General features: G+C 41.5%; 1 pseudogene; it reads left to right on the top strand.

Moving 5' to 3' along the window:
- Positions 1–60,716: 60,716 nt before the first annotated feature.
- On the top strand, positions 60,717–60,834 carry LOC124597570 (annotated as a pseudogene).
- Positions 60,835–72,089: the final 11,255 nt, after the last annotated feature.

Here is a 72,089-nt window from a genome sequence, read left to right as displayed (position 1 = left end):
CTACTTACGCGAGACAGCGTTATCAGCGATTGGCATGGTTTGAAAGGGGCCACATTGTGGGTTTTAATTTGGCTGGCTGGTCAAATCGTTCAATATCCAGGTTTTTACTGCCTTCGGACGTCACAGTGTCCGATGATGGACCGCTTGGATACGTGAGGGCAGGTTAAATCTTGTCAAGATTCCAGGAAGCACATCGTAAACCGTTCACATCTGGACCTTCCATTCGAGAACAAGTAATGGATTGCCTGCAAAATTTGAAAAAAAATTCCATTAATCTATATTTGTTATTGACAATCGGTTTCGACAGCTGAAACTGTCATCTTCTGATCTTCAAAACATTTTTGGTTATAAATCGCGTTCCATTACGAGTTTATCACTCATTCCTTGTCGTCATTACAGTGGAAAATATACAGCGCATTACACATACGTTTGTCAAAAGTAAAACATATACAGGAATTCTGGTACACACGGTACTCCACTGAAGCTCGTTAGTTCTTACAGTGCACGATATATAGTAAAAATACACATTTGTACAAATGTTTGCGTTTACACGACAAGTTGTATACATCATGGATACATCTCAGTCAAAGTATATAGTGTACCGTATACTTCGACTGAGTTGCACTAGGTGCTTTTTACAAACTTACATATAATGTGGTGTATAGTCTGCACCATAATGACGACATGGCATCATTGATAAACTCCGAATGGAACGCGATTTATAGCCAAAAAATATTTTGAACATCAGAGGGTGACGGATTCAACTGTTGAGACTGGTAAACCACAGTCACTAAAACAATAAAATTTTTAAAAGGCGTTAATTTCTATTAATTGCTTATTCTGTACCTATATATGTAATAATGAGTAGTGAAGATAGAATTATCACTTTATACTCTATTTATAACAATATTTAGGTCGCCGTAATGCTTCACTGTAAGTAAACTTCTTGCTGTAAGCTGTTACAATTCGTCTACTACGTTCATGCACTCTGTCAACCGTCTTTAAATGTTGTAAATACGTAGCACTTTCTGGTTAGTGTTTACGTTTTAGCAAGAGACAAGTTCGTAGAAGTTTGACAGTATCGCCTTTTAGCGCTTGTGAATGGAAACTCACTATTGATCACTTTTTGTCGTGTATGTGCAACCAGGCAATTGAAGCGACGTCCTGCTTGCAGATTAGTCTTATGTTAGCGTCAGATGGGAGGGAATCATCTTTTTCAGATTTCGTTAGCAGAACACAGAACGGTTGCGTGCTGTGTTCTAGTTTTGGGCTTGCTGTACGCTACAAGATTACGGTGAGCCAATGATAACTACTTATCTCATAGCAGTTTTCGGCACGATGTTAGTTAAAAGTACGTATTTTTAATTGTTAGACGTTTGAACCATTGTTCGCAAAATGATCATTGTATTCCTGCGGAACGTAATGCAAGAGTATACAATATGTGTCATTCCGCTGCAGTTTTCATCTACACTTCATTAAGGTGTGAAATGACTGAACAAGCAAAAACTGTCATAACGTTTTATGACCCGTTTCTGCTGCCTTTGCATCAGTTTTCTGTTTTTAATGTATTTTCGTCGCAGTTGAAAGAAGTGTGGTTGCAATTATTAATGCGTCTTTCCAGGTTTGTGATTACATTTTAAATGTCGACTCAGTGCGTCGAAAAATTTTACGTATGCGTTGATTGCTCTTGTTGTTGCTGACATTCCACAGCTTTGAGTGGATCGCTATTACTTCGAAGACTACAGTTTCTTGTTCCAGACTTTTTGTATTTCGACTCTTGTATCAGCTCCTTCAGTTTGTGCCCAACTTTTTGGATCCCGCTTCGAGCTTTCTCCAGTGTATATTTCGTGAAAATACCATGAAGGTAAAATCAAAGATATTCCTGTGGTGTCACCGCCAGACACCACACTTGCTAGGTGGTAGCCTTTAAATCGGCCGCCGTCCGTTAGTATGCGTCGGACCCGCGTGTCGCCACTATCAGTGATTGCAGACCGAGCGCCGCCACACGGCAGGTCTAGTCTAGAGAGACTCCCTAGCACTCGCCCCAGTTGTACAGCCGATTTTGCTAGCGATGGTTCACTGTCTACATACGCTCTAATTTGCCGAGACGACAGTTTAGCATAGCCTTCAGCTACGTCATTTGCTACGACCTAGCAAGGCGCTATATTCAGTTACTATTCTGAACAGATAATATTGTGACTCATTTATCGCCAAGAGCGACATTCATCATAAATGGATTAAAATTAAGTATGAAACTAATTACGTCCGCTTTCTGAATTCTAATTCCTTGTCATGTTCCAGACCTCACGTCAGTATAGTTCTTCCCTCCTCACGCCAGCCTGCGTGAGCTAAAAAGTGTGCATTTCGGCCTCGTAACACGGTGTTGGCTCTTCTGCCAACTACAACAATTCCAGCTGATAAGATTTGCCAACGCCTGTCCATCCCGCGAATGGAAAAGATAATGGGCAAAGTTAGATTGGTACGCCATGTGCCCACTGCCAGGCACCATGAAGTGCTTTTGAAGTACAGATGTAAACGTACCACTGTTTCCTCTATTTCTGATGACCACTCACCCTCGTGGACGACGCTGGCAGAGGACAAAGCACTGGAGCCAAGAACTGAAGAATTTCTTTTTTTTTGTGCTTCAAGGACATACGAATTTATGAGGTCCTTGGGGCGGCGTGCAGTAGCTTCGTGCTAGGCGCACGTGTGCGACGATAGGCCGCGTTCTGCGGAAACAATTACCCCTGTGGGTGGCCACTCGCCTTCTTTTTTCGGTCGGGCCGGGCTGTGTCGTAATGCGTTATTTTGTAACAGAGCAGGGCGGCGAGCGAGCGGCTCATGTCCCGCGCGTGCCTCTGGACCACAACAGGCCGGCCGCAGGAAGTCTAGCGGAGGGAGGAGCAAAACGACACGAAACGTGGAGAAAAAGACGAGGCGGCAGAGGAAGGAGGCATCCGGCCGGGTAATTGATAATCGCCCGCGGCCGGCGCCGGCGCGGCCGGCCACGACCGGTCGTTTCGCCAGATTTAAGGACGCGACACGCCAAGGACTCGCGCCGGACGTCGTTACGCGCGGACGCAAATTACCCGCCGCGGCGCCCTGGGGGCGCTGCGTGCGCACCACGCGCCGCAGGACGCTGGAAGGACGCGCACGCCACGCCGACGGCCCGGCGCGTGCAGCCGCGCTCGTGCGCTCTTACCTGTGCCGGCCAGGGACACGTTACACAACGATCAGTATCGATACTTTATTCGTGAGAAGTGTCGAAAGAAAACTATCGATGCTTGTCGTTAACTTATTTAGCGTATGTGGTTTTCAAGTACAAATGGTTTCATGTGCGCTCTTACCTGTGTCAGCTAGGGACACGGTACACAACGAACAGTATCGATACTTTATTCGTGAGAAGTGTCGAAAGAAAACTATCGATGCTTGTCGTTAACTTATTTAGCGTATGTGGTTTTCAAGTACAAATGGTTTCATGTGCGCTCTTACCTGTGTCAGCTAGGGACACGGTACACAACGAACAGTATCGATACTTTATTCGTGAGTAGTGTCGGAAAAAAACTATCGATGCTTGTCATTAATTTATATATTTAGCGTATGTGGTTTTCAAGTACAAATGGTTTCATGTGCGCTCTTACCTGTGTCAAAAAAAAAAAGGTTCAAATGGCTCTGAGTACTATGGGACTCAACTGCTGAGGTCATTAGTCCCCTAGAACTTAGAACTAGTTAAACCAAACTAACCTAAGGACATCACACACATCCATGCCCGAGGCAGGATTCGAACCTGCGACCGTAGCGGTCTCGCGGTTCCAGACTGCAGCGCCAGAATCGCGCGGCCACTTCGACCGGCTTACCTGTGTCAGCTAGGGGCACAGTACACAACGAACAGTATCGATACTTTATTCGTGAGAATTGTCGAAAAAAAACTATCGATGCTTGTCATTTATTTATTTATTTAGCGTATGTGGTTTTCAAGTACAAATGGTTTCATGTTTAAATACATACAGACAGATAAGATAAAATCAACATACATTATAACACATAAATAATGACTCGTCTTATGGACATTCAATTAAGGATAAAGTAGGCATACACAAGTTGTTACAATAAGGTATCTTGACATAGATAAGATAAAATCATCATATAGAAATTGATGCTATAAGGTCATTCAGCAGTCACATACGAGGGCAGTTCAATAAGTAATGCAACACATTTTTTCTCGGCCAATTTTGGTTGAAAAAACCGGAAATTTCTTGTGGAATATTTTCAAGCATTCCCGCTTCGTCTCGTATAGTTTCATTGACTTCCGACAGGTGGCAGCGCTGTACGGAGCTGTTAAAATGGTGTCTGTAACGGATGTGCGTTGCAAACAACGGGCAGTGATCGAGTTTCTTTTGGCAGAAGACCAGGGCATCTCAGATATTCATAGGCGCTTGCAGAATGTCTACGGTGATCTGGCAGTGGACAAAAGCACGGTGAGTCGTTGGGCAAAGCGTGTGTCATCATCGCCGCAAGGTCAAGCAAGACTGTCTGAACTCCCGCGTGCGGGCCGGCCGTTCACAGCTGTGACTCCTGCAATGGCGGAGCGTGCGGACACACTCGTTCGAGATGATCGACGGATCACCATCAAACAACTCAGTGCTCAACTTGACATCTCTGTTGGTAGTGCTGTCACAATTGTTCACCAGTTGGGATATTCAAAGGTTTGTTCCCGCTGGGTCCCTCGTTGTCTAACCGAACACCATGAAGAGCAAAGGAGAACCATCTGTGCGGAATTGCTTGGTCGCCATGTGGCTGAGGGTGACAATTTCTTGTCAAAGATTGTTACAGGCGATGAAACATGGGTTCATCACTTCGAACCTGAAACAAAACGGCAATCAATGGAGTGGCGCCACACCCACTCCCCTACCAAGAAAAAGTTTAAAGCCATACCCTCAGCCGGTAAAGTCATGGTTACAGTCTTCTGGGACGCTGAAGGGGTTATTCTGTTCGATGTCCTTCCCCATGGTCAAACGATCAACTCTGAAGTGTATTGTGCTACTCTTCAGAAATTGAAGAAACGACTTCAGCGTGTTCGTAGGCACAAAAATCTGAACGAACTTCTCCTTCTTCATGACAACGCAAGACCTCACACAAGTCTTCGCACCCGAGAGGAGCTCACAAAACTTCAGTGGACTGTTCTTCCTCATGCACCCTACAGCCCCGATCTCGCACCGTCGGATTTCCATATGTTTGGCCCAATGAAGGACGCAATCCGTGGGAGGCACTACGCGGATGATGAAGAAGTTATTGATGCAGTACGACGTTGGCTCCGACATCGACCAGTGGAATGGTACCGTGCAGGGATACAGGCCCTCATTTCAAGGTGGCGTAAGGCCGTAGCATTGAATGGAGATTACGTTGAAAAATAGTGTTGTGTAGCTAAAAGATTGGGGAATAACCTGATGTATTTCAATGCTGAATAAAACAACCCCTGTTTCAGAAAAAAAAATGTGTTGCATTACTTATTGAACTGCCCTCGTATATGGAATCTATAGAGTCTCTTTAAAGTTCTATGTCTAGGTTTTCCATCCACTTCGACGGCTGCAGGGGAGGCTGCATAAAGTTCTTGAATGGATCCTTTAAACGCCCGGTTAGGGTATTCCTGAATGATGTGCTGGATCATTTGCTCTGGATGTCCACAAACGCACTGTGGTGAATCTCGTATGCCCCATCTACAGAGAATCTCGCCACTTCTGCCAGTTCTGAGTCTATTGAGTATAGCCCAAGTCCTTCTTGGCAGGTCTGTATCAGGTAGGTTTCCACCAGGTGATATTTCATTCCAGTTCTTGGATAGTCCGGTCTGAGACCATTCATTTTTCCATGAATCCATAGCATCGGAAGACGTAATGAATGTAAGCGATCTATCCAATTTAATACCAAGATATTTTGGGTTTGGGTTATGCTTTAACTTTCTACCAGCAAAGGTAACGTCAAGGGATCGGGTTGCCTGTTGGTTGTTTAAATGAAACACTGTAACTTCTGACTTTATTGGGTTAGGAATTAATCTCCTAGATCTGAAATATTTACCCATTACTCCGAGGTCTTGGTTAAGGGAGTTTTCACACTGTTCAAAACTTTCATGTTGCACAGCCAGGGCCATGTCATCTGCATAACAGAAGTTCCGCGCATTTGTTGTTGGTATGTCGCTTATGTACACATCGAAAAGTAATGGTGCCAATACAGAACCTTGTGGTAAGCTGTTGTTTGAAACAATGGTTCGACTCTTCTTTCCTTCTAGATGAACTTCAAGGGTTCTATTGCTGAGCATATCAGTTAGTAATTTGTATTAATTGTCATTAATAGAAAGGTTATAGTAGATCTCTCAGAGCTGCTTCTCACACTAGCAGCTCTCAGGACTGTCCTATCTTCCGCGCATTCTCAACCGCAAACATACACCATGTCATCAAAAGTATCCAGACTCCTGGCTGAAAATGACTTACAAGTTCGTGGCGCCCTCCATCGGTAATGCTGGAATTCCGTGTGGTGTTGGCCCACCCTTAGCCTTGATGACAGTTTCAACACTCGCAAGCATATGTTCAATCAGGTGCTGGAAGGTTTCTTGTGGAATGCCAGCCCATTCTTCAAGGAGTGCTGCGCTGAGGAGAGGTATCGATGTCGATCGGTGAGGCCTGGTACGAAGTCGGCGTTCCAAAACACCCCAAAGGTGTTCTATGGATCCAGGTCAGGACTTTGTGCAGGCCAGTCCGTTACAGGGATGCTATTGTCGTGTAACCACTCCGCCACAGGCCGTGCATTATGGACAGGTGCTCGATCTTGTTGAAAGATCCAATCGCCATCCCCGAATATGTGGTGTTCATCAACTTTCGACATGCAGGTACCTCTTCAAGAAATTAGGCATTTTAACTGCACTGTCACAACACATACATTTTCTAATGAAATTTGTCATAAATAATCCGTCACAAATTGAGAAAAACACTAAAGGAAAAATTATTTTTGTAATCCATTACTAAAGATATCTAAAAATTTCTTGCACAAGTAGGACTAAAAAATAACGTTTCGATTAGTATTAACATTAGTCATGTATATATATCTTGTACACAGACACGTTCGACATCATTTCGATAACGGAACCGTTCAAATGATCTGTGGAACTTGTAAGTAACTACACCTTTGGGGTGTTTTGGAACGCCGACTTCGTGCCAGGCCTCACCAATCGACATCGGTACCTCTCCTCAGTGCAGCACTCCGTGAAGGATGGGCTGCCATTGCGCAAGAAACCTTCCAGCACCTGACTGACCAACTCGATTATACCGAAAATAGGAATCTTGGAGACCCCTTGTACAAATTTATACTGTCATCCATTCCAGCGGTCATAACGTTTTGGCTCGTCAGTGTTTATCTTGATGACTTCCACATCTACATCTACATCTACATGGTTGCTCTGCAATTTACACTTAAGTACCTGGCAGAAGGTTCATCGAACCATTTTCATACTACTTCTCTACCATTCCACTGTCGAATGGCGCGTGGGAAAAAGGAACACCTAAATCTTTCCGTTCGAGCTCTTATTTCTCTTATTTTATTATGATGATTGGATCTCCCTAAGTAGGTGGGTGTCAACTAAATATTTTCACATTCGGAAGAGAAAGTTACTGATTGAAATTTCGTAAATAGATCTCGCCGCAAAGAAAACCGCCTTTGTTCTAGTGGCTGTCACCCCAACTCGTGTATCATATCAGTGACACTCTCACCCCTATTGCGCGATAACACGAAACGATCAGCCCTTCTTTACACTTTTTCGATGTCCTCCGTCAATCCTATCTAGTAAGGATCCCACACCAAGCAGCAATATCCCAGCATAGGACGGACAAGTGTAATGTAGGCTGTCTCTTTAGTGCGTCTATCGCATCTTTCAAATTGTTCTGCCAGCAACGCGCAGTCTTTGTTTCGCCTTCCCCACAATATAATCTACGTGGTCTTTCCAATGTAAGTTGTTCGTAATTGTAATTCCTAGGTATTTTGTCGAATTGACAGCCCTTATATTTGTGCGATTTATCGTATACCCAAAATTTATCGGATTTCTTTTAGTACCCATGTGGATAACCTCGCACTTTTCTTTGATTAGTGCCAATTGCCACTTTTTGCACTATACAGAAATTATCTCTAGATCATTTTGTAATTGGAATTGATTGTCTGATGAGTTTACTAGACAGTATATTACAGCGCCATCTGCAAACAATCTAAGGGGGCTGCTCAGATTATCACCTAGATCATTTATGTAAATCAGGAACAGCAGAGGGCCTATGACACTACCTTGCGGAACGCCAGATACCGCTACTGTTCTACTCGATGATTTACCGTCTGTCCCTACGAATTGTGACCTCTCTGAGAGGAAATCACGAATCCAGTCACACAACTGAGACGATACTCCATATGCACGCAATTTGGTTAATAGTCGCTTGTGAGGAACGGTATCGAAAGCCTTCTGGAAATATAGGAATATGGAATCGATCTGAGATCCCTTGTCGACAGCATTCATTACTTCATGAAGAGCTTGCTGTGTTGCACAAGAACGATATTTTCTGAATCCGTGTTGGTTATGTATCAATAAGTCGTTTTCTTCAAGGTGACTCATGATGTTTGAAACGCGTATGTATTCAGTACCAGCGATGGCGAGGCATGACAGAATCTCTGACCAGAGAGTTATTTATCGCAGTAGTACGTAGCGAGTCGGCAGAAACAGTTGTTGTGTGTAGGGAGTCGCGAGAGGATGTAGTCAGTAGACTGTAGTAGCGAGTGGACGGTTGTACTGAGCGGGCGTTGGCATGGGTCTGCGGCGTGCTCTCCTTACATCTCTGGTCACGGTTCGGGACGAGGTAGATTGTTAAAGAAGGTAATGAAGCAGCATTGCGCACATCAGATAACGTAAGTTAATTGTAATGAATTTGTTCAAGAAATGCCCCAATAATAATTTTTCAAAGTAATCGTTTTAAAGAAAAAGATTCATTTGAATTTAAAGAATATTTCCTATGCTTTTCCTCCCAGAATCAATTTACCAGGTTTAATAATTTCACAGGGCCGAAGGTCAGCGCTGCTGGCCTATTATTGTGGGTTTAATGATCAATCTTCATTTCTTAATTTTTGTGGCGAGTTTACATTGGGCCATGATTTTTCAATATTTTTATAGCGAAGATACAGTTGCTTTTATTTCAATTTAACGATGTTTTGTGGGAGCTCAACAACATTTGGGTCTATTCCCATTAACATTTAATTATTGTCTTTTACATTATTTGCGGGGAGGTTACACATGGCTAAATTTTTCATTTTTTAAATATTGTCATTTTTTCATAAATTTTGCGGGGAGGTTACACTTGGCGACATCCGGCCAGGATCGTATTTCTTTGTGAATCTTCTGAGAAGTGGTCATATATCTGTACTTATATACTTAAATATAATTAGGATTTGGCGCAACGCATTTATTAATTTTGTCAATTTCTTTCACAGATCATCGGCAATTCGTTGCTCTTTGTTGTATTTTTGTTTGTTGGATTTTCCATTGTTCTTGTCTCATTTGTGAATAATTGTGATTTGTGTAAAAATGCCGCGAAAAACTATTAATAGTACATCGCGAGGTGTAATGAATGAAATTACCGACTTAAACAACTTCACCGATAGTACTTGTGACACGCAGTGTAATGATGACAATCCTGCGTTTACTGACAATCAGTGCGTTCCAACCACTAATGATGATTTTTATCTTAATGATGAACAAACGAACTCAATTGTGTCCTCTGTTAATTTGACGACAATTGATGACGCGGGGCGTTCTGTTGCAATGAGCGCATCCGATTAGCAAACCCTTTTGTGAATCACAGAATAACCAAATGGTTATAGAAAGCGTGACAATTGTAGGCACACCATCAAACAGCACAGAAAATAGAAATGCTAATTTTGGGTCGGATCAAATTGTGGCATTGTTGCTACAAATGAATAAACAATTTAATGAAAAACAAGACGATCTTAAAGAAAATTTCAAACAACTTATTGAACAGGTCAGACAACAGAGTGAAGATAACAAACAAGATAACGAAAAACTCAAACAACACTTTAATGAACTATTAGACAACAATTCCAGACAGTTAAATGAAAAATTTAGCCATGTGTAACCTCCCCGCAAATAATGTAAAAGACAATAATTAAATGTTAATGGGAATAGACCCAAATGTTGTTGAGCTCCCACAAAACATCGTTAAATTGAAATAAAAGCAACTGTATCTTCGCTACAAAAATATTGAAAAATAAGGGCCCAATGTAAACTCGCCACAAAAATTAGGAAATGAAGATTGATCACTAAACCCACAATAATAGGCCAGCAGCGCTGACCTTCGGCCCTGTGAAATTGTTAAACCTGGTTAATTGATTCTGGGAGGAAAAGCATAGGAAATATTCTTTAAATTCAAATGAATCTTTTTCTTTAAAACGATTACTTTGAAAAATTATTATTGGGGCATTTCTTGAACAAATTCATTACAATTAACTTACGTTATCTGATGTGCGCAATGCTGCTTCATTACCTTCTTTAACAATATACCTCGTCCCGAACCGTGACCAGAGATGTAAGGAGAGCACGCCGCCGACCCATGCCGACGCCCGCTCAGTACAACCGTCCACTCGCTACTACAGTCTACTGACTACATCCTCTCGCGACTCCCTACACACAACAACTGTTTCTGCCGACTCGCTACGTACTACTGCGATAAATAACTCTCTGGTCAGAGATTCTGTCATGCCTCGCCATCGCTGGTACTGAATACATACGCGTTTCGAGTATAGTATATGCTCCAAAATCCTACTGAAAATTGAGGGCAGTGATATGGGTCTGTAATTCAGTGGGTTACCCAGTTCTAAGCAAAGAAGGGAAAGCAGAAAGGTGGAAGGAGTATATAGAGGGTCTGTACAAGGGCGATGTACTTGAGGACAATATTATGGAAATGGAAGAGGATGTAGATGAAGACGAAATGGGAGATACGATACTGCGTGAAGAGTTTGACAGAGCGCTGAAAGACCTGAGTCGAAACAAAGCCCCCGGAGTAGACAACATTCCATTGGAACTACTGACGGCCTTGGGAGAGCCAGTCCTGACAAAACTCTACCATCTGGTGAGCAAGATGTATGAAACAGGCGAAATACCCTCAGACTTCAAGAAGAATATAATAATTCCAATCCCAAAGAAAGCAGGTGTTGACAGATGTGAGAATTACCGAACAATCAGTTTAATAAGCCACAGCTGCAAAATACTAACACGAATTCTTTACAGACGAATGGAAAAACTAGTAGAAGCCGACCTCGGGGAAGATCAGTTAGGATTCCGTAGAAATACTGGATCACGTGAGGCAACACTGACCTTACAACTTATCTTAGAAGAAAGATTAAGGAATGGCAAACCTACGTTTCTAGCATTTGTAGACTTAGAGAAAGCTTTTTACAATGTTGACTGGAATAAAATTCTAAAGGTGGCAGGGGTAAAATACAGGGAGCGAAAGGCTATTTACAATTTGTACAGAAACCAGATGGCAGTTATAAGAGTCGAGGGACATGAAAGGGAAGCAGTGGTTGGGAAGGGAGTAAGACAGGGTTGTAGCCTCTCCCCGATGTTGTTCAATCTGTATATTGAGCAAGCAGTAAAGGAAACCAAAGAAAAATTCGGAGTAGGTATTAAAATCCATGGAGAAGAAATAAAAACTTTGAGGTTCGCCGATGACATTGTAATTCTGTCAGAGACAGCAAAGGACTTGGAAGAGCAGTTGAACGGAATGGATGGTGTCTTGAAGGGAGGATATAAGATGAACATCATCAAAAGCAAAACGAGGATAATGGAATGTAGTCCAATTAAGTCGGGTGATGTTGAGGGTATTAGATTAGGAAATGATACACTTAAAGTAGTAATGGAGTTTTGCTATTTGGGGAGCAAAATAACTGATGATGGTCGAAGTAGAGAGGATATAAAATGTAGACTGGCAATGGCAAGGAAAGCTTTTCTGAAGAACAGAAATTTGTTAATATCGAGTATAGATTTAATTGTCAGGAAGTCATTTCTGAAAGTATTTGTATGGAGTGTAGCCATGTATGGAAGTGAAACATGGACGGTAAATAGTTTGGACAAGAAGAGAATAGAAGCTTTCGAAATGTGGTGCTACAAAAGAATGCTGAAGATTAGATGGGTAGATCACATAACTAATGAGGAGGTACTGAATAGGATTGGGGAGAAGGGGAGTTTGTGGCACAACTTGACCAGAAGAAGGGATCGGTTGTTAGGACATGTTCTGAGGCATCAAGAGATCACAAATTTAGTATTGGAGGGCAGCGTGGAGGGTAAAAATCGTAGGGGGAGACCAAGAGATGAATACACTAAGCAGATTCAGAAGGATGTAGGTTGCAGTAGGTGCTGGGAAATGAAGAAGCTTGCACAGGATAGAGCAGCATGGAGAGCTGCATCAAACCAGTCTCAGGACTGAAGACCACAACAACAACAACTCCTATTTCCTTTCTTGAATATTGATGTGACCTGTGCACATTTTGGTAGAAATAATCTGTACTGGCCGTAGAATACTTTTTATTAAAAGTCATGACCGATTTTGCGCCACTAGAAAACGCATTCTCAGGTGGCAAAGATTCTCTTTAACAGGTCATCGCCGAAAGGGAACTGCCTTAGAGCCACTCACCACCATTCGTGTAATGCTGTAAACAAATAGGGCGCTAAAAACGGTAGTTCTTATTTAAAACGAAGGGATTAGCAGAACCACGCCATAACCAGGAAGGTAGTTGAGAGGCAGCAGGCAAGGCAGTATTCTTTTAATGAAAAGCAATTCTGTAGATAGTGCAGATTATTTCTTTCAAAACAGTTAAAATAGTTTAGATCGGTGTTTTCCTCTTGATTTACAAATGCGTATCATTTCTGTTTATTCGCCTGTTCAGAAGGATGCTAGTGTGAGGGCAATGACTTTGAGGAATATCCTTCCAAAAGTGAACTGCCCTTCGGAGAAGTGTATACGTGAAAAAACAAAACTTTCGAAGATTGCAGCCAACTAAGAAGCGCCTTAAATTCCTCAGTGTCAAGCATCTACTAATGGAATCCGCCTATAAGTACTAAGGTACAGTGGCTATTGCTTGCTAACTAACCGTGATTATTCTCCACAACTTCGTGTAATTGTAGCCTGCCAGATTCTGTCTGCCGTGGTCCGACAATGTCGGCAACTTTTACGGCATGACTTAATACCAGCACATCTTTTCTCTTTATAACTAAGGTAATTGCTGTGTATATCTATAATCACACGTTGTACGACAAGGAAAGACTTTTTTTTTTTAAATATAAAATTTGTTTGTGACAGATAAGTATCGCATAGTGAGAGATGCAGTTAAACCTTATTTTACATGTCCATACCTGAATAATCCCTTCCGGAGCGCGTCCAGCTTTGAACTGGCTCGACAGTTTAGTGTTACCTGTATATCGAGCACGCTCACGGTAACATGCAACATCCAGCAATTAAGTTTTCAAGTAATTTATAAGAATATTTAAAGGGTAACTCATGTTACGCTTGCCAGGTATTCTCTGTCCGTGCGATGGGCACTCTTCTGTCTCTCTCTCTTTCTTCTCCCTTTCTCTCTCCCTATCCCCCCCCCCCCCCCCCTCTCACTCGCGCTCTCTCTCTCTCTCTCTCTCTCTCTCTCTCTCTCTCTCACACACACACACACACACACACACACACACACACACACATACACACAATTTCATTGTCTTTTTCTTTTTTTTTCTCTCTCTCTCTCTTTCTCTTTCTCTCTCTCTCACACACACACACATATACATACATTACGGTTATATGTTAAGCACGATACGTCTTAATTACAGCGGCCACATGAAGATATACCAGTACATATAATGCGATATAATAACTGAATTTTAGAGGTGAACATCTCGTCGGGGTGAAGAAAATGTCAGAGGAAGATTCGGTATAAGGAAAATGTAGGAGGAAATTGGCAGTAGCGTTCAAGAAGGTACTGAGCCATGCGCGGATCGTGTTCGTGCCGTTTATTGCTTGACGTCTTGTCTTTGCGGCAGTGCCGTCCCACTCGATTTACTGGCGTTACTAAGTTGCTGGCTTGCTGCCCGTGAGTGGCAGCAGCAGCGCTTATCGATAAGGGCACTGTCGTACTATCTTTGGCGCGACCGCTAGTATTTCCGGGTCGTCATGTGTCGGGAGGTGAGTCGGGACGGAGCAGCAGTGAGGCCATGACAGCCATGACTCGCCCGACCGTTGCCGACGCACGTGACTTCAGTGGGGACGACCGTGGTTGGTCGTTCGGTCGGTCGTCTCATCTGACGACGTGTATTTGGTCACCAACCTCTTCTGGGTTCTCCATGTGTGTCGACTTGTGATTCGTCCCTATTGTTCTACAGTCACTGGTTTCAGTTTTGTTCGAGATGTTTGTGGAAGTGTTTTCGTGGAACTGTGTGTAGCTTATGTGGTTTTGACTGAGCAGCTATTGTGATGCTGTCTGCGTGCTGCATGTAAGCGGTCGGTTGGGCCAGAGCAGCAAGGAAGTCTCCGCGGCGCGTCGGATGTACTGTGCAAGCCCTTCAGCCGTATATTAATTTAGTTTGTTTTAATTTTAAGATGAGGCCTTCAGCCAACTTAAATTAAAGTTTGAAGATTGATTTGTTTAATAACTAAATTTGAAAGTTTGTTCTATCTGAAAATCTTATTATCATCCAGGCCCTAAGGCCTGGGTTGTTCAATGTCTTGTATGTGGCCTTCAGCCGAGTATTTACGTGAAATACTTTTTTTTATTAGGTAAGGCCATCATCCGCTTTTAAAGCGATTTTTATAACTTGTGTTCAGGCCTTCAACCATTCTTGTTTTAGGAGTGGCTTTGGGCCTTCAGCCCAGGAGGTATCGCAAGTTTTCTTAACTAGGCCTCCAGCCATATTGTTTTAATTTGATCCTTTTAAGGAATACGCCGGCCGGAGTGGCCGAGCGGTTCTAGGCGCTTCAGTCTGGAACCGCGCGACGGCCACGGTCGCAGGCTCGAATCCTGCCTCGGGAATGGGTGTGTGTGATGTGCTTAGGTTAGTTAGATTTAAGTAGTTCTAAGTTCTAGGGGACTGATGACCTCAGATGTTAAGTCCCATAGTGCTCAGAGCCATGTGAACCGTTTTAAGGCAATATGTAATTAAGTTGTTCTTAGGAAAATAAAAGTTTGTGTGTTTTATGCAACTAACAGTAACTGATTACTGTCCCCTCCACAACCATAACCTGATCTGCTCTGTCCTGCGAAACCAGATTCCAGGTACCATCCCAGCAATAACTTAAAGTGATTTTAAGAGACAGTCAAATGAAAACGAGACCGATGGAAAAAAGGAAGGAAACTGTTTCAAGCGTAATCGCCATAGATAGTAATACATATCTCAAACTGTGAGACAGGACGACTAATGCCTACGTGGAAAAATGTTCGCAATTTCCTACGGAACGATGACTGCACCCAGGTGAGCACCTTTTCGTCCGACGGAAATCGACGTGAATGAATGTCTTTCTTCAGCGCTCCAAAAATGTGGACATCGCATGGGGGGGTGGGGGGTGGGGGGAATCGGGACTGAATGGAGGATATGTAAGGGCTTTTGCAGCGTATTCGAAACTACACTGAAGATCCAAAGAAACTGGTACACCTGCCTAACATCGCGTAGGACCTCCCGTGAGCACGCAGAAGTGCCGCAACACGGCGTGGCATGGACTCGACTAATGTCTGAAGTAGTGATGGAGGGAACTGATACCATGAATCCTGCAGGACTGTCCATAAATCCATAAGAGTACGAGGGGATGGAAATCTCTTCTGAACAGCACTTTCTTTGTAATTTGTGTCCGCCCCACGTGTCCGCACGATTTCCGAAAGAAAGCACTAACAGTCAGAATACCTTTATAGATGAGTGTTTAACTGTGGTCAGGATTATTAAAGGTAGAATGAATTGCGGGATAGATATCTCACCCGATTAATTTGAGTGCTTGGTTGACTCTGCGTTTCGTGGTAGACGCATTGTGCAGCCTATATGTTGAAACGTCCCCTTTGAACAATTATACATGGCTGTGCTTAAACTGACACACAATATTTTGTTAGCGCAACGCAATCTGACATTCAAAATTCCCTACAAAAGAATGGCCCTGACTAACATTAAATTAAACTATACCTTTCACAAATCACTTACCTCACAAAAATCTTCGCTGCTCAAGCTACTGCAATACAGCGAGCGCCACTACTGCCAGCTAAATAAAAGATTCAAACTATGGAAGGCACTAACTACTGATAGGGATAGTTAGCAAATGAAAGATATTAATAGAGAACAAACAATGTATTTACCTTGATATCATCATATATAAATATAGCAGTTCATGACAAATTACAAATCTTCGCCATCTCTCTCCCCACATCCACCACTGCTGGCGGCTCACCTCCAACTGCGCAACGCTACGCGCTGTTCACAGCCAGCTGCCTAACACTACAATGGCGAGTATTACAACAATGCAAAGCAGCCACAGACTGCACACAGCACAGCCAGTGATTTTCATATTGAGCGCTACGTAACATTGCCAATAAGAAAACATAAACAGCCTACTTACATAGAGAAAACGTAAACAGCCTACTTACATAGCCCCCATGCTCCCCACAAAAAAATTTACAAAATTTTTTTGGGCAGTGGCCAATAATGGTTTGATAAAATTTTTCATAATTACAATAACAAAGAAATCAAATGCACACACTTATTGATACAATGTTGGTCAAAAGCTAAAATTTTCTCACAGTCCATAAAGATAGTCCTGATCATTCATTACAGTAGAATAGCAGTGTTTTTCTCAAAGTCTGAGCAGTAAAAGAAAATGCACACGGAAGTAGTGGATTTCCATGCAGTCTTGAAGAAGTAGTGTTGTCCTTCCAACGGAAAGACAGTGCTGACTCTCGACATGCAGACAAGTATTGGGTCACAACAGAGCAAACCCACTGCAGAGTCAGTCGAAGTTTTGATGAATATTGGTAGGTAGGTCATCACAGAGCAGACCCATCGTAGTCCTGGTAGAGATTACGATATTGGTGGGCCACCAGAGGTGCAGACCCACTGCAGTCCTTGTAGAAATAATGGTATTGATGGATCATCAAAGATGTAGACCCACTGTAGTCTTTGTAGAGATAATGGTATTGGTGGGCCACCAGAGGTGCAGACCCACTGTAGTCCTTGTAGAGATGGCCAGCAGCCATCTGTTGCGATTGTGCAGATGCACATTCACCATTGAAGAGTCTTGCGGAGAATATAGCAAGTCCATAAACCACCACTTGTGCACTCACAAAGTTTTTGGAATTGTCCTTAGATCCAGCAATGCTGTTATCCAGTCCCTTGCTGAATCATTAACACACGTGCAAACACTATCAGTCCCTACTTCTCACATATTGTCCATGTACTATGACCAACAGAAACGTGTGCAGTGAAATGTTACTTAATTTGAAGAACTGGTAACAATTACAATTTTATAACATGAGAATACAATAACAAAGGTACACAATACATCATTAAAAACATAACAATATAGATAACATTTGTAGTAATAGGGGCTTTACAAAAGAATAGAAATAGACATATACGTCAGTGTTACAGGAATTATGACATGAGTACATACATAGAAGATCAGAATAATTATTGAAACATCAACTTCACACATGAGCATTTAAACAGAATGAATAATGTCTAACATCTTTACAAAGTAAATAACATATTATTAATGCCAATTATATTTGAGGATAACAGTATTCCTCATCATAGTGAATGTAGCTTAATATTAAAAGAAGAAAAAATTCTATGACACTACACAGAGACAGAAAGAAAACAACTACACAAGGGTACACAAACACATAGTGGGATAACACAATGGAAAGGACAGGGTTCGTTTTCAGTGTAACTTTTGGTACTGCAGTATTTTGCGAACAAAACCTTTTTTGTTCTTGGAGAGCTCCCTTCGTTCATCATTATTCCCAAAAAGTCCTATCTGTACCTCTTTTCTGTATTCTAACCATATTTATTTCAAAAGAAATATGGCTCATTGTACAATACTCATTTAGGCCCAAATCGTTTTCATATAACTTTCAAAGCATTCTTTCCCTATTCTCCATAGTTAGGTTCTTATATAGTCTACCCTCTCTTAAGCTAACTTAAATCTACTGAGCTCAGATACTAAACTAAGGGACGAGGCAATGCAGCAGCACATAACAAATTAACACAAACAGCAATGCAAAAAAATGGAAAATTGCAAAGCAAGCTACAGTAAATATAAATTACCAAGCAATGCAACATTACAACTAATATGAGCCAATGTACAGTAGCAAGAAAAATAAGTCAGTAGTAAAATTAGCTTAACAGAGTAACACAATTTAAAATTCAGTAGCACTATGCCTGGCAAACAGCAGCAGCAAATATAAAAAATATAAAAAATATAAAACTTATATCTATACATGACAAAGCTCAAGCAGAAAAAATATTACAGTAAAAACAACAATGCAGATAAGGGAAATGTATATTCACATCTTAATATCTATGTAATTAAAGTGGTGCACCACAACAACTGATTGTAAAAAGAAATATTACCATGTACTTGAAAAGAAAATTATGTGTTACTGTTACTAGTTCCTTCTTATTGTTCTTTCCTTTCCAAGTGCTCCTTTTTTAAAGAATGTGGATCATAAAATAATTATTTAATAGATCTGTTGACAGAAAGTGTTCACATTAGCAAATGCATTTTATTTTATAAAAGCAATGCTGCAACACAGCTGGAAACCAGATATCAAGTGAAATAAGCAACTACGAAAAGCAAAGCATAAAAATATCATTCAATAGTCATGTGGCATTTCGTAAGTCAGTAGCTCTCGACTCTCATAGAAAGACACTTGTCATAATCAGGTGTGCAGATGTACGAATATTTCCCATCAATTCATAAGCATTGCAGTCATTAGCACAAAGTACGAGTAATCATATGTTTTCAGGTAATGAGCGTGTAATATTTGCGATGCTTTCTACAAAGGAATGTCAATAGCAAGGTTAATGGAAGTAATGAGGGTGTCGCATTTGCAATATTTTCTCTAAAGGAATGTCAATGGCGAGGATAAAGGCCTGCCTATTTTTCCCTTTTTTTTTTTTTACCTGTGCTTCCGGAAAGGCACACCCTAATGGCTTGTTCTCCAGGTGTTTGACACAGCTGCGTGCCCACAACGCATTACGTGCAGGTGGTCACTTAACTTTCTTATGGAAATATTTACGACACCAGTTTCCGCTACAGTGACAGTCTCACATAAAAATATTTCACAGGTCAAGAATTAGCGTTGCAAATCTGTAGAAAGAAAATCCTATAAATATAACAGTGTCCAAAAAATTTTTCGTCGGCATTGTAATACATTCACACATGTACACACATTTCATAATTCTAAAGTACGATTCTTGGTTTCCAACATCCTGTTTCACAAGTCAAGAGTCCCTACCCACTATTCATTACTCCTTACCTTATTACACATATACGTATCCATCGACACTCGTCAATATTTCGTCATTATAAATATGAAGCATAATCAAATAACTCATATAGCCTCAGCCTATTAATCATAAACATACCTCAGCAGCATAATACACATCGTCGTCGTAAAAATAACATCATAACACCTCAGTCAAATCTCAAAATCGTCGTAGCTTTCTGCAATAATTTCAAACCCTAAAAAAATATTCTCTGCTCATTTCAATAATGTCATCTACCTCAAACGTACTTTAAAATCATGCTCCCTTACCAAATATATCATTCAAAGCTCTCATAGTATCACAATGGTTCCGAAAAAATATGAGCATTTCACAAAGTACAGACAAAATACAATTTCATAAGTGTGAAGCTATCCAACTGTGTAATTGCGTAAACATCTGTCACTGATGTAATAAAAAAAAGTTTAGATAGCTGTGTAATTTGTGTGTTAGAGAAATATGGTACCGATGTGTAAAGTTGTATAAGCAAATACCATATTAGCTAGGGTTCCTTGTGGTTGCCACACACATGGTACACAAAGTAGCCGTGTACCCCCCTGAGGATTAATGTAATTATACCCTCAGGTGTTACAGATTACAGCAATGGAATGAAATGTATCACGGAAAACTTTCTTTGTAATTCAAAAATCTTGAAAAATAAATGGTTTAAGTACAAAATTAATCACTCAAATACGTGTGCTGTAGCGCTAAATGTGCGTCTTGTTGCAACATAATCTGTGTGGAAGTGTCGTAGTTATCGTCCTCCGAAAGCTAAGTTCTGCAGAAGTCAATGTACTTACCTCATAATACACAAAAGTGAAATGCTTTGCGTATAAATGTCTTAGTTATTACGCTTATTGCCGTGATGAGGAAAGTACTTTGCTGTAACGTATTGTTGTGCTACGGGAAAGGCAGTCTCATTGTAGCTATACCACAAAAGTTACTACTAAAACCTGTTTTACTTTCCAGAATAAAACAGAAAACTGTGCAGATATAAAACAGAAACACTGCAAAAGCAACATTGTAAATTGTCACTCATTAGTAGCGTCGTGATAAAATCGTGTAGCTGTCACATAAACTAACCACTGTGCCATCTGGTATCTCACTGAAAGTACTTTAAATCCAGAATATATTTTCAAGTAAACCAAAATGTTGCATTAAAATCTCATTAGCAGTACTGGTAACTGTTCTAAGTATGTAATCCTTATAGTCATTCCATAATCGTGCAACTAACAAGCAAGAATGTACAACTAACAACACTGTGTCGTCTGTTCATTATAACAATGCATTCGTAATTTCTGTTTAAATAAGTTCTCTTGGTTCTTGACTGGATATTTCACTTCAAACATTGTTACATGTTAACAGATTGTAAATCGTAGAAAGCATACTAGAAATGTGAAGTGAAAAGTTTTATGGCAAAGACAAAGTTAAAAGGCAGATTATCTTTCAATAAACGGTTTTACATGTGAAATGTGGTGTAAACCTTTACTCTTCCTAGTACGCAGAGTTTCAACTTCAACGCAATTATCATGTGGTATACGTCGGATTCTGTAAGGTCCATTGTAAACTAGAAAGAATTTGTGACTCAAATGTTTCTTCTTATGTGACAATGAATGAGCTTTAATGAGAACCTTCTGACCAATATACAATTTCTTTGCATTTGCTTTACCGTGTAGTTTTCTCCTTTTGTCTGCTGCAGATTTTATATTTTTAAGAGCCAAATCAATTATGTCTTTGTGTCGAAGTTTACGTGTATTTGGGAAAGGTACAAGCTCTCTGATTCTGTTTGGTGGTTCTGCATTCTTTAGTACAAGAGTAGGTGGTAAAGCAGTGGAATCATGAGGCATTTCATTCAGCACATTTTGAAATAAGTGTAAATATCTGTCCCAATGCTGATGCTTTCTGTGACAATAAAGTCTGCAAAGCTTATTGATTTCTTTCATAATACGTTCAGACGGGTTACAATGTGGTGAGTACAATGAAATAAAAACAGGTTTGATTTTATGGTTGCGAAGCATGCGTGACCAAACAGCAGATCTGAATTGCGGTCCGTTATCTGAAATGACTTTACAAACGTGTCCAACTTCACGTAAGAAATTTTTAACAAAGGCGTTGGATACAGACCGTCCAGTGGCTTTACGTAACGGTGTGAAAGAAACAAATTTTGAAGTAAGTTCAACAGCGACTAGAACGTACGAAAATCCATTAGATGTTCTGACAAGCGGTCCCAAGAGATCAACAGCAGCAAATTCTTTTAATTTAGAAGGAATGATAGGAAACAGCGGAGCACTATGGGAGATAGTAGATGGTTTCGCCTTTTGACAAAGTTTTCAAATAGACAAGACTCTACGAATTCTCTTTTCCATATTGTTAAAATAACAAGTCGTTCGAAGAATATGATAACATTTTCGTGGGCCAAAATGTGCGTAGCTGAAATGAATGTACCAAATGAGCTTATTAACAAAATCGTCTGGAATGCAAAGTACCCATAGCTTGTCATCAACAGTGCAGCGTTTGAAGAGTATGTTGTTTCTAACCAGGTAATAATGCCGAATCTGAGTGTGTGTCTTTTCATGCCATTTACTTTTGATGTCTCTCCAAATCGGATCTTTATCTTGTTCATGAGCAATGTCTTTTAAAGATGTGGTGATGAAGTTTTCAAAGGCGACTTTCTGAATGTAAAGAATACTGAAATTTTTCTCGAGATTGCCTTCTTTGTTACTTTTCTCAAGCCCAGCCGGTGCGCGTGACAGTGCGTCCGCAACAATGTTCTCCTTGCCGGGAATGTAGACTATTGTGAAGCGGAATTCTTGCAGAAACAATGCCCAACGTTTTAACCTGTCATGATTTAATTTTGAAGACATAAGAAATTGTAATGCACGATGATCACTGTATACTTTTACGTGCTTACCAGAAAGAAAGAAACGGAATTTGTTAAATGCCCAAACGATAGCTAAAGCTTCTAATTCAGTAACGGAATAATTTTTTTCAGATTTGGTTAGCACTCTGCTAGCAAAAGCAATGGTTTTCTGAACAGTAGTGTCATTTTCTGTAGCTTCTTGAAATAAATGGGCACCAAGACCGACTTTAGAAGAATCCGTGATAAGGCAGAAATCTTGTGACAGATCTGGATGAGCTAGTATTGGCGCGTTAAGTAGCGATTCTTTCAAAGAATTGAATTCCAACTGTGCTTGTTCGTCCCAGTTCCAAATAGTATTTTTTCCAGTGAGAGAACAAAGTTTTGGTGTAACAAGAATTTGCATGTTCAGAAAACGACGGTAAAAATTTACGAGACCTAGAAAACTGCGGACTTGTCTTTTTGTGGATGGAACTGGAATGGCTCTGATTGCTTCTAACTTTTCAGGATCCGGCTGAATGCCTTCAGAAGAAATAATATGTCCCAAAAACTTCACTTTTGTCCTACCGAATTCAGACTTTTCCAAGTTAACTGTAATTCCAGATTCTGCAAAAATACGTAACAAACTGTTGAGGATGCGATTATGTAGTTCCCATGAAGCTTCTGCTATTAGAATATCGTCCACATATAAGGTGATGTGACGTTTTAAGAACTCAGGTAATATGGAATTTAGCCCGCGAATGAATGCTGCTGAAGAAATGTTCAAACCAAAGGGAAGTTTCCGAAACTGATAACAAACGCCGAAACAAAGGAAAGCTGTGTATTTTCTACATTCTGGATGAAGTTCGATCTGATAAAAGCTGGATCTGAGATCAATGGAAGACAACACTTTTACACCATTAAAATTTTGAAGAAGTTCTTCCAACGTTTGCGGCCTGTCTGTTTCAGGAATAATGATCGTATTGATTTGTCTCGAATCTAAGACAAGCCTGATCGATCCATTTTTCTTCTCAACAACATGTAATGGATTGTTGTATGAGCTTACTGCAGGCTCAATAATGCCCTCGTCGAGCATAGATTGTATTTCTGTTCTAACACGGTCCCTATAATGTGCTGGAATTACATATGGTCTAACACAAAATTTAGTATGCTCACGAACACGAAATTGGTATTGACATCCCTTGATTGTTCCTGTTTTGTGAGTAAAAACTGTGGAATGTGCTTGTAAAATCTCAAAAAGGTCCTGCCTATCAGTGTCATTACAATTCTCAATTGTTTGAATTTTATTCTGAATTAACTTATTAGTGTCAAATGCGCCGTCGATATCATCCCTGTCAGTACTTGCAGAGTGATTGTTAGTGTCTAGTTCCGTAGAAAATTCCGAACTGTTGTCTAACAGAAGGTAAAGCCGATTGATTTCTTCGTCATGGTTTGAGAGCCAATCTTCAAATTTCAAAGCTATTGACTTACCTTCTTTCTCTAAACTTATTTCAGCATCGTGAAAGTTTAAGATTGCTTTGTATTCATTCAAAAAGTCTACTCCCAATATAATTTCCGTCGACAATAATGGAACAATGAGAAAGTTCATAGAGACGCTGTGGCTTTGACAAAAGAATTCTAAATTGGTTTGTTGGCGTACATCTACACTTTTTCCAAAGATTGCACCTTGTAATTTAATCTTACGTAACGGAAGTGTGGGGCAATCGTTCGATTTGTTGCATTTGCTAAAGGCTGTTTCACTGATTACTGAAATGGGACTGCCAGAGTCAAGTACTGCCGTAAATTTTACATCATTTACTGTGATGTGAATCACAGGATATGCAATGTTGTTATGTTTTATGTCGTGTTCCTGGAGTAAGATGTCCCTAATGTCTTCCATTTTTACGTAATTACTAGCTACGGCAGCTGCGTCGTCAGTTTCATAAGTATGTTTTGTGGCTGCCAGCGGTGTGAGTCATTGCCTATTGTCTCTTTGTTGGCGCGCGTCGTTATTGGGGTTTGGAGACCTAACTTCTACAAATTCACCGTGACGAGAGGGCCCTGCTCTGTTTGAATCCCGCCAGTTCTGATGCAATTCAGGTCTGTCGTTACGATCACATCGTCTGTCGTCATGTCGGTATTTCCTGTAGTTTCCTTCTTGTCGGTTAAGTGGTGGAGAATTTCTCCCTGAATCGTAACTGCGCGCTGGACCGTTGCGTCTCAAGTTATTCTGTCTCCCGTAATAATAATTGTTTTGGTTCCCATATTGTCTGTTTCTCTGATTGTCTCTGTGATAGTCATTACCGCGGAGAGGTGATCTTTCCCTGTAATTATTACTACTCTGCCAACGGTTGTCATACGGGTGGTGTCTGTTTTGGTCACGATTTGTGTTGTGAGAATAGCCTTGTCGTGTCCAGTTATTATCGAGGAATTGTGACGGATGTGACCTGTAATTGTTGTGTTCCTGTTTCCGCATTCCGCGATTGTCAGTGTCAATTTCCAATTCTTGTAACAGTCCCTGAAAAGCTTCAATGTCGTCTTTGCAACGTCCTGCCAAAATAATGTGTCGTAAATGTTCAGGCAATTTGATTAAGCAAATGCGGATAAGTTCTGAGGGGCTGTATGGGTTTGACAGGTACTGATTCTTGTGCAACATGTCTTCAAAATATTTCATAAGACTGGAAAATTCAAATTGTTCGAAACGTTTCATCATTATGATGCTTTGTTTTACTCGGTCCTGTGTCGCCTGAGACCATTATGCTGAGAGGAAGGCATGGTAAAACTCTCCTTCACTGTGGCAGTCGTGAATGACCGACCGCATTCTTACAGCTGGTTCATTCTCTAAGTAGCCACACATAAATTCTAATCTGTGCTCTAATGACCAGTTGGGAGGAAAACAATGAGAGAATTGATGGAGCCATGCTTGTGGATGAATGTCGTTGCCAGAATTCTTAAATGCTTTGAATTTACGTGTAGTAATGAACAGCTTATAGTTAAAGTCATCATGTCGGCGAGTCGCATATCGGTCATTGTTACGTCGTTTCGGCGGTTCCATTTCAAAATTCGGTGCACCTTGCCAATTTCTTTCATAACTTCCGAAGTGTCCTGTGTTATTATTTTGTGGTTGTTCCGTATTTCTAAGTTCCTCTTCCCGTATTGGAGCGCGAGTGGCCTCTGAAATACGTAATTCTTGTATTACCTGAGTCAGCTGATCTTGTACTTCCCGGATTTCTCTTTGGTGTTGCGTATTAATTTGATTCTGATTTTGTTTGAATTTCCTAATTTGTTCGCACTCTTCTGTGTCATTAAAGACTACCGGTTTTGTGTCGTTCAGATTATCATCTACCTTCGTAGATAAGTTAGTGAACTGATCCGAAAGTTCGGCTACTTTCTCCGAAAGTGAACACATTTCCTCAATGTGTTTTTCTGAACCAAGTTTCAGATTGTCCATTTGTGTTGAAATCGAATCTACTGTGTTCTTTAAGTTTTCCTGAGTTTTTGCAAGTTGCGTAACCGAATCGGTAGATGCAACTGAGTCAATTTTAGCTTGCAAGGTGTTGTGATTTTCATGAACAATAGTTTGCAGTTGTTTTATGGCTGCTTCATGATTCTGTAATGCATTTTCATGACGCGAAAAAATAAGTTGGAAATGCTCACAAATTTGAGTTTTTACGTCATTACAGACTTTTTGACATTTCGATTCAACGTTATGTAACTCAGTAGTTAAATCTTCACGTGTTTGTTCAAGAGTTTGTTCCAATGAGTCTAACTTTTGAAGCTGTTGCTGTGTTTGTCTCTGATTTTGTTCCATTGTGTCTAACTTTTGAAGATTTTGTCCCATTTGTTGCATTAACTGTAATAACAATGCACTGGTGTCTGAAACATGTTCCTCAGTGCTTTTCGGCAGTGAATTTGCACCGGCAACATTCACATTTTGACAAGCGGAAAACGTGTCTTGACTCATTTGGGAAAACGGTGAGGACGCAAAACCTGAATCTACAGTATTTGCAAAATTGTGTCCTGTCATTTCGGATTCCTGAGGCGAGCTGTTGCCGACCGATCGATCGATAATGCTTCCCTCTTCACTAATTGTTTCACTGCCTACACCATTGTTTGCCGCCCGCTCCATTTCCCTATGCACAATTACCAAATTACTACTTTGAACATCAGTTAATTCATTACTCGGTGGCGCTAACACACTGCTTTCATTGTCACTGTCATTTCTCAGTTTACTTTGGAGCCTAGTATTACGTTTTTCACACGCCATTATTGTCACAGTAATTCACACGACAACACAGAAAAACACAATTTGAAAATCAAAAATAAGAGAACACATTAACATAGCACTGAAAATGATATCTAGTTAATTGCAGCTGCGAAATACTTGGTGCAAATCTACATGCATACCACAACTGTTTTACTGTACAACAATGAAAGTCTGCAACTACAAAGGAGATTCTCTCTACATTTACGCGCTAGCAATAAACAAAATCTACACTAATTACACAAACTACAACAAAAAATCAGAAGATTCCAGTGAGGTATCCTCGGCTAAGGGTCGACATATGAAACTTCCCCTTTGGACAATTATACATGGCTGTGCTTAAACTCATTGGGCGACACCCAATGCGGAATCCTGGCAGGGTCGCCATATGAAACGTCCCCTTTGAACAATTATACATGGCTGTGCTTAAACTGACACACAATATTTTGTTAGCGCAACACAATCTAACTTTCAAAATTCCCTACAAAAGAATGGCCCTGACTAACATTAAATTAAACTATACCTTTCACAAATCACTTACCTCACAAAAATCTTCGCTGCTCAAGCTACTGCAATACAGCGAGCGCCACTACTGCCAGCTAAATAAAAGATTCAAACTATGGAAGGCACTAACTACTGATAGGGATAGTTAGCAAATGAAAGATATTAATAGAGAACAAACAATGTATTTACCTTGATATCATCATATATAAATATAGCAGTTCATGACAAATTACAAATCTTCGCCATCTCTCTCCCCACATCCACCACTGCTGGCGGCTCACCTCCAACTGCGCAACGCTACGCGCTGTTCACAGCCAGCTGCCTAACACTACAATGGCGAGTATTACAACAATGCAAAGCAGCCACAGACTGCACACAGCACAGCCAGTGATTTTCATATTGAGCGCTACATAACATTGCCAATAAGAAAACATAAACAGCCTACTTACATAGAGAAAACATAAACAGCCTACTTACAATGTATACAAGTGGTAGGCAGTGTCTTTAACAAGGCAACCAGCTAGTAACACAGCGACCTAACACGTATTTATAGTAATCTGGAACATTTTGATATTAGTTTTTTGTGAATTTTGTGTATTTTTGAATTTGTTTGTGAGAGAGTGAGAGCCATGTGCGTAACGAAGATCCTCATGGTGCGTGCTCATAGTTTTTCATTTACTGGCCTCCTCTTTCGATTTCAGTATCAGAATTATAACGGCCTTCAGCCACGTGTACGGTTCTAGTGTTACCGCCAAAAGCGCGCAGTAACCCCCTCCCCCACCCCACCCCTGTCTGCTCGTGTCATTAGTTCAAGTGACAAAAAATATTCTACATTATTAAACGTAATCAAAGCCTCCCCTTTGAACATTGTGTTTGCTCATTATTTCTACGTTTCCCGCTCGCTTCATGAGCTTACGTAAATAATGTACGCTCAGACAATTTTGAAGCAAAGCTTTCGCATGACGTGCGCTGACGCAACTTGTTTCATTAGTACCGTGCGACTGCTTTCGATGCGCGTATGTATGAGTATCATTCCATGAAAATGTTGTGATGTTCCCAGATCGTCCCCCGACCCCTCCCCAGACCCCCTCCCCCACCACTTTTTGCCTTCCTGACAGTGTGAACGAGTCGTAATTCATGAATTCATGCGTAAGAGATCATTAAACAGTGATTGATGTTTATGTAGTTGAAATTCAGAGAGAATGATATTAAGTACAATAAAAGAATTTATTAATGCTAATTATGTGTTGCTCATGACAATTCCTAGCTCCCTGTTTATTAACTGGGTGATGCAAGCGTGTTTCTACCCATAAGAGAAAAGAATAGCACCAAAGTTAAATGAAATTAAATCAAATAATTAATAACATTGCGACGGTTCAAATTAGTGTCAACTTTGTTGGGAACATGTTTCAAGCGAGCGGTTACCTACCTCTTTGCTGTATGTGGTGGTTGAAGATGTGACTAGCATTATTCGTTGCACTTTTTAACGTATTAATTCCAGAGATAAAGAAAATTAATTTAAAACCGACATCTACATCGACATGGATACTCTGAAAATCACATTTAAGTGCCTGGTGGAGTGTTCATCGAACTACCTTCACAATAATCCTCTACTATTCCAATCTCGCACAGCGAGTAAAAAAAAAAAAAAAAAAAAAAAAAAAAAAACTAGCACCTATACCTTTCCGTACGAGCTCCGATTTCCCTTATTTTATCATGGTGATCGTTTCTCCCTTTGTAGGTCGGCGTCAACAAAATATTTTCGCTTTCGGAAGAGAAAGTTGGTGATTGGAATTTCGTGAGAACATTCCTTCATAACGGATAATGCGTTTGTTTGAATGATGTCCATAGCAAATCCTGTATCGTTTCAGTGACACTCTCTCCTATATTTCGCAAGGTCAGCATTCGGCAAGAGGAAAAATTTTCTCTTAACAAGTGCCATAGGAAAGTTTTTTTTTTTTTTTTTGGTCATCAGTCTACTGACTGGTTTGATGCGGCCCGCCACGAATTCCTTTCCTGTGCTAACCTCTTCATCTCAGAGTAGCACTTGCAACCTACGTCCTCAATTATTTGCTTGACGTATGCCAATCTCTGTCTTCCTCTACAGTTTTTGCCCTCTACAGCTCCCTCTAGTACCATGGAAGTCATTCCCTCATGTCTTAGCAGATGTCCTATCATCCTGTCCCTTCTCCTTATCAGTGTTTTCCATACATTCCTTTCCTCTCCGATTCTGCGTAGAGCCTCCTCATTCCTTACCTTATCAGTCCACCTAATTTTCAACATTCGTCTATAGCACCACATCTCAAATGCTTCGATTCTCTTCTGTTCCGGTTTTCCCACAGTCCATGTTTCACTGCCATACAATGCTGTACTCCAGACGTACATCCTCAGAAGTTTCTTCCTCAAATTAAGGCCGGTATTTGATATTAGTAGACTTCTCTTGGCCAGAAATGCCTTTTTTGCCATAGCGAGTCTGCTTTTGATGTCCTCCTTGCTCCGTCCGTCATTGGTTACTTTACTGCCTAGGTAGCAGAATTCCTTAACTTCATTGACTTCGTGACCATCAATCCTGATGTTAAGTTTCTCGCTGTTCTCATTTCTACTACTTCTCATTACCTTCGTGTTTCTCCGATTTACTCTCAAACCATACTGTTTACTCATTAGACTGTGTAAGTAGGCTGTTTATGTTTTCTCTATGTAAGTAGGCTGTTTATGTTTTCTTATTGGCAACGTTACGTAGCGCTCAATATGAAAATCACTGGCTGTGCTGTGTGCAGTCTGTGGCTAGTTTGCATTGTTGTCTGCCATTGTAGTGTTGGGCAGCGGCAGCTGGATGTGAACAGCGCGTAGCGTTGCGCAGATGGAGGTGAGCCGCCAGCAGTGGTGGATGTGGGGAGAGAGATGGCGGAGATTTGTAATTTGTCATGAACTGCTATATTTATATATGATGATATCAAGGTAAATACATTGTTTGTTCTCTATTAATATCTTTCATTTGCTAACTATCCCTATCAGTAGTTAGTGCCTTCCGTAGTTTGAATCTTTTATTTAGCTGGCAGTAGTGGCGCTCGCTGTATTGCAGTAGCTTGAGCAGCGAAGATTTTTGTGAGGTAAGTGATTTGTGAAAGGTATAGTTTAATGTTAGTCAGGGCCATTCTTTTGTAGGGAATTTTGAAAGTCAGATTGCGTTGCGCTAACAAAATATTGTGTGTGAGGTTAAGCACAGTCGTGTATAATTCTTCAAAAAGGGGACGTTTCATATGTCGACCCTTAGCCGAGGATACCTCACTGGAATCTTCTGATTTTTTGTTGTAGTTTGTGTAATTAGTGTAGATTTTGTTTATTGCTAGTGCGTAATTGTAGAGAAAACCTCCTTTGTAGTTGCAGTCTTTCATTGCTGTACAGTAAAACAGTTGTGGCATGCATGTAGATTTGCACCAAGTATTTCGCAGCTGCGCTTGCAATTAACTAGATATTATTTTCAGTGCTATGTTAATGTGTTCTCTTATTTTTGATCTTCAAATTGTGTTTTTCTGTGTTGTCGTGTGAAATACTGTGACAATAATGGCGAGTGAAAAACGTAATACTAGGCTCCAAAGTAAACTGAGAAATGACAGTGAAAATGAAAGCAGTGTGTTAGCGCCACCGAGTAATGAATTAACTGATGTTCAAAGTAGTAATTTGGTAATTGTGCATAGGGAAATGGAGCGGGCGGCAAACAATGGTGTAGACAGTGAAACAGGTAGTGAACAGGGAAGCATTATCGATCAATCGGTCGGAAACAGCTCGCCTCAGGAATCCGAAATGACAGGGCACAATTTCGCAAATACTGTAGATTCAGGTTTTGGGTCATCACCGTTTTCTCAAATAAGTCAAGACACATTTTCTGCTTGTCAAAATGTGAATGTTGCCGGTGCAAATGCACTGCCGAAAAGCGTAGAGAAACAGATTCCAGACACTAATACATTATTATTGCAATTAATACAACAAATGGAACAAAATCAGAGACAAACACAGCAACAGTTAGACACAATGGAACAAAATCAGAGACAAACACAGCAACAGTTAGACACAATGGAACAAAATCAGAGACAAACACAGCAAAAGCTTCAAAAGTTAGACACAATGGAACAAAATCAGAGACAAACACAGCAAAAGCTTCAAAAGTTAGACACAGTGGAACAAAATCTTAAAAAGTTAGACTCATTGGAACAAACACTTGAACAAACACGTGAAGATTTAACTACTGAGTTACATAACATTGAATCGAAATGTCAAAAAGTCTGTAATGACGTAAAAACACAATTTTGTGAGCATTTTCAACCTATTTTTTCGCGGCATGAAAATGCATTACAGAATCACGAAGCAGCCATAAAAGAACTGCAAACCATTGTTCATGAAAATCATGAGACCTTGTGGGCTAAAATTGACTCAGTTGCATCTACCGATTCGGTTACGCAACTTGCAAAAACTCAGGAAAACTTAAAGGACACAGTAGATTCGATTTCAACACAAATGGACACTCTGAAACTTGGTTCAGAAAAATACACTGAGGAAATGTGTTCACTATCGGAGAAAGTAGCCGAACTTTCGGATCAGGTCACTAACTTATCTACAAAGGTAGATGATGATCTGAATGACACAAGACCTGTAGCCTTCACTGACACAGAAGAGTATGAACAAATTAGAAAATTCAAACAGAATCAGAATCAAATTAATACACAACACCAAAGAGAAATCCGGAAGTACAAGATCAGCTGACACAGGTAATACAAGAATTACGTATTTCAGAGGATACTCGCGCCCCAATACGGGAAGAGGGACACAGAAATACGGAACAGCCACAAAATAATAACACAGGGCATTTCGGAAGTTATGAAAGAAATTGGCAATGTGCACCGAATTTTGAGATGGAACGGCCGACACGACCTAACAATAACCGATATGCGACTCGCCGACATGATGATTTTGACTATAAGCTGTTCATTACTACACGTAAATTCAAAACATTTAAGAATTCTGGCAACGACATTCATCCACAAGCATGGCTCCATCAATTCTCGCATTGTTTTCCTCCCAACTGGTCGTTAGAACACAGATTAGAATTTATGTGTGGCTACTTGGAGAATGAACCAGCTGTAAGAATGCGATCGGTAATTCACGATTGCCACAGTGAAGGAGAGTTTTACCATGCCTTCCTCTCAGCATATTGGTCTCAAGCCACACAAGACCGGGTAAAACATAGCATCATAATGATGAAACGTTTCGAACAATCTGAATTTTCCAGTCTTATGAAATATTTTGAAGACATGTTGCATAAGAATCAGTATCTTTCAAACCCATACAGCCCGTCAGAACTCATCCGCATTTGCTTAATCAAACTGCCTGAACATTTACGACATATTATTTTGGCAGGACGTTGCAAAGACGACATTGAAGCATTTCAGGGACTCTTACAAGAATTAGAAATTGACACTGACAATCGCGGAACGCGAAACCAGGAACACAACAATTACAGGTCACATCCGTCGCAATTCCGCGATGAAAGAAGTAATAACTGGACGCGACAAGGCTATTCTCACAACACAAATCGTGACCGAAACAGACACCACCCATATGACAACCACTGGCAGAGTAATAATAGTTACAGAGAAAGATCGCATTTCCGTAGTAATGAATATGACAGAGACAATAATAGAAACAGACAATATGGTAACCAGAACTATTATTATCAAGGGAGACAGAGTAATTTCAGACGCAACAGTTCAGCGCGCAGTTACGATTCCGGGAGAAATTCTCCACCACATGACCGACAAAAAAGAAACTATGTAAACTACCGACAAAACGACAGATCAGAATTGCATCAGAACTGGCGGGATTTAAACAGGGCAGGGCCCTCTCGTCACGGTGAATTTGTGGAAGTTAGGTCTCCAAATCCCAATAACGGCGCGCGCCAACAAAGAGACAGACAATGACTCGCACAGCAGGCAGCCGCGTGCGCCCGCTGGCTCCGAGAAAAATAACATAAGACGCTAGCCTTGAGAAAAATTTTAGCATTCTTTACCGATGTATACAACATCATAATTGGGTTGAAGTTGAAACTCTGCGCACTAGGAAGAGTAAAGGTTTACACCACATTTCACATGTAAAACCGTTTATTGAAATATAATCTGTTTTTTAACTTTGTCTTTGCCATAAAACTTTTCACTTCACGTTTCTAGTATGCTTTGTCAGACTTAAGAAACTGTTAACATGCAACAATGTTTGAAGTTAAATATCCAGTCTAGAACCTAGGGAACATTTTTAAACAGAAATTACGAATGCATTGTTATAGTGAACAGACGACACAGTGGTTAGTTTAAGTGACAACTACACGGTGTTATCACGACGCTACTAATGAGTGACAATTTACAATGTTGCTTTTGCGGTGTATGTGTTTTATATCTGCACAGTTTTCTGTTTTATTCTGGAAAGCAAAACATGTTTTATTAGTAACTTTTGTGGTATAGCTACAAGGAGACAGCCTTTTCCATAGCACAACAATACGTTACAGCACAGTACTTTCATCATCACAACAATAAGCGTAATAACTAAGATATCTCTACGCAAAGCATTTCACTTTTGTTTATCATGAGGTAAGTACATTGGCTTCTGCAGAACTTAGCTTTCGGAGGAAAATAACTACGACACTTCCACAGAGATTATCTTACAACAAGATGCACATTTAGCGCTACAGGACACGCATTTCGGTGATTAATTTTGTACTTAAAACATTTATTTTTAAAGATTTTTGAATTACAAAGAAAGTTTTCCGTGATACACTTCATTCCACATTAATCCTCAGGGGGGTACACTTCATTCCACATTAATCCTCAGGGGGGTACACGCTTACTTTGTGTACCATGTGTGTGGCAACCACAAGGATCCCTAGCTAATATGGTATTTGCTTATACAACTTTACACATCGGTACCATATTTCTCTAACACACAAATTACACAGCTATCTGATCATTTAACTGAGAGATAAACTTTTTTTTTACTACATCAGTGACAGATGTTTACGCAATACACAGTTGGGTAACTTCACACTTCACACTTCACACTTATGAAACTGTATTTTGTCTGTACTTTGTAAACTGTTCATATTTTTTTTCGGAATCATTGTGATACTATGAGAGCTTCGAATGATGTATTTGGTAAGGGAGCATGATTTTAAAGTACGTTTGAGGAAGATGACACTATTGAAATGAGCAGAGAATTTTTTTTAGGTTTTGAAATTATTGCAGAAAGCTACGACGTTTTTGAGATTTGACTGAGGTGTTATGGTGTTATTATTACGACGATGATGTGTACTATGCTGTTGAGATATGTTTATGATCAATAAGATGATGCTACCGTATATGAGGAGTAAGAAGTATGTTGGAAACCAAGAATCGTACTTTAAGAGTTATGAAATGTGCGTAAATGCGTGACTGTATCACAATGCTGACGAATATTTTATTTGGACACTTATATTTATAGGATTTTCTTTCTACAGATTTGCAACGCTAATTCTTGACCTGTGAAATATTTTATGTGAGACTGTCACTGTAGCGGAAATATTTCCGTAAGAAAGTTAAGTGACCACCTGCACGTAATGCGTCGTGGGCACGCAGCTGTGTCAAACACCTGGAGAACAAGCCATTAGGGTGTGCCTTTCCGGAAGCACAGGTAGAAAAAAAAAGAAAAAAGGCAGGCCTTTATCCTCGCCATTGACATTCGTTTAGAGAAAATATTGCAAATGCGACACCCTCATTACTTCCATTAACCTTGCTATTGACATTCCTTTGTAGAAAGCATCGCAAATATTACACGCTCATTACCTGAAAACATATGATTACTCGTACTTTGTGCTAATTACTGCAATGCTTATGAATTGATGGGAAATATTCGTACATCTGCACACCTGATTATGACAAGTGTCTTTCTATGAGAGTTGAGAGCTACTGACTTACGAAATGCCACATGACTATTGAATGATATTTTTATGCTTTGGTTTGCGTAATTGCTTATTTCATTTGATATCTGGTTTCCAGCTGTGTTGCAGCATTGCTTTTATAAAATGAAATGCATTTGCTAATGTGAACACTTTCTGTCAACAGATCTATTAAATAATTATTTTATGATCCACATTCTTTAAAAAAGGAGCACTTGGAAAGGAAAGAACAATAAGAAGGAACTAGTAACAGTAACACATAATTTTCTTTTCAAGTACATGGTAATATTTCCTTTTACAATCAGTTGTTGTGGTGCACCACTTTAATTACTTAGACATTAAGATGTGATTATACATTTCCCTTATCTGCATTGTTATCTTTAGTGTACTATTTTTTCTGCTTGAGCTATGTCATGTTTAGATATAAGCTGCTGTTTGCCAGGCATTGTGCTACTGAACTTTAATTTGTGTTACTCTGCTAAGCCAGATTTATTTTTTTGTTTGCTGCGCATTGCCTCATATTAGTTGTAATGTTGAATTGCTTGGTAATTTAGATTTACTGTAGCTTGCTTTGCGATTTTCCATTTTTTTTTCATTGCTGTTTATATTAATTGTTTTATGTGCTGCTGCATTGCCTCGTCCCTTAGTTTAGCATCTGAGCTCAGTAGATTTAAGTTAGCTTAAGAGGGGGTAGACTATATGAGAAACTGACTATGGAGAATAGGTAAAGAATGCATTGCGAAGTTATCTAAAAAAGATTTGGGCCCAAATGAGTATTGTACAATCAGAAATAATTATTTTGAAAGAAATATGAACAGAATACAGAAAGCAGGCTTAGATAGGACTTTTTGGGAATAATGATGAACAAAGGGAGATCTCCAAGCAAAATACTGCAGTAAACAAACCCTGTCCTTTCCCTTTTGTGTTATCCCACTATATGTTTGTGTACCATTGTGTATTTGTTTTCTTCCTGTCTCTGTGTACTGTTTCATAGAACTTTTTTCTCTTCTAATACTAAGTTACATTCACTATGATGAGGAATACTGTTATCCTCAAATACAATTGGCATTAATAATGTGTTATTTACTTTGTAAAGATGTTTAGACATTATTTATTCTGTTTTGTGTTAATGCTCATGTGTGAAGTTGATGTTTCGAAAGTTACTCTGATCTTTTATGAATGTACTTATGTCATAAATCCTGTAACACTGATGTATATGTTATTTCGATTCTTTGTAAAGCCCATATTACTACAAATGTTATCTGTATTATTATGTTTTTAATGATGTATTTTGTACCTTTGTAATTGTATTCTTATGTTATAAAATTGTAATTGTCACCAGTTCATGATATTATTAACTTGTTAGTTACATTACACTGCACACGTTTCTGTTGGTCATAGTATATGTACAATATGTGAGAAGTAGGGACTGTTAGTGTTTGCACATGTGTTAATAATTCAGCAAGGGACTGGATAACAGCATTTCTGGTTCTAAGGACAATTTCAAAAACTTTGTGAGTGCACAAGTGGTGGTTTATGGACTTGCTATATTATCCGCAAGACTCTTCAATGGTGATTGTGCACCTGCACAGTCACAACAGATGGCTGCTGGCTATCTCTACAAGGACTACAGTGGGTCTGCATCTTTGATGACCCACCAGTACCATTATCTCTACAAGGACTACAGTGGGTCTACATCTTTGATGATCCATCAATACCATTATTTCTACAAGGACTGCAGTGGGTCTGCACCTCTGGTGGCCCACCAATACCGTAATCTCCACCAGGACTACAGTGGGTCTGCTCTGTGATGACCTACCTACCAATACTCTTCAAAATTTCGACTGACTCTGCTGTGGGTTTGCTCTGTTGTGGCCCATTACCTGTATGCATGTTAAGAGTCAGCACTGTCTTTCCGTTGGAAGGACAACACTACTTCTTCAAGACTGCATGGAAATCCACTACTTCCGTGTGCATTTTCTTCTACTGCTCAGACTTTGAGAAAAACACTGCTATTTTACCGTAATGAACGATCAGGACTATCTTTATGGACTGTGAGAAAATTTTAGCTCTTGACCAACATTGTATCAATAAGTGTGTGCATTTGATTTCTTTGTTATTGTAATTATGAAAAATTTTATCAAATCATTATTGGCCACTGCCCAAAAAAAATTTGTAAAATTTTTTGTGGGGAGCATGGGGGCTATGTAAGTAGGCTGTTTATGTTTTCTCTATGTAAGTAGGCTGTTTATGTTTTCTTATTGGCAACGTTACGTAGCGCTCAATATGAAAATCACTGGCTGTGCTGTGTGCAGTCTGTGGCTAGTTTGCATTGTTGTCTGCCATTGTAGTGTTGGGCAGCGGCAGCTGGATGTGAACAGCGCGTAGCGTTGCGCAGTTGGAGGTGAGCCGCCAGCAGTGGTGGATGTGGGGAGAGAGATGGCGGAGATTTGTAATTTGTCATGAACTGCTATATTTATATATGATGATATCAAGGTAAATACATTGTTTGTTCTCTAGTAATATCTTTCATTTGCTAACTATCCCTATCAGTAGTTAGTGCCTTCCGTAGTTTGAATCTTTTATTTAGCTGGCAGTAGTGGCGCTCGCTGTATTGCAGTAGCTTGAGCAGCGAAGATTTTTGTGAGGTAAGTGATTTGTGAAAGGTATAGTTTAATGTTAGTCAGGGCCATTCTTTTGTAGGGAATTTTGAAAGTCAGATTACGTTGCGCTAACAAAATATTGTGTGTCAGGTTAAGCACAGTCTTGTACAATTTTTCAAAGGGGACGTTTCAACTGTTCATTTCGTTCAGCAGGTCATTTAATTCTTCTTCACTTTCACTCAGGATGGCAATGTCATCAGCGAATCGTATCATTGATATCCTTTCACCTTGTATTTTAATTCCACTCCTGAAACTTTCTTTTATTTCCATCATTGCTTCCTCGATGTACAGATTGAAGAGTAGTGGCGAAAGGCTACAGCCTTGTCTTACACCCTTCTTAATACGAGCACTTCGTTCTTGATCGTCCACCCTTATTATTCCCTCTTGGTTGTCGTACATATTGTATATGACCCGTCTCTCCCTATAGCTTACCCCCACTTTTTTCAGAATCTCGAACAGCTTGCACCATTTTATATTGTCGAACGCTTTTTCCAGGTCAACAAATCCTATGAAAGTGTCTTGATTTTTCTTTAGCCTTGCTTCCATTATTAGCCGTAACGTCAGAATTGCCTCTCTCGTCCCTTTACTTTTCCTAAAGCCAAACTGATCGTCACCTAGCGCATTCTCAATTTTCTTTTCCATTCTTCTGTATATTATTCTTGTAAGCAGCTTCGATGCATGAGCTGTTAAGCTGATTGTGCGATAATTCTCGCACTTGTCAGCTCTTGCCGTCTTCGGAATTGTGTGGATGATGCTTTTCCGAAAGTCAGATGGTACATCTCCAGACTCATATATTCTACACATCAACGTGAATAGTCTTTTTGTTGCCACTTCCCCCAATGATTTTAGAAATTCTGATGGAATGTTATCTATCCCTTCTGCCTTATTTGACCGTAAGTCCTCCAAAGCTCTTTTAAATTCCGATTCTAATACTGGATCCCCTATCTCTTCGAAATCCACTCCGGTTTCTTCTTCTATCACATCAGACAAATCTTCACCCTCATAGAGGCTTTCAATGTATTCTTTCCACCTATCTGCTCTCTCCTCTGCATTTAACAGTGGAACTCCCGTTGCACTCTTAATGTTACCACCGTTGCTTTTAATGTCACCAAAGGTTGTTTTGACTTTCCTGTATCCTGAGTCTGTCCTTCCGACAATCATATCTTTTTCGATGCCTTCACATTTTTCCTGCAGCCATTTCGTCTTAGCTTGCCTGCACTTCCTATTTATTTCATTCCTCAGCGACTTGTATTTCTGTATTCCTGATTTTCCCGGAACATGTTTGTACTTCCTCCTTTCATCAATCAACTGAAGTATTTCTTCTGTTACCCATGGTTTCTTCGCAGCTACCTTCTTTGTACCTATGTTTTCCTTCCCACCTTCTGTGATGGCCCTTTTTAGAATGTCCATTCCTCTTCAACTGTACTGCCTACTGCGCAATTCCTTATTGCTGTATCTATAGCGTTAGAGAACTTCAAACGTATCTCGTCATTCCTTAGTACTTCCGTATCCCACTTCTTTGCGCATTGATTCTTCCTGACTAATGTCTTGAACTTCAGCCTACTCTTCAGCACTACTATATTGTGATCTGAGTCTATATCTGCTCCTGGGTACGCCTTACAATCGAGTATCTGATTTCGGAATCTCTGTCTGACCATGATGCAATCTAATTGAAATCTTCCCGTATCTCCCGGCCTTTTCCAAGTATACCTCCTCCTCTTGTGATTCTTGAACAGGGTATTCGCTATTACTAGCTGAAACTTGTTACAGAACTCAATTAGTCTTTCTCCTCTTTCATTCCTTTTCCCAAGCCCATATTCTCCTGTAACCTTTTCTTCTACTCCTTCCCCTACAACTGCATTCCAGTCGCCCATGACTATTAGATTTTCGTCCCCCTTTACATACTGCATTACCCTTTCAATATCCTCATACACTTTCTATATCTGTTCACCTTCAGCTTGCGACGTCGGCATGTATACCTGAACTATCGTTGTCGGTGTTGGTCTGCTGTCGATTCTGATTAGAACAACCCGGTCACTGAACTGTTCACAGTAACACACCCTCTGCCCTACCTTCCTATTCATAACGAATCCTACACCTGTTATACCATTTTCTGCTGCTGTTGATATTACCCGATACTCATCTGACCAGAAATCCTTGTCTTCCTTCCACTTCACTTCACTGACCCCTACTATATCTAAATTGAGCCTTTGCATTTCCCTTTTCAGATTTTCTAGTTTCCCTACCAACTTCAAGCTTCTGACATTCCACGCCCCGACTCGTAGAACGTTATCCTTTCGTAGATTATTCAATCTTTTTCTCATGGTAACCTCCCCCTTGGCAGTCCCCTCCCGGAGATCCGAATGGGGGACTAATCCGGAATCTTTTGCCAATGGAGAGATCATCATGACACTTCTTCAATTACAGGCAACATGTGCTGTGGATACACGTTACGTGTCTTTAATGCAGTGGTTTCCATTGCCTTCCGCATCCTCATGTCGTTGATCATTGCTGATTCTTCCGCCTTTAGGGGCAATTTCCCACCCCTAGGACAAGAGAGTGCCCTGAACCTCTATCCGCTCCTCCGCCCTCTTTGACAAGGCCGTTGGCAGAATGAGGCTGACTTCTTATGCCGGAAGTCTTCGGCCGCCAATGCTGATTATTTATCAAAATGTAGGCAGTGGCGGGGATCGAACCCGGGACCGAAGACGTTTTGATTATGAATCAAAGACGCTAGCCCTTCTTTTTTTTGTAATCTCGTTTTGTTCGCTATTGTTCGTTTCAGTTGTTCGTGGCGGACGTCACCTGACCTCCATTGAAGTTCATTATTGATCCATTCACTCAGTTTTTTTATTACAGGGAGCAGCTAACCCTCTGACCGAACACGCTGAGCTACCGTGCCGGCGCCCGTAGACCACGGGTAGTACAGAGGTAATAATGACGGCACAAGCAATTTGCTTCATTTGCCTGTAGCCAGACCAAAAGGAAAATAGATTTCAATAACAGACCACTAGGGTAACCGTGCACCATTTACTTATTTGTAATACGGTACAATTGTTTATGACGAGGGTCAACTGCATGTCCCTGCATGTCAACTGCATGTCCCTTCTCCAGGTACCAATGTATCACCATATTTGGCTGGCCGTATACAGTCATCGGCGATCTGTTTTATTAAATGGCTAACCACGTTCATGGTGCGAGTTTCCCATTGCAGGTTACCTATATACGGGGCAACAAAAATTTGATTTTCACTTTATCGCATAATTATTGACCGAATTTAAAAGAATTGATATGTTGCCTTAATCTACTCATTAGAGGTATAATCTTATGTTAAAGGCTTAACACAACAGACAAGTGTTACAGTTGGAAACACTGTCCGCTTCTTACGACGCACAAATTACGCAGACTATATTCATCCAGTATTTGAGAATGAAAACACTTATCTACTTCCAACAAACTTTAAGATATAACTTCAAACCTTTACGAAATCCTGTCTCATTGTTTCCTTCTCCACAAGATGACAATTGGGAAAAAGATGATCGTTTACTACATTTTCGCTGTTCATCCGGTAAAAATTCAGAATCGGGCGTTACTTCTTTACTGTTAACTGTATTCGCAACACATTTTACAGGCAGTGTCCACATATAAGCCTGGAAAGTACCTGCATAATTATATCATTGTGTGACACAAAGTAAAGAAGATATGATGTCAAAAACATTGAGATGCGTGAAAAACAACCTTCTGCTTCAAACGGAGTGTAAATTACCCTGAATATACAGATACATTATTTGATAATGTGTGCACTTAGCGACTTCTGACAAAATTTTCAATATAAATTCAAAACTTTTCTAAAGTTCCTCTCGCTTACATGCTTAACGTCAAATATTTAATACATTAACTCATTTATTAACAGACATTTTCAGCTATTTCGTACACAGGAGCTCGGTTCTTCGAAGAATATGGGTGGCGGAGTTTACTGGTAACGTTACAAACGCTCAGCTTGTTTTCTGTTGTCCACCATTTCCACGCATTTCACACACAATGCTGTACGTTATGGCATTTCTTTGCAGCCACAGGTAATTTATGTGTTTTTACGATATGGCATTGCTGGCGATCTCTGACCAACTTCGCGTGACCCTCTGAAACTTGTCGCAGAGTTTCATCTTAAGTAGTATAGGATCTTTCAAAAGATTTACTGTATTTCATAACACTGCACCTTTATGTAGTATAGCTGGTAGTACGGGCATGCTTGTAAAAGATACACTCTTGCAACATGGGTATTTGGAAAATAAGAAGAATTTTGAAGTATTGTTACTAAATTACAATTAACCTCAATTTCCTATCTTCATTCCTACAGAAGAATCTCAGTAAAACTTAGTTTTTATAGTTTCTAACGCCGGCCAGAGTGGCCGAGCTGTTCTAGGCGCTACAGTCTGGAACCGCGCGACCGCTGCGGTCGCAGGTTCGAATCCTGCCTCGGGCATGGATGTGTGTGATGTCCTTAGGTTAGGTAGGTTTAAGGGGCTCCGGAACGCCCTATACTTGCAATGTTAAAATAACGCTTATAAATTACATCTTTCCTCACAAAGTATTTGAGGTAGGAAGTTGAACTTTTTACAGATTATTTATTGGAATATGAGCTACAACTTAACACAGGGATTTTACAAAATTTTAGTTCAGTTATTAAAGATGATTTTTTTTCAATTGTAATTATAATTCACAACATTTTTTTGCAATTTCTTATTTATATATTCAAAAATATACAGTTTTTTGGAAAAAGGCTGTGTTAAATTGTGCAGAAGGTACTGTGTAACATTTACTGAAAGTTTGAAACAAATATGTTTGGGAGATCCTTAGAAAACATGTAATTAATATGAGAAAATAAAAGTTTTGGAAATCGAGCGACAAAGATTGGATTAACTTTTTAGTGCATTCCAGGTCCATAGGATGGATTATCTTCATCCTCTGCAAACTCCTCCTCCAGCTTCCTCTTGTTCCTCCTCCTGTTTACTCTTGCTTGTATTTCTAGACTCTTTACAGCCCTGTCTGCAGCCCCAAGGCGTTCCTTGTCCAAAGCAAGCATCGCTCGTTGTTGTGTTCGTAGATTTTGCTACCATTTTCTTCAGTTGCAGTTACTGCAACACTGTTCCAAAAGGTGGTCATGTATGAACACTTATCACATTTCAGTTGTATTTCACTAGCAAGTCCTACGTGCTTTATTATGGAGAGTTCCAGACCAACTTCACTACAATGAATACATCTTACACAGTTTGAAAAAATTCCTTTGAGAACCGACATATCAAATATTTCATTCACATCCGATTCGCCCATAAAACATTCATAGTTTTCACTCATTGAACCAAGCATCTTCTGTGAAGTATTTTCTTTCCCACTTTGACTGCTATGGGCAGGTGTAGTTGAGAGGTTAGGTTCACTCACTTGGTTATCGTCTTCATTGTTTACAGTAATAACACATACCTTTGGCTTTCTAACATTTCTCCTTTTCTTAAAAGCCTTCAGAGGATTTCTAATAACTTTACTTTTACTCATTATTATACTTCAACAAAACAGAGACTCAAGAAACAGAATTAATTACGAATATTTTCGAGATAACGACAGAGTAAATAAACATGAAACAATCGACAATCACACCAGCGATATATATTGAACCATCACAGGTTAGCCACAGCACATACTTTATCTCACATCACTAAAATGTACCTGATGAACACGGACGTTAATAATAACACCATTTGACAGCAGTTTAACAGCGCCACAGTGGGTCACGCCCATGTAGAACACATTTCAAAAAAAAATTTAAAAATAGTTGTAGTCTTCGGAATTGAATAAATTATATATCTATTAAAATGTAATAGTCTGCAGATTCAGAAAACGCAAAAAAGTAAAAATTGAACTTTTCATGATTTTGAGCCTTTCCGGAGCCCGTTAAGTAGTTCTAAGTTCTAGGGGACTGATGACCTGAGAAGTTAAGTGCCATAGTGCTCAGAGCCATTTGAACCATAGTTTCTAAAACACAATTGAACAAAACCCGACATTTTAATTTCACAGAATGAGCATTGATTAGCGAAACTGAATAGCTCAAATTTATAGGTGTTCAGACAGATATTAAACTGTCATGGAAAGCCCACGTTCAGGATCTCGTTCAGAGACTTAATGCTGCCATTTTTACTAGTCGAACGGGATCTGGTGTAAGCGATCGTTATACACCAAAATTAGTCTACTTTGTTTATTTTCATTCACGTACGTCAAAAGGTATTATAGTTTGGGGTAAATCTTCCTATTCTCAAAGGATATTCTTCGCTCAGAACAGGGCAGTTCGGGCAATAAGTGGTGTAAGTTGGCGAACCTCTTGTCGACCCCTGTTCTCTAATCTGGGTATTCTGACGTTGGCCTCTCAATATATATATATATATATATATATATATATATATATATATATATATATATATATATATATATATTCTTTACTGTTGTTTCTTGTTAACAATCTCAGCTTCTTCCCAAGAATTAGCAGCTTTCACTTAGTTAATACGAGGCGGAAATCCAATCTGCATTTGGATCGCACTTCGTTAACTCTTGTGCAGTAAACCGCTGCATCCATTTTCAATAAGCTACCAATCGAATTCAAAAATCTTAACAGTAGTCCACGCGCTTTCAAATCGAAACCGAAGAGTTTCCTTCTATTCTGTCAACGAGTTCCTTGAAAAATTAAGCTGATTCATATTTTACATTGTTGATTGCAGTTACTTAAACTTATGACTTGATTTTTTTTGGGTTCGTAAATATTTTATTTTATCTGTTATTCCTGGCCGGCCGGTGTGGCCGTGCGGTTCTAGGCGCTTCAGTCTGGAACCACGTGACCACTACGGTCGCAGGTTCGAATCCTGCCTTGGGCATGGACGTGTGTGATGTCCTTAGGTTAGTTAGGTTTAATTAGTTCTAAGTTCTAGGGGACTGATGACCACAGATGTTAAGTCCCATAGTGCTCAGAGCCATTTGAACCATTTTTTTGTTACTCCTGTTGTGTTGTAATTTCATGTACTGACACGTTCCATGACCTTGGACATTTGCTCCTCAATTTGGTCCTACGGAACTAGACGTGTAAATAAATAAATATAGTCTCCTGAAAACGCATCGAATATTTTTGAAATATCCTGTATGTTGGTGCTACGCAATGTTTTGCAAAGATGGAGTCGGCAGTCTGCAGCTGGCTGCATCCCTCTTGTTTACACAGCCTTCTCTCTCGTATGTAATACCAGCCACACCCTTGGTAAATTAAAAACACCAGTTTTATTCATGGTGGACTGTATGTCTTTGTAGATAAATCTTGCCGATTGTGTCTGTGGTGCAGTAGGCCACCAAATAAACCCACAAAAAGAGATGGTAGATGTGCAAGTTCGTAGGTTGGCACTAAGACACCGACACCGAAGACAGCGCCCTCTAGCCGTCGCTGTGCAGCTCTACGAGCGACGCTCCGGATTCAACCCATTTGATTCCGAGTAGTCGACCAAGCAACATTGCTCCTATTTCATAGTGGGCGAGCCACTACAGATTTTGCCTCTGTAACTTCTAGCCACTGTTAGATTTGACTGATGAACGGCTTCGCACTTTCGTGCTCATCTGTACGCAAAGTTAAGTAAAAGAGTTATAACCTTGTAAGAGGTCCACGACTAAGGAATTTGTTGCTAGCGCACTTGAGCAGATGTTATTTCGATGGATTGCTCACGCGCTGCCTGCGATATGTAAGCTATAAGAGAATCTCAGACCAGAGAGCAGTGTTGTATGCAGTAGGAACTGTGTGGCAGTAGTAGTAAGTAGTTGCTAGGAGTCTGGTGTATCAAGTTGGCAGGGGCCGGTCGTGGGGAGCGATGGCGGTGCCTGAGCGATCTAGTAGAAGGTAAAAGCAGCTTCGCGGATATGTACTGTTGTTATATCAAGTCCCATGTAAAATGTTTTTAAAAAATCTCTTAATAATAATCTCTCTTAAAACAAATTAACTTTTGACAATCATTCATCTCAATTTAAAGAATTTACTAATTTCTCCAATCCATAGTCATCCCGATTATTGTCAAGAAAAATGAGTTGTTTCTTTTATACATGAAAAATGTATCGGCCAGCATTGCACTGAGCTGCGCCAGAAAAAAAATTTATAGGAGCAGATATATACGCGTCATCCGGCGACTTCATTGAGGTAAGAATTTCAAATTTATTCAGAATGATCTTTCAGGACCATGACGCAACACTGCTGAAGTCCAGATTTACCAGTTTAGATTCACAGTCAATTATTGAAAGGTTATAAGTGAGCCACAATTTTATTGAGAGATTAGTCACATTTTATTATTGGTAGGTTACGCTGAATGTGAATGCTATACATAATTATTTTATGTGTTGGTAGGTTATACTAAATGTGAATGTTATATACGTATTATTTTTTAAATGTTGGGAGGTTACAAACTATACGCAGTACCGAAGCATTTCACCTTTTCCTGCTCCTACTCACTTCCTACATTCGGCCTACCCTTCAGTTTACAGGAGCAGACCCACGCACCGAGTATCCAGGCGGGATGCAAAAGTAGGTTCACCAAGTCTTTGCTGATTTTCAGATATATAAAAAGACGGCGAGCTATTGATAGGTGGATGGATGACAATAACAAATTTGCAAGAGCAACGTGGATAGGTGAACAGGTAGTCGTTATCCAGATGTGTGTGTTAAAACACTGCTGATGACGAAGAGGGGAGGGGTGTTAAAAATATGACAGTACCAACAGTACCAGCAAACCCTAGATTCATTAAAGAAAAGAACTCACAAGCATAAAACAGCTTGAAACGTCAAGATTTTAAACTTGGCTGAAACAGCAACTGCTGAAATTCTTCACGATAAATGATGACAGCCAAAACAGTTGCAGGATAAAGATTTATTAAAATTCTTGACCAGGGTTTCGGTATATACACTCCTGGAAATTGAAATAAGAACACCGTGAATTCATTGTCCCAGGAAGGGGAAACTTTATTGACACATTCCTGGGGTCAGATACATCACATGATCACACTGACAGAACCACAGGCACATAGACACAGGCAACAGAGCATGCACAATGTCGGCACTAGTACAGTGTATATCCACCTTTCGCAGCAATGCAGGCTGCTATTCTCCCATGGAGACGATCGTAGAGATGCTGGATGTAGTCCTGTGGAACGGCTTGCCATGCCATTTCCACCTGGCGCCTCAGTTGGACCAGCGTTCGTGCTGGACGTGCAGACCGCGTGAGACGACGCTTCATCCAGTCCCAAACATGCTCAATGGGGGACAGATCCGGAGATCTTGCTGGCCAGGGTAGCTGACTTAGACCTTCTAGAGCACGTTGGGTGGCACGGGATACATGCGGACGTGCATGGTCCTGTTGGAACAGCAAGCTCCCTTGCCGGTCTAGGAATGGTAGAACGATGGGTTCGATGACGGTTTGGATGTACCGTGCACTATTCAGTGTCCCCTCGACGATCACCAGTGGTGTACGGCCAGTGTAGGAGATCGCTCCCCACACCATGATGCCGGGTGTTGGCCCTGTGTGCCTCGGTCGTATGCAGTCCTGATTGTGGCGCTCACCTGCACGGCGCCAAACACGCACACGACCATCATTGGCACCAAGGCAGAAACGACTCTCATCGCTGAAGACGACACGTCTCCATTCGTCCCTCCATTCACGCCTGTCGCGACACCACTGGAGGCGGGCTGCACGATGTTGGGGCGTGAGCGGAAGACGGCCTAACGGTGTGCGAGACCGTAGCCCAGCTTCATGGAGACGGTTGCGAATGGTCCTCGCCGATACCCCAGGAGCAACTGTGTCCCTAATTTGTTGGGAAGTGGCGGTGCGGTCCCCTACGGCACTGCGTAGGATCCTACGGTCTTGGCGTGCATCCGTGCGTCGCTGCGGTCCGGTCCCAGGTCGACGGGCACGTGCACCTTCCGCCGACCACTGGCGACACCATCGATGTACTGTGGAGACCTCACGCCTCACGTGTTGAGCAATTCGGCGGTACGTCCACCCGGCCTCCCGCATGCCCACTATACGCCCTCGCTCAAAGTCCGTCAACTGCACATACGGTTCAAGTCCACGCTGTCGCGGCATGCTACCAGTGTTAAAGACTGCGATGGAGCTCCGTATGCCACGGCAAACTGGCTGACACTGACGGCGGCGGTGCACAAATGCTGCGCAGCTAGCGCCATTCGACGGCCAACACCGCGGTTCCTGGTGTGTCCGCTGTGCCGTACGTGTGATCATTGCTTTTACAGCCCTCTCGCAGTGTCCGGAGCAAGTATGGTGGGTCTGACACACCGGTGTCAATGTGTTCTTTTTTCCATTTCCAGGAGTGTATAAATATACCTTCCTCAGAAGTAAAATATCTAAAATTACATCCTGCAATGGAGATTGATAAAACAATTGTGCCAAAGGCGTCGTCAGTAGCTAAGGCATCAACTCCACTTATACAACATGATTGTGGACACAGGGTCGAAATATCTTTATCCTGCAACTGTTTTGGCTGTCATCATTTATCGTGAAGCTTCAAAAGTCTGATTGTCTGATTACTTTAGAAATGAGTTTATGTACTAAATGTTTACCCCTAAGCAAGTAAGAAGGAAAGAGTTTAAGAAAGTTTTGAAGTTGTGCCTAAAGTTTGTTGGAATTCGCTAAGTGCTTCCATTATGAGCCACTGGACGAGTATAGTCAAGGTAATTTGTGCTCCATTTTGACCAAAAATAAGTTTTCCAAATTTTCTAACTGTAAAACGATTTTCAAGTTTTAAATTAAGCGGAAGATTAAAAATCGAACTTTCATTGTCACTACGCTGCAACTGCTACCGTGTTCCAGGACAGTGTTTGTGTACTACCGATAACTGCAATATCCTAACAAGTAAGGCGCTTTGCGAACTTACGACGCACTCAGCAGAGGCGACAAGCCAGCTGTACAAGAGTGTAGGGCACATGTGGTACACGCGTGAGATCGCACCAGATGCCCTCGAGTGCGACACTCCCTGGGGAAGCCGGGAAGCAACGCAGGCAGTGCGGAATACAAACAATACGCTCTCTGCGGCCGAGCGCTTGACCTAGGTCATGTCTGGCTCCCCCTTCTCTTCCTGTCAGCTCCCCTAGGCGCTGGATTGATATCACACACACACACACACAGAGGCGAGCGCGCAAACAGTTTGAGCAGAGGGGTGATGGAGTGTTAGGGGGGGGGGGGGGGGGGGAAGGGAGTAAAGGAAGAGTGAGAGGGGTGCAAAGCAGAAGAAACAGCGTACACAGGGACTGACGTAGAGCAGTGGAAGAGGAACAGAAACAGAGGAACAACGAGCGCTGCCTACGTCACACCGCCACATCCAGCAACAGGTGTACGAGCAGTTCTGGCCCTGATATCGCATACGCGCTCGCGAGAACTATTGAAGCGCGTTGCGCTGTGCAGGACACTGATTTAAATGGCCGCCGCTCCCCTCGCTGGCTCTCTGAATGGGCCCGCAGCTGACGAGTGAACGCCGGAGTGGAGAGTGTAACTGCGAACACGGCGCCTTTGTGCAGCTTCCTGGCCTTTTTTTCACCTCCTTTGAGCGCTCGTCGCTGGCTGGGTTAGCCGGCCACATGGGCCGCTGCGGCCTGTTCCGGGCCATTGTCTCCGTATTTGGCATGCGCTCCTGCCGCAACAATAGTCGACAGCGCTACAGAGGCCCCGGAACAAGTGGGAATATTAAGCGGCTAATTCGCGACTCGCACATGTGTTCTGTCCCGTGGGATCGGAGAATTGCCTTCAATGAGACCTAGATAGCCAGGTGTCTTATCAATAGTTGAAAACGTGTGCAGAAAGATTGTCTTTATATTGCAGTCGTATTCCTATATTTTTACCCGCCATCGCCACCTCATCTTCAGTTATATGCATCCATGTTATTATTGCAAGTAACCTACACACCTTCAAAATTTTCTACCTCACTTTCTATTACCTTACCTGAATTTTCGCTGCCACTGACTGTTTTCAAACCTACGTATTTTTTCAGTTACTGTGCCATATCACAAATGAGGGAATTAGATTAGGAAATGAGACACTTAAAGTATAAACGAGTTTTGCTATTTGGGGAGCAAAATTACTGATGATGGTCGAAGTAGAGAGGATATAAAATGTAGACTGGCAATGGCAAGGAAAGCTTTTCTGAAGAAGAGAAATTTGTTAACATCGAGTACAGATTTAAGTGTCAGGAAGTCGTTTCTGAAAGTATTTGTATGGAGTGTAGCCATGTATGAAAGTGAAACATGGACGATAAATAGTTTGCACAAGAAGAGAATAGAAACTTTCGAAATGTGGTGGTACAGAAGAATGCTGAAGATTAGATGGGTAGATCACATAACTAATGAGGAGGTATTGAATAGAATGGGGGAGAAGAGGAGTTTGTGGCACAACTTGACAAGAAGAAGGGGCTGGTTGATAAGACATATTCTGAGGCATCAAGGGATCACAAATTTAGCATTGGAGGGCAGCGTGGAGGGTAAAAATCGTAGAGGGAGACCAAGGGATGAATGCACTAAGCAGATTCAGAAGGATGTAGGTTGCAGTAAGATCAAGAAGCTTGCACAGGATAGAGTAGCATGGAGAGCTGCATCAAACCAGTCTCAGGACTGAAGACCACAACAACAACAACAATCACAAATGGCACAACCCGGTGGCCAAGACCCCATAACATAGAAAGCAGTGATTTATCTCCATTCCATAAAATTATGGTAGCAAAGAAATATCGTCCTGCTTTTGTAAATAAGCTCTGAAGCTTGTCCGGTAAGGTGCAAGACTATGGTCAGAATGCAAATTAGATAAAATTTTCAATAACCTGTGACATGAGAAGAGTGTTTTTTCTCTTGTAATCACAAACCTCGCCCAATGGACATGTAAATGTGCACCACTGTGTTTTATTTTGATAAGTGCTCCTGCGTGTCACACTTCCTCGCCCTATCTATACCTCTCCCAGCATATATGAGAGTATGATACGAAAATATGATGGACGGTTGCAACTACCACCCACTCATCATCTTATTACTCCAAAATAATAATAATTACATCGACATTCGATACTACACTAACCAAATCAACTCTGAATAACACACCAGGAGTCTTATCCACAATGATTTAACTCATTTTTCAACTTCTTACTACATATCAACAAGGGCTCATCTACAGAATCTCTCTTGAGCCCTATTATTAGTGCCGAAACATGGCTGCTTTTCGGAGACAACGTTCCGTATAAAAACCGCTGGTCTCCCAATGGATGAAGGACAACTTAAACCCCCTACTCTCGTCCGAATCGATCTTATTGCAGCCCCCTGAGACAAACACTGAGCTTAGCTTTCTCGTGCTGTGCTTCGACAAGTCTACTGCTTTGCATCTGTGGGTTAGTCTTTCACCTATCTGCATCCCATTATATTTTCATATCATTCCCTCATATACTGGGTGATGAAAAAGTCAGTATAAATTTGAAAAATTAATAAACCACGGAATAATGTAGATAGGGAGGTAAAAATTGACGCACATGCTTGGAATGACATGGGGTTTTATTAGAACCAAAAAAACAAAGTTCACAAAATGTCCGACAGATGGCGCCGGACAGCAAAACGTCAGTAACTGCTACCGTGACGGGTGAGAGGTACGTCGATATGTTACAGAATCGCATCATCCCCAGCCTGGCTGATAAACACCTGCTGGAACGTACGATGTTTATGCAGGATGGCGCTCCACCCCATATTGAAAGACGCGTGAAAAATCTCTTGCGCGCGTCGTTTGGTGATGATCGTATGCTCAGCCGCCACTTTCGTCATGCTTGGCCTCCCAGGTCCCCAGACCTTAGTCCGTACGATTATTGGCTTTGGGGTTACCTGAAGTCGCATCTCTAGGGATGCTGGAAGACATCATCCGACGCCAATGCCTCACCATAACTCCGGACATGCTTTACAGTGCTGTTCACAACATTATTCCTCGACTACAGATGGTTTACATATTGAGCATTTCCTGTAAAGAACATCATCTTTCCTTTGTCTTACTTTGTTATGCTAATTATTGCTATTCTGATCAAATGAAGCGCCATCTGTCGAGCATTTTTTGAACTTCTGTTTTTTTTCTAATAAATTCCCATGTCATTCCAAGCATGTGTGTCAATTTGTACCTCTCTATCTACATTATTCCGTGATTTATTCAGTTTTCAAATTTATACTGACTTTTTGATCACCTGGTACATTAGGAGAGGTACATACCTGTATAGGCCGAGGAAGTGATACACATAGGAGTACTTACCGAAATAAAACACAGTGTTGCACATTTCCATGTCCATTGGCCGAGGTTTGTGATTACAAGAGAAAAAGCATTCTTCTGACGTAACAGATTATTGCAAACCTTACCTAATTTGCATTGTGATATCATTTACATATCGACAATAATAGCCAATGCCGCTTCAACGAAGGGAAGCATTATAGTTCGATTGTAAATCAGTAACTATAAAGAATAGTCAAACAACCGATGAGAAAAACTAGGCCACAAGTCGAGACAGATGGAAAAAAGACTTCACTCGAAAGCGGGCACGGGCGTGACGTTAGCAAGGTTGCTTCGAGTACACTGCAGAAGTTTCGCTGGAAAGCCCTTACACACCCTCCGTACAGTCCGCCTCTCACCATGCAATTTTCCTGTTTTTGGAGCCCTGAAGAAAGACATTTGTGGGCATCGATTTTCATCGGACAAAGAGGTGCACGGCCGGCTGCTGTGGCCGTGCGGTTTTAGGCGCTTCAGTCTGGAACCGCGTGACCGCTACGGTCGCAGGTTCGAATCCTGCCTCGGGCATGGATGTGTGTGATGTCCTTAGGTTAGTTAGGTTTAATTAGTTCTAAGTTCTAGGCGGCTGATGACCTCAGAAGTTAAGTCGCATAGTGCTCAGAGCCATTTGAACCAAAGAGGTGCACGGCTGAGTACAATCAATGTTCCATAGGAAAATTTTTCCATGGAGGTGTTGACCGTCTTAGGCCACAGTAGGATGAAGGTATTAACAGTTATGGAGATTACTTTTAAAATAATACCCAGTTTATTTACTGTTTTCCATCTGTCTCGTTTTCATTTCACTGCCCCTTATAGCAACAGTAATGACAGTAAAGAGTCGAGGAGAATTCCAGAGCGACTACAAAAGGACACGACCACACGAAACTAATTGTAGAAAATCTGGATAGCAGAGTGAGTGTTGAGAGTCCACCGAAGAAACATGCACAGAGGGGCCAAAAGCCATGGAAAGGCATACGGACACGTTCGTCGGCTGCTTGAAGAGCCAAAGGAACTGGTACACTTGCCTAATATCGTGTAGGGCCCCCGTGAGCACGCAAAAGTGCAGCAACAAGACGTGACATGGAATAAACTATCTTCTAAACAGCACTTTGCAAGGCATCCCAGATACGCTCCATAATGTTCATGTCTGGGGAGTTTGGTGGGCAGCGGAAATGTTTAAACTCAGAAGAGTGTTCCTGGATCCAATCCTTAGCAATTCTGAACGTGTGGGGTGTCGCATTGTCCAGCTGGAATTCCAGAAATCCGTCGGAATGCACAGTGTACATGAATGAATGCAGGTGATCAACAGGATGCCTACGTACTTATCGCTTGTCAGAGTCGTGTCTAGACGTATCCCAAGTATGCTCAATAATGTTCATGTCTGGGGAGCTTGGTGGACAGCTGAAGTGTTTAAACTAAGAAGAGTGGACGTGAATGGATGCAGGTGATCAGAGAGGATGCTTGCGTGTGTGTCACCTGTCAGAGTCGAATCCAGAGGTGTCAGCGGACCCACGTAACTCCCACTGCACACGCCCCACACCATTACAGAGCATCCACCAGCTTGAACAGTCCCCTGCTGATATGCAGGGTCCATGGATTCATGAGGTTATCTCCATATATGTACACGTCCATCCGCTCGAAACAATTTGAAACGATACTCATCCGACCAGGCAACATGTTTCCAGTCATGAACAGTGCAATGTCGATGTTGACGGACCTAGGCGAGGCGTAAAACTTTGTGTCGTGCATTCAACAAGTGTACACGAGTGGTCCTTCGGCTCCGACGGCCCATATCCATTATGTTTCTTTGAATGGTTCGCACGCTGACACTTGTTGATTGCCCAACATTGAAATCTGCAGCAATTTGCGGAAGGGTTGCACTTATGTCACGTTGAACGATTCTCTTCAGTCGTCATTGGTCCCGTTCTTGCAGGAGCTTTTTTTGTAGGCAGCGATATCGGAGATTTGATGTTTTACCGGATTCCTGATGTTCACAGTACAAAATGGTTCAAATGGCTCTGAGCACTATGGGACTTATCATCTGAGATCATCAGTCCCCTAAATTTAGAACTACTTAAACCAAACTAACCTAAGGACATCACACACTTCCACGCCCGAGGCAGGATTCGAAACTGCGACCGTAGCAGCAGCGCGGTTCCGGACTGAAGCGCCTAGAACCGCTCGGCCACAGCGGCCGGCTGTTCACAGTACATTGGTGAAATAGCCGTACGGGAAAATTCCCACTTCATCATTATCTCGCAGATGCCGTGTCCCATCGCTCGTACGCCGATTTCAACACCACCTTCAAACTCACTTAAATATTAATAACTTGCCATTGTAGCAGCAGTAACCGATCTAACAACTGCGCCAGACACTTGTTGTCAGCCGGCCGGTGTGGCCGAGCGGTTCTAGGCGCTTCAGTCTGGAACCGTGCGACTGCTACGATCGCAGGCTCGAATCTTGCCTCAGGCATGGTTGTGTGTGATGTCCTTAGGTTAGAACTTAGAACTACTTAAACCTAAGTTCTAGAGGACTGATGACCTCAGATGTTAAGTCCCATAGTGCTCAGAGCCATTTTTTTGAACTTGTCGTCATATTTAGGCATTGCGATCGCAGCGCCTTATTCTGCCTGTTAACATATCTCCGAAAAGGCATGCCTATACCAATTTCTTCATAGCTTTAGCGCAGTAGTACAAGGTATCCTCCACCACCCTGGCAGAAAAGGTATCTGACGACCCACATTGAGGTCGGTGGTGAATCGGCTGACGGTAGGGCGTCAATGGCTCTGCGGAGCGACGTGACGTGTGTTCTTTTGTGGTTGTCCAGTGCGGCGGTTTAGGCGTGCTGTAAATATATCTCAGGGAAGCTGAATATCGACCATTGACACAGTCGGTTTGGAAAAGCCGAATTCTTGTGTAATCTCGGATACGTTATGAGCAGTGTGTCTTGCACCGGTTATCATCAACGTTCAAAGTCGTTTAACGCGTGACGGGCTGGTTTGTTCACTCAGCACCTCTCTGTACCAGAGTGCTAGTATATTACGTCTACAGTCACGCCATACGCCACTTTTACCCTCAGCAGTCCAGCGTCATACGCTGCACATCAGCCAAGAGCAGTTAGTGCTCCATGTCACCAGCTCCAGAAGTCTGTGAGGATTATGAGGTTGATCAGACAACGTTTTTTTTTTAAAAAAAATATTTTACAAGGTATAGACTGATTTATTATATTTTAATATTATTTTATGACCGCTGACGTTGCCTAAAAACATCTTTAAGAAATTCTGTGCAATTAGCAGAACCTGGAAAAGGTCACTACGTCGTGTGGTGTACGCTATGCATCGGCAGTCAGAGCTACAGAAAGCACGCGTGGAAGAAAATTTATGACCGCACCATCAGACTACTCATATCATAGTTTAGAAATGCGCAGACTAACGGCGTTTTAACTGCTGCGGGTTATTGTGCAACAGCCTGGACTCAGGCTGCTATTGGCAACGTCCACTCAAGCAATAAACAGAGCACGAGAAGTCAGGCAGTCACGAGGTCTTGGCACTGAGTCTGTGGAGACGCTGCAAGCAATACTCGAAATATGATCACTTGACTTTCAAATACGTGAGAAAGTAACTATGTAACGTTTAAACATAAATGACTACCCTCACATACAGACTATCATAGGAACGCAGGCCGAAAACAATTAAGAAACCGCGTCCTCCTCTGGCAAGAACACTGAGATAGCGCCGGAAAAGAACGAACGTACAACTCCTTACGAAAAGTCAGACAGAAACTCGGAGTACACCTGAGCCGCTCATGAGGGATGACCCACTTTCTAACGGATCGCTGCCCATATACCACGTACTTGCAGCGAATCAGGAGGAAAGAAACAAACGAATATACCTGTGGAGAAGGCACTCCAAAGAGTACACACACCGTCTCAGAATGCCCTTTGTACGTGGGCGTAGCTAGTGCTAGGTGATAGCAGCTCTCAACGTGCAATTTAGGTTTTCCGCGATTTCCCTAAATCGCTTCAGTCAGAAGCCGGGATGGTTCGTTTGAAAGGGCACGGCCGACTTAGTTCCCCATCCTTTCCTAATCCGATGGGAGCGATGACCAACCTCGCTGTTTGGTCCCCTCCCCCCCCCCCCCCCCCCCCAAATCAACCAACCAACTTAACGTGGAATACCAAATGTCATGGAAACTCTGCACTACGAGTCAACGTGGCGGCTGCTCGACAAGACTATTGATGCAGTGTCCAAAATTGCATGGGAGTCAAATCATAAATTGAACCATCGTGCTTTCGTTGCACTATTAGAACAGCGTCTCCGATGAACTGCCAGTCGGCGCACCCGAGGAATCGAGAGACAGGAGTCAAGGAAGTGGTCACATTCGAGTGTTGCAACGCGCCCTGGAGTAGGGTACGCTGGCGAAAAAGTATGTAAATTAAGACTATTCTATAAACTGAAAATGACAGAGTTCAGATTCTCTCTCCAACGCCCAGGAGACTGCCGTGAACCTATGCACTGGGGTCTCACTGAGTGACTGAAGATCCTCTGATGCAAAAACTGTTAAACAGGTAGTTTTCTGTGGTTATGGATCATAATAGTGGTAATAATAATGATGGAGGTAGACATACTTGGACGATTTAGTAGTAATATCAATGGTGATGACTGTAGTATTAGCAATAGTAATAGTGATAATACTAGGCTTAGTAATTTCTCCTGTGTTTCTTAACTTCTGAAAAACATTTGACTTGGTAACACACCAAAGGTTTTACGGGTACCAAATACCATTTGTGGACGAGATGAGGATGTCACGGTAGACAGGACGGAACATGCTAACATGTATGGAAAGCCATCGACATAAGTAGAAGTAACTTCAGTCGTCCTCCAGGGATATGAGCCGCGCTGGATAGCCGTATGGTCTGGGGCGTCCTGTCATGGTTCGCGCGGCTCCTTCCGTCGGAGGTTCGAGTCCTTCCTCGGGCATGGGTGTGTGTGTTGTCCTTAGCGTAAGTTAGTTTAAGTTAGATTAACTAGTGTGTAAGCTTAGGTACCGATGACCTCAGCAATTTGGTCCCATAAGATCTTACCACAAATTTCCAATTTCCAGGGAAATGAGTTGGGACTCTTCTTGTTCATCTTGCAGATAAATGACGTGCCAGACAATGCTAACAGCAATCTATGACATCTCGCAGATGATGCTGTTATCTGCAATGAAGCAGTCTGAATAAAGTTACAGAAATATTCAATAAGATCTTGATAAGATTTCAAAGTCATGGAAAAGATTTGCAACTTCGTTTAAATGTGCTGGAATATAAAATTATGCACTTCACAAAACGAAAAAGGCAGTGTCTTTATGACTATAATATCAGTGGTTCACAATTAGAGTTCATTGGTAGACATCTGCAGACATGCAGTCACTCTACAATGGAAATTTGTTACTTGAATGACTCCTCGTAGAATATTATTAACGTATGTGGAACCCATATCAAATAGAAGTAACAGGGCATACTGAATGTATACAAATAGGGGAAGTAGGAATAGTCACAAGTTTTATTCACGGAAGAGCGTCAAGAAATGCTGAAATGTGTGAATTGGCAGACTCTTGAGGATAGACGCAAATTTTCATGCGAGAATGTACTTATAAAATTTCAAGGATCGGTGTTATGAGAAATAATTTTGAAGTACTCTTCAGCCTCTTCTTTTGCTCCCATAGCCATCCCGAAATCATATTAGACTAGTTACAGCAAGCACAGACGCGTTTAAGTAATCATTTTTCCCGCAGTCCATACGCGACTGGAACAGGAATTAACTCTAATACATCGTATCATCCTAAGTACGCTGTGCCATGCACTTCACAGGAGTTCGCAGAGTACGTATGTAGTTATAGATTTAGCCACGGATGTCAAAATTTTAAAAATGTCAAATATGTACATAGGGAGTTCAGAAAATAAGTTACACATGTTGTGCTACGTAAGATCGTTGTGCAACGAGAGTGGCACATTATCAGAAGAGAGTATACATGTTCGTTTTTTTTTTTTTTTTTCAGCAAGCACAATTCAGTTACTGTGCGGGTATCAGCGGCAACGCAATACCCGAGTGAAAGGGAGCGACAACTGCAGTTGCACTCCATAGTTGAAGTGCGCGGGACAATACGATTCTTGCGGCCCGGCCGCTGTGGCCGAGCGGTTGTAGGTGCTTCGGTCTGAAACCGCGCTGCTGCTACGGTCGTAGGTTAGAGTCCTGCCTCGGGCATGGATGTGTGTGATATCCTTACGTTAGTTAGGTTTAAGTAGTTCTAAGTCGAGGGTACTGATGACCTCAGATGTTAAATGCCATAGTGCTTAGAGCCATTTTTGATTCTTGCGTACAAAGCAATCGTACAGTAATTATCAAGGACATCGCTCTGCAGACGCTCATCTCAGTAAGCAGTGCTTACTCTGTCATCCAGAATCGTCTGGTGTATCGGAAACTGTGCTCACGATGGCTCCCGCGATATTGTACCGTGTTGTTTCCGGCTTTTCCGTAAGCTGAATGAACATCTGCGGACATCTCCCAACAACGAGTGCGTTCACAAAGCTGTTCTCGAATTTCTCCGTGATCAAAGAGCGAATTTCTATCAACTGGTAGAATTTTCTGACCGTCGTTCGCAAAGACTTGGTAGCTGTGATGAAAAACAGTTTCACATATCCCTCATTTCGAACTGCAACATTCAATAAAAGGTACTTGGCGTACCATAATAATGTGTACCATGCTTTTTGAAGTCCCTCGTATGTATGTAATCAACACATTCATGAGCTGAGTGTATAATGTTGTTGACATCTTTTGCATAATAACATTAAACTACTGCACACGTTCACTGTTTGGTGGCAAGTGAGGCTCATTTGTCAATTCGGGCGCCATACGTACGACCACTGAATCTTAAGGACGAATAACAACCATATTAGTTTTAGGCAGTGTGTGCCGTAATCGATGTTCCGATGTTACTGTTTGGCTATACAAACACACACATTAAAAGTAAATAGCCTAAACTGGTGACAAAGCCACATACGGAATCAATATTTTTTAACTCATCAATTTTCCTCATAGAGCGTTGTACTCTATGCTTATCATAGTTTAAAAGACTGACAAAGATTTCTTAGCACAGCGGTTCTCACATCTCCATTATATAGTAATTGCTACTACAAGTGTTGACTGAGTTTTGGAGTTCAATTTCTTCTTCGCTCAAATCAACATACAATTTAAATTTTACTTTGTTGATGACTTATAGTTATATATTTTTCTTTTCTATCTTTTATCTTTGATTACGTTATTTGAAGGACGACGAGTAGTAGGACATGTTTATCACAGCTACATGTTACGGGTTTAAAGTTAGTACTTTGTTTTCACTGTGTTGGCCTTCATTTGTTTTACCTCTTAATTTCACGACACAAAAAACGTTTTCGCACACAGGCTCTTGCTTTGAGCTGAATGCATGGTTCTCATTTCTGGTTTTATATTCAATTTAGCAGTTCTTGCATTCCTTCACAACTCAATTACACCATTTTAATAAGTTCGTCTTCTTCCGTTATGGTACTCATGTTGTCATTATTTCGTTTCCTTACTTTTCCAAATATTTTAAGATAGATTTTCTGTCTTCATGACGTTTCGTTACAGTATAACAACTGCATATGATACTATTGCTTGTATGACGTAATTCAGGGTAATTTTCTATGAGGCTCTCCTAGTTACTAAAATATAGCAATGTTAACTGTACATCGTAATGTTATGTTAATAGCCGGCCGAAGTGGCTGAATGCATGGTTCTCATTTCTGGTTTTATATTCAATTTAGCAGTTCTTGCATTCCTTCACAACTCAATTACACCATTTTAATAAGTTCGTCTTCTTCCGTTATGGTACTCATGTTGTCATTATTTCGTTTCCTTACTTTTCCAAATATTTTAAGATAGATTTTCTGTCTTCATGACGTTTCGTTACAGTATAACAACTGCATATGATACTATTGCTTGTATGACGTAATTCAGGGTAATTTTCTATGAGGCTCTCCTAGTTACTAAAATATAGCAATGTTAACTGTACATCGTAATGTTATTTTAATAGCCGGCCGAAGTGGCCGTGCGGTTAAAGGCGCTGCAGTCTGGAACCGCAAGACCGCTACGGTCGCAGGTTCGAATCCTGCCTCGGGCATGGATGTTTCTGATGTCCTTAGGTTAGTTAGGTTTAACTAGTTCTAAGTTCTAGGGGACTAATGACCTCAGCAGTTGAGTCCCATAGTGCTCAGAGCCATTTGAACCATTTTGTTAATATTGTATTTTGTTTAAGCGATTTTTATTAATACATCCAATAGGTTCATGACAGTTTGTAGTCTCCAGTGTTTGTACGTCAAGCATTTTGCTTTATCCTGTCTTTTTATACTTTTTACTAACGCATATCTATTGCAAATTTATTTTAAATAATGACAGTTGTTCTATGACAAATTTGTATTCTATCATAAACTTGACGATTTTGTCGATTTGCGTAGGGGCCTGAGGGCAACGGCCTTGCCACAGTGGATACACTGGTTCCCATGAGATCACCGAAGTTAAGCGCTGTCGGGCGTGGTCGGCACTTGAATGGGTGACCATCCAGGCCACCATGCGCTGTTGCCATTTTTCGGGGTGCACTCAGCCTCGTGATGCCAATTGAGGAGCTACTCGACCGATTAGTAGCGGCTTCGGTCAAGAATACCATCATAACGACCGGGAGAGCGGTGTGCTGACCCCACGCCCCTCCTATCCGCATCCTCCACTGAGGATGACACGGCGGTCGGTTGGTCCCGGTAGGCTACTCGTGGCTTGAAGACGGAGTGCTGTGCTATAGGGGCCTGAAGTGGTTCCAATGAGGCGGCGAAATTGGTAGCAAAATAAAATTATTTCATAAATTTACTGATGTTGGATATCTGTTTTCTGCATGTCATCCACCAGCCGCAGTCCCATTCTTAAACTGATGTAACATAAATTACAGGAGCTAAATATTGTCTGACACTGTGACTGTTGCGTGATGTCGTGGACATTTGAAATACGTGCCCTGTCCGACCGTTGGATGTTGCGCAATCTCGGTGCAGCATGCTGGTTTGTGTCACCTTTTCCCGCGCGCGCTCCCTTCACCAGTGGGCCACGAGCCCCCAGGAAGGCACGTGGTTTCCGCGCCACCGCAAGACGCGGCCACCGGACAGGGGAGTCCTCACTGGAAGCGCGCACCGCTCCTTTGTTCCAGCTCCAGCTCGTGCTACGCTCTAGGGGCTAGGCGGGCGACAGCTGCGTAGCGGGCCGCGGTACACGCCCAGAAATTCAAAGATGCTCTGCGCCACGCAGCACTCTCAGCTGGCCGTGACGTGGCGCAGCCGCCTTCCGGGGAACCAGTCTCCGGCTAAACCGTCCAACCCTGTGGTGCAGGCGGGAAGGCCGTTGCGGACGCGCTACTGCTCGCTGACACATTTCAAATTAACGCAGCTCATAGGTGTGCCCAGTGCAGTTTTTCTTCCCTCAAGATTTTATCGAAAAGAGCAACACTTTTTTTTTTCACTCATCAGTCTCACGTACGTCTGATCTGATGGACCCGCCACGAATACTTCTCTTGGGCTATCTCATAGTTACACACTTGCACGCAAACGTCCTGAGTTATTTTTTGGATGTATTTCAATCTCTCTTTCCCTGCAGTTTTTAACATCTACAGCAGGGGCATCGAAACTTTTAGATTATACTGGTCCATAGTGGTAGAAGACTAGCATTTTTGCGCCGCACGTAATATACTTAACATTTCAAGATTTTAAACATGTCTGAAACCAACTGTTGAAATTCTTCACGATAAATGATGACAGCCAGAAGAGTTGGAGGATAAAAATTTATTAAAATTCTTGACCAAGGTTTCGGTATATATAAATACACCTTCATCAGAAGTAAAAAATCTAAAATTACATCAACAATTGACGACGCTTTTCGCACAGTTGTTTTATTAATCTCCATTGCATGATGTAATTTTAGATTTTTTACTTCTGATGAAGGTATATTTATATATACCGAAACCTTGATCAAGAATTTTAATAAATTTTTATCCCGTAACTTTTCTACCTGTCATCCTTTATCGTGAAGAAATACTTAACATTAAACTAAAAGAAAAAAAAAGAAATTAAGGAAAATACAAGGAAAAATAAACAGAATGGTCCAAAGAGAGAACAGTGTCGGGTGGCGAGAATTTCAGATAATATTCCGTTTATTATCGAAAGAAACTGTCACTCTGCAGCGGAGTGTGCGCTGATGTGAAACTTTCTGGCAGATTAAAACTGTGTGCCGAACCGAGGCTAGACCTCGGGAACTTTGCCTTTCGGGGGCAAGTGCTCTGCCAACTGAGCTACCCAAGCCTGTCCTCACAGCTCTACTTCAGCCAGTATCTCGTCTCCCACCTTCCAAACTTCACAGAAGCTCTCCTGCGGACCTTGCAGAACTCAGAACTACCACTCCTGGAAGAAGGGATATTGCGGAGACATGGCTTAGCCACAGCCTGGGGGGTGTTTCCAGAATGAAATTCTCACTCTGTAGCGGAGTGTGCGCTGATATGAAAATTTCTGGCAGATTAAAACTGTCTGCCGGACCGAGACTCGAACTCGGGACCTTTCATACTGGCGGAAGTAAAGCTGGGAGGAGTGGTCGTGGGTCGTTCTTGGGTAGTTCAGTTGCGATGATGGATTTTATTAAAGGCTTTGGTTTAGAAATATTTACCGTCCATCTTCGGGTATTCGATAGAGGACAGCTATAATCACATAGCAAAACACTTTTCTCTTGATAAAGTAAAGCTTTTAATATAACGCCTTAGAGTTCGGAAGTAAAGTGAAGTTTTAGTCCAGTTCAGAAAAAATGGAGAAATAGATCAGCTGTGCTGTTCGTGGATGTTTGTTCTTACTTTTGAACTACTAATTGCTTCTTACGCGAGCGCATGTCGTGGACATAATCTGTTGCAGTTAAAAGGAATTTAACAAACAGGTCAACTGTAAGTGTTGTGTGTTCTGAAAATGATTGGAAAACCGGTCTCATCTTAAAAACAGGCAACGCAGTGTTCTATCTGGAACGAAATTTTAGACGTTACCAGCTTTCTTCTTCTTCTTTTGGATCTCTAGAGTATATGTTAACTAACCCACCCTGTCTTGCCTCGCTTTCCAAAAGCTCATTAGGCTTACACATTTCCCTCGTCCAGCACCCTTCTTCTTTTTTTATTTTTCTCCTCTTGAAAACCTTAAAATTTTGTAATTAATAAATGCAATTTCGTACCGTATTGCTTTCCTTTCTCTTAATTCCTAGCTTCACTGATTGTTTTATTTTGTACTTTTTGCTATAAAAAACCTGTTTAATGATTGTTGCGGTATCTGATCATACTAATTGGCCAAAAACTTAATTTCCCATTTTCTGATGTACCGTAATCGTTCATACATTCCATTTCTGCTTGCTTTTAGAGGTCTTAATTTCTTTTGTACTTTATCCCATCTTCTTGTGTTTTTACTAACCCTGAGATTTAACTTAGAAACTTTCCTTCTTTGCACTTTCTGCAGATTTTAACGAGGACATAGGTTCAATATTGAACTGCCAACTATATTTTACTATCACTGATTATTTATTTTCGTTTTTAAGGTGATCTTTTTCGAGCGTAAGCGTCCTACAGACATGGCCTCCAACATTTCTATTCCATTTCGATAACCGTAGGATAGTGCGTGTCGTTGCTGCAAAAGCAACTGATAGACCGTACAGAAGGTGTGCACCTACTGATAGGACGCCACAGCTGAGTAAAGAACTTGGGGTGACAGGGCACTGATAAGAAACTTTATACACTCTCAACAATTGCATATGACTAAGACGCTACGCAGTAAAGGCGTCGTTCAGAAAGCAGTAGTCTTTTTACGAAAGCAACAACCGTTGTAAAGCTACACAGACACATACCGAGCAAATAAAACGTAGTTTTTTTTCCAAATTCTCTTTAACATACCTTTACCGTTATTGAACACGCTGCTTACAGTCTCGCAGCGTGAAGCACATTACAATAATCATGGTTCAAATGGCTCTGAGCACTATGGGACTTAACATCTGAGATCATCAGTCCCCTAGAACTTCGAACTACTGAAACCTAACTAACCTAAGGACATCACACACATCCATACCCGAGGCAGGATTCCAACCTGCGACCGTAGCAGTCGCGCGGTTCCGGACTGAAGCGCCCAGAACCGCGTGGTCACAACGACCAGCTTACAATAATCATCCTCGCCATTCTTGCGTATCAGAAATTAGACTGGTTTGATGTGGCCCGCGACGACATCCTCTGCTGCTTCAGGCTCATCACCTCACATTAGCACTTAAAATCTATTTTTCTCCATACATTCAAATCTACCCCTTCCCCTAGTAAGTCCAGCGTTCTACAGCTCCATCAAGAATAATTGAGTATGTTGCATGATACCTTAACACATTCTGGTGATTCTTTACATATTGGTTTTTATATATTATGAAAAGTTGAAGTTATTTTGATTGTGCCTGCTTCACGACGGGAAAATTATTTACGTCAGTGGTTCAGTTGTGAAGCTTCTCGCAGTTAATTTGCCCGACACGGTGTTTTTGTACTTAAGGATGCCTCCACTTTCTGACTACAGTGTACTACTTAAATGAATTTTAACATTTCAGGGCTTTTGGTCCAACACGCAAACAAAATTCTAGATATATAAGTGTATTCGTTGTAAAACTGATTTTTATCAATTAATTTTGCTATTGTGAAAATGCAAGGCTTAGGAGATTCTCATGATTTCGTTAAACGAGGATCGAAAGAATTCTATTGAAAGTTTACTCAAAAATGATTCAGTACTGGAAATATTGATTACTTTTATTGTCGCAAAGGAAGAATCGCTACTCAAGAGAAATGTCTTACATTTACTTTTATTTTTACTTGTCAAAATTAGAGAATATTAAGATATTTATTACAACTCTGTGCCATTAGCATTTAGAACAATGGCGTTGACCTCTGCACCAATGTTCCCCTGTAAAATTTGCATAAAGAAATTAATTTTATCACTTCATGAATATAGGACCTGGTGCATATGAAAACTTCCAGCACTTTTAAGTAATATTTGATGATATTTAGGCTAAATATTACATGAAACTTACACGTTTTCGTGTCTCGTCACAAAATGGCTTCTTACACTACGAAGAAACAAAAGGGAAGAGGGAGATCTTTTTGCAAAAAACCAGAGATTGCAATTACATTCGCAGATCATATTAATTGATTACAGACTCTTTGTTACTTTCCTGGAAAGTGATAATATTTATATTTCGTTACGACGCCAGTTTTGGTATACTTGCGAAGTTATTTAATATCATTTTTATCACGCTATGTGGCGTACCGCCACAACATGTCCTCTCATCCTACTGTTTTCCACATATTCCATTCTTCATTGATTCGGTGGAAAAGCTCTTCATTTATTATTAGTCCAATGAATTTTTAGTATCCATTTGTAATACGACAATTCAACAATGGTGTATCACTTCATCCTAATTGTTTGTACAAGCGTCACCTAGCGTAGCACATTCATCATTTGTAGTTAAATGCATAATGTAGGTGGTGTACATTGACCAAATATGCTTCAGTTAGTTAAAAAAGATCTTATCAGCGTTAACTCTCTAGTTAAGGATGTCGAAAGTTTTCAAGCAAATGCTTAAATAACCACTTACATATCTAGAATTTGTTACTAGATGAATTAAATGGAACAACTCCAGGTGAGATTAGAACGTATTGTACTAGCCATCTAGAAGAAGCCTTACATTTTTGTTGTTGTTTGACAATGTCAGATACGGAGGGAGACAGGCGATCTGTTACGTTAAAATATGTAGATAAATATCGCAAGACAAGATCACAAAACTTCTTTTACTGATAACTAGCTTCAGCTCATTAACGATCCTTCTTCACAGCAATAAAAATTGTTGCTTAATTCAGTGGGTATCAGCGACCAGGGATCACACATCGTCGCAATCTGTTAAGCTCTACTACTAAAGTAGAAGGTCGCCATTATTACATAATTTACACCGTTAACCAATTATCATTCACATGGCTAACGTTCTAAGTTATTTAACCACGACGACCTTCTGTTTTAGCATGTCGTGACAACAAGAGCGATTCATCTCAACAGATTATGACGAGGTGTAATGCTTGGTGACTGATACACACAGAACTGAGTAAAAATTTTTATGGGTCTGAAGGAAAAAAGAGGGAAAGAAGATTGAGTGTAGCGTTCCGTCGATATCGGGTTCATTAGTGACGGACCACAGGATCAGATTGTGTGAAGGTAGGGGAAGGAAATCGGCAGTGCCCTTTCAAAGGTATCCTCCCGAATGCGAGTCCAGTATGCTAGCCACTGAGCAACATCGCTCGATTTGATCTGAAAATGTCTCGTCAACGAGCTGAACCTAGTTATCAGTAAAGGAATATTTGCTATCTTGACTCAGAATTTTTAATCACACATCTCCTTATGTAGTTGTTTATATGTAAACTCAGATGTATAACTGAATATCGCTAGAAGGCGCATCCCGAAAATCATATTTTTTGCAAGCATCGGGAAAGAGCTTAACGTAGGACGATATATCGTAGGAACGTACAACATATAATCTTAAAGTCTTATCCTCTTTTGAAAAGAAAACACAACATACTCTGCAACAGGTAATCAAAATACGTGTGGAACAAAAAACTGAGGTGGAGGAGATGTGATGGAAGGGATCAACATGAATTGAAGGAAGGATTACATTCTTGAAGCCATAATGAGTACAGACGTCATCTTTTGAGCAGTTACCTCAGCAGTTCTTTACTTATAAGCATCCGGCGGGGTCAGGGATTTTCTCTGCCTCGTGATGACTGGGTGTTGTGTGATGTCCTTAGGCTAGTTCGGTTTAAGAAGTTCTAAGTTCCAGGGGACTGATGACCATAGATGTAAAGTCCCATAGTGCTCAGAGCCATTTGAACCATCTTATAAGCATAAAGAGCCAGAGAAAACCAAGAACATTTGTGTTAGTGGAACACCAGCGAAACACGAGTCAATAAGAGCTGAGTTCTATTTCAAAGTGTCTGTATGGATAAGTTCCAGTGAGAAAAGTGAATACGAAAATTGTGGACAGTGCATAGAAGATTATCACAAAGACCTTTGCTTCATTGAGAAGAAGGGAAAAAAGTAATTCTAGTTAATAATTCGATTATTTTTGTCTCCATCTAGAAACAGACGCTAATGAGTCAAGAGATTCTGGGAAAGTAAGTCAACACAAAACCGAAGAAAAGGTATCAGTAATATTACTTACGTCAGCTATTAGCAATAATGGTGTGGTAGGGGAGCGACGAGGGCAGGTGATGAAACCCAACGGTGAGGAGGCAGGAAGCGAAAATGTCCGTTGCGAAGCATGTTTCAACTCGTCGCAACCATTATGCAGTTTGTCACCGCTCACCGCTAGCTTGCGTGGAATTAACGTAGCCTGCAAAGCGGCAGATAACATTTGCTGCGCTAACTCGAACGGTTTAGCAGTTTCTTGCCTCAGGAATAAATAACAATGCTTTCAAATGCACCTCCGTAAGTTTCATATTACGTTATGAGCTTCAGACGATATTCTTGCAGTAGATTTTCTTCAGTACAATCCCGTAACCAAGAAACAGTAAAACATTTCACAAGCTGCGACACTGTGGCGAATAAAACAGTGACCCGTATATACAACAAGTTTCCTTTAATTTACGTGTATGGTCACTAACTTTTTGTTAATGTATTTATGTTTTTCCCATTTTTTGCGGAAGATCTGATGATAGTCATTATAGACCGAAACCGGTAATATGTTAACAAAAAGTTTGTGACCATAGACATAAATTAAAGATAACTTATAATAAACATTTATTCAGTAGAAAAGAAAGTGTAAAATTTTGAACCGAGAAAGGATGCAGAACTTGTTGCTATAGAGCACGTGGCTCGTCCAGTCCTATCTTCGTCTGACCACCGAACTACGTACATAGAGGGTCGGACAAAAATATGTGAAAAAGAAAAGCTAACGCTAAACACATTACCATGTTTCATATGGTGCAGAAAGCCCGTTGGCATTGAAGACAGCTTCCAGTCGTCTCGGAATGGATAATTACACGTCCTGTGTGGGTTTCCAGGGAATCTTATACCATTCTTACTACTAAATGGTGTCAAGCTCCGGTAACGATGATGGAGGAGGATAGAAATCACGTATCCTTCTCTTCAAAGTACACCACAAAGGCTCAATACTATTGTGATCTCGCGGCTGTAGTGACCAGCAGGTAATTATCCTAGTGCTCACAAAAACAGACCTGGACGATGCGAACAACGGGGGTCATGTAGTCTTGGAACACAGCATCACCATTGGGAAACAAACATTGTACCAAGAGACGGACCTGCTCAGCCAAAATTTGGAAAATGTGGTAAGGTCTTATGGGACCAAACTGCTGAGGTCATCAGTCCCTAAGCTTACACACTAATTAATCTAACATAAACTAACTTACGTTAAGGACAACATAAACACCCATGCCCGAGGGAGGTTCCGAACCTCCGACGGGAGGATCCGCGCGAACCATGTCAAGGCACCCGAGACCGCTCAGCCAAAATGGTCACCTAATCCTTGGCAGTAACACGCCTTTGCAGACCAGTCATAGGGCCCATAAAATACCACGGTACGGACCCCCAAATCATCACCGAACCCCCGCCATGTCTCTAAAAAAAATGGCACTGAGCACTATGGGGCTTAACTTCTAAAGTCATCAGTCCACTAGAACGTAGAACTACTTAAACCTAACTAACCTAAGGACATCACACACATCCATGCCCGAGGCAGGAATCGAACCAGCGGTCGCGCGGTTCCAGACTGAAAAGCTAGAACAGCTCGGCCACAACGGCCGGCGCCATGTCTATCTCTTGAGACATAAACATGGCTAGAAAATCGAACCAGTCTGTAACAGGACCCATCCGATCAAATATTCCATAGCCCCATGGTCCAGGTTTTATGGATCTGGCATCGCGTTTTCCTGTTATGAATATTTGAATAATTCATATGTACACTACCAGCCATTAATATTGTTACACCACGAAGATGTCGTCCTACAGACGCGAAATTTAACCGACAGGAAGAAGATGCTGTGATATGCAAATGATTAGCGTTTCAGAGCATTCACACAAGGTTGGCGCAAGTGGCGACACCTACAACGTGCTAACATGAGGAAAGTTTCTAACCAATCTCTCATACACAAACAGCAGTTGACCGGCGTTGCCTGGTGAAACGTTATTGTGATGCCTCGTATAGGGAGGAGAAATGCGTACCATCATGTTTCCGACTTTGATAAAGGTCGGATTGCAGCCTATCGCGATTGCGGTTTATCGTATCGCGACATTGCTGCTCGCCTTGGTCGAGGTCCAATGACTGTTAGCAAAACATGGAATCGGTGGGTTCAGAAGGGTAATACGGAACGCCGTGCTGAATCCCAACGGCCTCGTATCACTAGCAGTTGAGATGACAGGCATCTTATCAGCATGGCTGTAACGGATCGTGTAGCCACGTTTCGATCCCTGAGTTAACAGATGGGGACGTTTGCAAGACAACAACCATCTGCACGAACGGTTCGACGACGTTTGCAGCAGCATGGACTATCAGCTCGGAGACCATCGCTGCGGTTACCCTTGACGCTGCATCACTGACGGGAGCGCCTACGATGATGTACTCAACGACGAACCTGGGTGCACGAATGGCAAAACGTCATTTTGTCAGATGAATCCAGATTCTGTTTACAGCATCATGATGGTCGCATCCGTGTTTGGCGACATCGCGGTGGACGCATATTGGAAACGTGTATTCGTCATCGCCATACTGGCGTATCACCCGGCGTGATGGTATGGGGTGCCATTGGTTACACGTCTCGGTCACCTCTTGGTCGCATTGACGGCACTTTGAACAGTGGACGTTACATTTCAGATGTGTTACGACCCGTGGCTCTACCCTTCATTCGATCCCTGCCAAACCCTACATTTCAGCAGGATAATGCACGACCGCAAGTTGCAGGTCCTGTACGGGCCTTTATGGACACAGAAAATGTTCGACTGCTTAGCCCTGGCCAGCACATTCTCCAGATCTCTCACCAATTGAAAACGTCTGGTCAATGGTGGCCGAGCAGCTGGCTCGTCACTACGCGTCACTACTCTTGATGAACTGTGGCATCGTGTTGAAGCTGCATGGGCAGCTGTACTTGTACACGCCATCCAAGCTCTGTTTGACTCAATGCCCAGGCGTATCAAGGCCGTTATTACGGCCAGAGGTGGTTGTTCTGGGTACAGATTTCTCAGGATGCACCGAAATTGCGTGAAAATGTAATCACATTTCAGTTCTAGTATAATATATTTGTCCAATGAATACCCGTTTATCATCTGCATTTCTTCTTGGTGTAGCAATTTTAATGGCCAGTTAATGTAGTTTTGGAATGCAGCTGGCCCTACAATTCCGAGCTTGTGGAACTCACTTCGTGTTGTGCAGCATTCATTTCTGCAGTGACGTTTGCAGCTGTCGCACTCTTATTTTGCGTCAGAATCACTGAGCACACACTTTCTATTGTATTGTGAGTTAGAGGATGATGTTTTTTCCGCTTTCCCTGTATGCGGTATAAATCTTCGACACGGTGCCTCTTGAAACACCAAACTCTTCGGCTACCTTGGTCAAGGAAGCACCCGCCACACGAGGACCAGAATTTTGCTAACATTCGAATTCACTTAGCTCCGACATAATGCAATAGGTACACACCACACTGTTCTGACCACCACTGACAGTAGCAACGTATCGATGGCATGGTGCACGTGTCGTTTGTGGCCAAATAAAGAGCGCAGTCAGTAGGCTTGGCTGTCTTATGCATTTATGTCCAAGCGTGCGTTTCTCGCGTGTTTCCGTATTTTTGTCCAACCCCTGTATCTTGTAATCCGGGTCGTAACTGAGTCGCACTGTACAGGAACCAATTCCGAAAGACTCGTTGCTTGCGTCATGTGTTGCATATGGGCATTGTAAGGCTTCCTTCATGGACGGACAACCGTTGATCGTGGCAAAATGACACCGGAAATACCTGGTAAAAGCGGCCCCGGTGGTCTCTAACGTGAGAAGGCGAGAGAGCGAGCGTTAAACACGTACCTTATGGTTATGAGAACCTACCTCCTTACCGTAACCGAATATCTGGATGTTTTGTCGCTTAAAGCGGCAGCTGATTTCGCCTTACTTCCTCCACTCTTACATCGTAACAAACGCGATACATCGGTGATGCGTCACAGACAGGCACCCGCAACTCACGACTGAGTTACTTCATACACGTTCTTAAACTTATTCGGTCTCCTTAAGGGAGAGGTGAGTGGAGGAGACGGATAAGAGGTGACAGTTCAACGATGGAGTGTCACTTTATTCCGGTTTTGTGCACAAATGTCACTTGGCGCAGCACATTCACCATTTACAGTAAATGCAGAACGTAGGTGCTGTAGAATGGACAAATATTCAATGACTTCATAGAGGGAATTGATTTTAGTTAAAAAGAAGAACTTACCAGAGTTTACTCTCTAGTTAAGCGTTTCCATGGTTTCCATAGTAAATGCCTAAATGACGTTGTAAACTATGTAATAACGACGACCTTCTACTTTAGCAGTACAGCTTAACAGATTATGACGGTATGTAATGCCTGGAGGCTGATACACACTGAATTGAGCAATAACTTTTACTGATCTGGAAATGGATCGTCAATTAGATGAAACTAGTTATCAATAAAGGAATTTTTGCGATTTTGACTTGGGATATTTATCTACACATTTTAACGCAGCAAATCTCCTGTCTCC

This window comes from Schistocerca americana, chromosome 2 (genome assembly GCF_021461395.2).
Source record: "Schistocerca americana isolate TAMUIC-IGC-003095 chromosome 2, iqSchAmer2.1, whole genome shotgun sequence".
Lineage (NCBI taxonomy): Eukaryota > Metazoa > Arthropoda > Insecta > Orthoptera > Acrididae > Schistocerca > Schistocerca americana.
Note: the sequence above shows the minus strand (reverse complement) of the source record. Positions and strands in the feature narration are given on the sequence as shown.